At 39.2% G+C, this 71,215-nt stretch overlaps 7 protein-coding genes across 9 annotated transcripts in view; 3 read left to right on the plus strand and 4 right to left on the minus strand.

Annotated features, from left to right (window-relative positions):
• Positions 1-1,611, minus strand: part of LOC122667153 (protein FLX-like 3) — a 2,873-nt gene extending 1,262 nt beyond the window's left edge. Inside the window, exons 1-2 of one of the 2 annotated variants that reach the window (XM_043863368.1) lie at positions 1,538-1,611; positions 1-456 (exon numbers count right to left, since the gene is read on the minus strand). The exon at positions 1-456 is cut by the window's left edge and continues 53 nt beyond it. In XM_043863368.1, the coding sequence (XP_043719303.1) occupies positions 1-444 (444 nt within the window). In that variant the 5' untranslated portion in view covers positions 445-456; positions 1,538-1,611. Of the gene's footprint in view, positions 457-1,290; positions 1,418-1,537 lie in introns of those variants that run through there. The other variant, XM_043863369.1, reaches the window with a different exon arrangement.
• A 5,351-nt stretch (positions 1,612-6,962) lies between these two features.
• Positions 6,963-22,089, plus strand: LOC122667152 (translation initiation factor eIF-2B subunit gamma). Its single transcript, XM_043863367.1, has 13 exons — positions 6,963-7,195; positions 7,293-7,388; positions 7,519-7,596; positions 12,564-12,644; positions 12,726-12,945; positions 13,025-13,083; positions 19,334-19,383; positions 19,485-19,572; positions 20,363-20,611; positions 20,702-20,794; positions 21,374-21,478; positions 21,663-21,779; positions 21,853-22,089. Exons 1-13 carry the CDS (start codon positions 7,130-7,132, stop codon positions 21,934-21,936), a joined length of 1,386 nt encoding a protein of 461 aa, XP_043719302.1. The 5' UTR covers positions 6,963-7,129; the 3' UTR covers positions 21,937-22,089.
• Positions 22,090-25,254: 3,165 nt separating this feature from the next.
• LOC122667151 (cytochrome P450 94B3-like) lies at positions 25,255-28,123 on the plus strand. The gene is made up of 2 exons (XM_043863366.1): positions 25,255-26,815; positions 28,097-28,123. The coding sequence occupies exon 1, from the start codon at positions 25,292-25,294 to the stop codon at positions 26,807-26,809; it is 1,518 nt and encodes a 505-aa protein (XP_043719301.1). The 5' UTR covers positions 25,255-25,291; the 3' UTR covers positions 26,810-26,815; positions 28,097-28,123.
• A 7,247-nt stretch (positions 28,124-35,370) lies between these two features.
• On the plus strand, positions 35,371-36,885 carry LOC122668338 (cytochrome P450 94B3-like). The gene has a single exon (XM_043864922.1). The coding sequence runs from the start codon at positions 35,371-35,373 to the stop codon at positions 36,883-36,885; it is 1,515 nt and encodes a 504-aa protein (XP_043720857.1).
• Positions 36,886-38,304: 1,419 nt separating this feature from the next.
• On the minus strand, positions 38,305-39,462 carry LOC122668339 (polygalacturonase-1 non-catalytic subunit beta-like). Its single transcript, XM_043864924.1, has 2 exons — positions 39,392-39,462; positions 38,305-39,279 (listed from the first exon to the last, which is right to left on the minus strand). Exons 1-2 carry the CDS (start codon positions 39,440-39,442, stop codon positions 38,305-38,307), a joined length of 1,026 nt encoding a protein of 341 aa, XP_043720859.1. The 5' UTR covers positions 39,443-39,462.
• A 3,927-nt stretch (positions 39,463-43,389) lies between these two features.
• Positions 43,390-51,806, minus strand: LOC122667041 (ABC transporter C family member 3-like). Of its 2 annotated transcripts, XM_043863213.1 has the most exons (10): positions 49,169-51,806; positions 48,645-48,731; positions 47,907-48,560; positions 47,636-47,800; positions 45,126-45,420; positions 44,815-45,023; positions 44,357-44,662; positions 44,154-44,217; positions 43,708-43,947; positions 43,390-43,592 (listed from the first exon to the last, which is right to left on the minus strand). In XM_043863213.1, the coding sequence occupies exons 1-10, from the start codon at positions 51,539-51,541 to the stop codon at positions 43,492-43,494; spliced, it is 4,494 nt and encodes a 1,497-aa protein (XP_043719148.1). In that variant the 5' UTR covers positions 51,542-51,806; the 3' UTR covers positions 43,390-43,491. The 2 variants fall into 2 exon arrangements, with proteins under 2 accessions (XP_043719148.1, XP_043719147.1); XM_043863212.1 differs by lacking the exon at positions 43,390-43,592 and having other exon boundaries at positions 43,685-43,947.
• A 10,172-nt stretch (positions 51,807-61,978) lies between these two features.
• On the minus strand, positions 61,979-63,024 carry LOC122666807 (probable carboxylesterase 15). Its single transcript, XM_043862879.1, has one exon. It carries the CDS (start codon positions 63,011-63,013, stop codon positions 61,994-61,996), a length of 1,020 nt encoding a protein of 339 aa, XP_043718814.1. The 5' UTR covers positions 63,014-63,024; the 3' UTR covers positions 61,979-61,993.
• Positions 63,025-71,215: the final 8,191 nt, after the last annotated feature.

Raw genomic sequence — 71,215 nt, forward strand, 5'->3', positions numbered from 1 at the left:
AATTTGTTGATTATCAGCTTGCGACCTTGCCAAGTCCTGCTTAAGGGTCTGAACTTGTCCAGCCAAATCTTGCCTCAGGGCATTCAATTTTTTAAGCTCTGAATGAAGCTGAATAGCCTCATTCCTCAAAGGTTCAGTTGCCCGAAGATCAGCTTCCAACTTCAAGCCCCTCTCAATTAACTCCCTTGAATGTGCTTCTTTCTTAGCATGGATGTCTGCAATGGCAATGTTCCTGCGATGCAACTCCTCCTTTGCAACACCAAGCTCCTGCTGCATTGCCAAGCGATCTTCAGCAAGCCTACGGTTGTCAGCCAAAAGCCTTCGAATGTCCATATGCTGCATCTCTAGTTCTTCCTCTAACAATGCAGGATGGGGTGGTCGCGGAACAGGACGAGCATACGGACCTTCAGGAACGTGACGTGGCATACGACTCCTTCCTGACATTATGGCTCAACCCTGCAGAAAATGATAAAGTAATAAAAAAAATTGAAAACATAATGAGCAATCCAATCAACACTCTACATCTATTTCGTTACAAGATAACAGGAATAAAACAAGACACAAAACACACACGCATTGGATCAAATATCTCAAAATTCATCAAGCATGCATCATGCATGTTTTATATGCATACATAACTTAGGAACAATACGAGAGAGTAATTCAATTCTCATGACTTGGAGTTCAGTTTAAGTAGCACTATTGCAACCTATTGGTTGTGGGTCCAAAACTTGGAAACAGACACTCCTGCGAAGCAGGGGGCAAGGCTGTTTGCATTTGCCCCTCTCAAACCCTGCAGCAGCGGGAGCCAATTTTTCAGTCAACGCACACTATTCTCTGGTTTGGAAACAATTTCAGCTACTTCCAAACTAATAGCTTTCTTAGAACACAGATGAAATAGACAGTATTGATGCTTGAAGTTCCGATTCCCAATCAGGAGAGAAGTGGAACTCCATGGAAGATTGTACATAAGCAGGTAAAAATTCATTTAGATTCATCAGACCAAATGCAGACTAACAAGAAGATGTCAGGAAGAGGTAGGTATAGAATACATGGACCTCATTTTAGACTACAACAGTGTCCGTAGAGCCCTTTGGAAGCAAACATCATCATATACTGTTCCATTCATACTCACTTGGAACAATTCGACCAGAGCACAGATCAAACATACCAAATCACATCCATTTAAGAATGACAGACACAAACCACGACACAGTTACATGAATTAATATAATTTTTATCAGGATTTGTAAATTCATAAATGGCACCCACGACTTGCAAAGAAATTACATGGATTAATTTAATTTTCACAGGGATTTGTAACTTCACCACTTAATATGTCTAGATAACTGCTTCACGGTTTCATCTTATAGTGTTCTTCATATCTCCTTTTGTTTTGCAATAGAATCACCATTTATCAACATTCAGGAGTTACAAAGAATCAAATGAACCATAGCTATAGAACTCAAATGAAAACTCAACCAAAAGAAATTAATAAAGACAAGAAAAACATGAAGGAATGGATTGAAGAACATACCTCTGAGGCTTCCTGCGCTGTGTTCTCGAACGAGAGAGGGTAAAGGTGAGGTTTAGCCCTTTCGATAGAAGTTTTCAGACAAAAATAACCAGAACTCAAACGCTTGTGGTTCGATTAATATAGGAAAAGAGAGAGGCTTTACGATCTCTAGGTTGCGCACTCCTTGACGGCTTGACCCGTCAGGGTCGGGGTCGGATCAGGGTCAGGGTCAATCTTTTCTTGGTCGTGGAGAGAGTGCCATGTCCATGTGGAACTTGGAAGACCGGTTTTCGGTTCTGGTTTGAATTTGACGCCCTTAACCTCATCTCAGTAGACATGTTGGGATTCGGCTCCTCTCTAGGGAGCCCAGCGCCTAGGGAGTGCCCAGGGGGCATCCAAAGGTTGGGCTATGCCGCACACATCTCGATGCACACCTGGGGATGGGTGCGGCACAGCCCAACGACTGGATGCACCCTAGGCGTGCTGGGCTCCTTGGAGAAAAGCTCAATCCAACATGTTGTGGGACGAGGGCTTCTACTCTAGGTTTGATTGTGAGGCATCACACTTGTGCATCCGATGATGCACTGGGCTGGGTAGTGCACCTTTAAAGTTCATCCTCTCAATCTCATGGCCATCGTCAGATGCTCAAGTGTGGTGCACTGCACACTTGAGAAGATAAAAATTCCTTTATCTTGGTCCTTCAGTTGCTGTTTCAGTAGCCTTCTATCCACTTTCAGTTTAGGGGTGAATAGTTGTAATGAATGTTCCTCACAAGGTAGTGTTGAATCACATCCGTGGTGTCATGTATGAGGTGTTTCAGTCATTAAGAGTTTGTATGGCGAAGCAGACCATAGAAGTAATTGATACATTAAGCACTTTATATTTGGAACCTCTATATGGTCTTTATCGACCTAGAAAAAGCCTATGACAGAGTTCCTAGAGAGTTCATTTGGCATGTCCTAGGGAAAAAAAGGAGTTGAAGTGACTACGTGGATATAATTAAGGACATGTACGAGGGTGTGGTGACAAGTGTCAAAACTGCAGAGGGCCAAAGTAGTGAATTCCCAATTACAATTGGGTTACACCAAGGATCAGCTCTAAGCCCTTATTTGTTTGCACTAGTTATGGATGATTTAACCAGGCATCCAAGGTGAGGTCCCTTGGTGTATGTTTTTCACTGATGATATTGTTTTGATAGATAAGACAGTGGAAAGGATTACTGCGAAGCTGGAGAGAGGTTTTAAGTTAAACAGAACGAAGACAAATATATGATGTGTAACTTCAGTCAAACCAGGAGAGGTGACGAAGTAGTGAAACTTGAGGAGCGAGAGTTATCACAAAACAAATGCTTTAGATATATGGGGTCAGCCATTAACAAAGAAGGTGATATAAATGATTATGTTTCCCACAAAATTAAAGTAGGATGGTTGAAGTGGAGAGGTGCATCAGGAGTTTTATGTGACAAACACATGCCTATTAAGTTTAGAGAAAAATTATACAAGACGGTGATAAGACCAGTGATGATATATGGAAAAAAATGTTGGGCCGTTAAGAAAAATAATATATATAAGATGAGTGTGGCGGAGATGAGGATGTTGAGGAGGATGTAAGGCAAGACCATGAGAGATAGAGTATGGAATGATTGTATTAGAACCAAATTGGGAGTTGCATCAATCCAAGACAAGCTTTGTGAGAGCCGCTTGAGGTGGTATGGTCACATCCAACGGAAACCCATGGATGCACTAGTAAGGAAGAGTGACCTGATTCAATTTGAAAGAGCTAAAAGAGGTAGGGGCAGGCATAAAATGACTATTGGAGAAGTGGTAAGAAAGGATATGCATGTGGTGGGGTTCGATCCTAATATGATCGCGGATAGAATTGTGTGGAGGACAAAGACCCTTGTAGGGGGATGTTTCTTGGATGCTACTTAGACTTTTCATTTAGTAATTTTATTTTATCTTTTTTTACTTCCTTGTACTTTTTTGTTCACTCTCTTTTACTTCTCTTATTTCTATTCTATCACGGCCTCTTCAGATCCATGTAACCGACCCTATTTAGTTGGGATAAGGCTATTGTTGTTGTTGTATTTAGAACTACCGTTTTAACGTATAACTCCCACTCCTCTTAATAACTGCTCAATCACACAGAGAATTATTAGCATCAATCCAGAGTTGAGTACGAACGAATCTAATCCTGGAACTTTTCCCATCAAGACCATTCCATAGGGTTACAATAGGGTCGGGTGGGCCTTTGAAACCCCAACCCAACGAATCGCTGGCCCGACCACCCCGAGTCAAGGCCGAAAAATCCAACCTGGCTCGTCCTCGTGGTGGTCGGCTAACCTTGATTGGCCCTAACCGCAGGGGGAAGGGAGATGCATGGGCTGCCCAGGCTGAGAAGAAGAAGAAGAACAAAAAATAAGAGAAGACAGAGTCGGGTTGGGCTTAGCCCAAGGCCTCAACCCTGACCCGACCCAGCACTGACTCAAGGCCAAAAAATCCCAACCCTGACTCGCCCTCAGGGTCAAGGTATCTCAACCCAGGCCTTGCTTGAACTCAAGTGGGCCAGGATGGGCTCAGGTCGTCAGGGCCAAACTTGCACCCCTACCATTCCATCAATTGGCTTCCCAACTCACTCTACAAGTTTTTTTCGCAAGTTCAATATACTTGGATATTCCATGAACCATAAAAAAATAATTCGTTGCAAAACAAATTCATGGGAGAATTTGACTAAGAAGATAACATTAGATTGAGCTTCTACCTCAATTCTTGCAATCGGGTGCCAAACATTCTACAATGAACCTTTAACAATTGCAGGGTGTGGGGATTTTTATGTTAACTTTCCCAATAAGGACAAGGTTCTAGGCACAAGTTAGGTTGTCATGAAGCTCATCCTCAAGATTAGTTGGATCCTTCGAGTTTGAAGTTGGAAAGAGGACAAGAGTATACTCTTCAAGGTTGTCGTTGTAGGGGTCTATGGAGATTGTAAATGTTTTTGTTATGCATATAAGTTATGGGAGCAAACTAGGCAGTGTCAAGAGGGAAAGAGCTTTACCACTACACTATTGGATGAGGTTGCTAAAGACCTGAAGATGATTAGTACTCAACGGGAGATAATGGGAAGAAGATTTTTCAGTTGATTTATATGCGTTAAATTCAGTTTGAACAATATACAAATTGGACTCCTTAATATTTATAAAAGGGAAATGGTAAAATCAATGTCACAAAACTAAAAAAAATACTCATCTTAAAAGAACTTAAAAAAAGTAACTTGGGTATTCTCCTTAAAAAAAAAAAACCTTAAAAACATAGATTGGAGATTCAGGGAAACCTTATACTTTGTTGGCATGCAAAGGGAATGATCTACTATTTGGGCTACACCACTGTATTAATTGTTCAATTGTAACATTTTTATTTAAAAACGAGCAAAGGATCGACACATTGTCAATGTACCTTGGTATATATCTACACACCCAATTAGGGGAAGGGGTAAGACTATTCGTAAAGTAAGGGCAAGGAGAAGGAGGAGACTGGAGAGTGTTAGAGAAGTGTGGGGAGGGGATAGAGACCATGAGTGAAAGGGCCAGGTTTTGAAAAATCCCAACCACCCTTGAGTTCTCTTAACTCAGTACAGGCATAGGTGGGGTTAAATGTCTCAACTCAAGCCCATCCTTGTCGGGCTCAATCCATCTAGCTCGACCCCAATTGACTAAGGTTTTGAAAGAAATAAACAACTCGAGGTTGGTTTGAAAGGGCTAGGTTGGACCAGATTTTGAAAAATCCCAGCCCAACCTTGAGTTCTCTTAACTCAGCCCAGACCTAGGTTGGGTTAGAGTATCTCAACCCAAGCCCATCCCTTTCGGGCTCAACCCACCTAGCCCAATCCTAATTGGCACTAGTTGAGGTTGTGAAAGAAAGAAGCAACTTGACAAATAAAATGATATAATCTACCTTCAGAACCTGAATTTTGGATTTAAGTCCACTACAACTTTCTTCCAAATTTTAATATCGAAAAAGATATTTGAAGGATTGATTCCCGTATAGTTTAAGCAAGAACATGGTCATTGATAGAAATACAAACGTTGTCTTTAAAAGCTTCCCCTTTCTACGAGCCCAAGCTCCTTGGTGAATGAAACCAATGGACTATGTAGTATTGATAAACGCCTTGGGTTCAACATATATGTGTAAAGAAATTCTAAATCTGAAAACGATGAAAAAATCGACTATTATGGTGGTACAAATTAAGTCCACCAATATATAAAAGGGGAAAAAGAAGGCATGCCTGGTTGTGATTCACCTCCCATATATATAGAGTACCAATTCACATCGAATTTATCCGGATTGTATTCATCTATATATCCGTAAAGATTATTTGTTAGTGTGTGGTTGAAGTCCTACACCCACATTAGTGACTAGTTCCATCGAGAAGCATTAATATTCTTGACAACTATCTATTGATTATCTACTCAACAAAAGACCAAACAAATATGGATGGAAGAAAAGAAGTTGGTACCCTGAAGAGATGGGTGTCTCTGAGGCGCGTAAGCTTGAGATCTCGTTCGGGCTTGATCACTAGCTAGTGGCCACTTTGTTTTCTTCGCATTTGCTCCTCTTTCGCTCATCTCTCTTTCTTGCTTGTCTTCCTATAAGGCAAAGATAATGTCGTAAACCCTAGAGGGCTAAACGAAAATGAAGAGAATCAAAGAAAACCCTAAAGAGTAAAACATAATAATGTTATATATACAGTTAAGGAGAATGTTCTCTGTGCCGGGAGTGCAGGCTGCACCCAGACACATGGGGGTAGGCGCAATGACCACCCTGCCCCTTGAGTGGCACCCCCATGTGTCTGGGTGCAGCCTACGCTGCGGCACAAGGAACATGAGCCCATATAGTTATGTTATAAACTATTAGTTGGAAATTCAGGGTTTGATTGGGTTGGACAGGATTTAACCCAAGACTTCAGTTCAAACCCAACCTCGGGTCTGAAAATCTCAGCTTAGGCCCGCCCTGCAGGCTGAAAAACTCAGCCCAAGCCCTATTCAGATTAAGAGAGGCTTATGGTCATCGGACCAAACTTAGACCCCCTACTAGACATAACGAAAGGATGAACGGCTGTACAAGGCAGCCAAGTGGGTATACAATTTGAGATCCGTCTCCTCTCCAGGGAGTGCCTAGGGGGGCATCAAGGGCTTGTGCCGCTGGGCTCCATGGAGAGGAGCTCAATACAATCTGTGAAAGGACTCTACACACTAATAGCATGTACAACCTTTACCTCCAAAAAATAAAGGGAGACTGTTATCTGTGCCGCAGTGCAGGGTGCGCCCAAGAACGTGGGCCTGCCACTTAGGGGGGCAGGGTGGTCATTGCGCCTACCCCCATGTACCTGGTCGCAGCCTGCCCTGCGGCACAGAGAACAGCGCCCGCAAAAAAAATTATTTTTCTTCTCCTTCGAAAACCTCCCATAATTCATCGAAGTATAGAAGTCCGACCAGGCGACCCTTCGACTGCTCCTTTGCGCCATAATATTCTTGAATCTTAATTCGAACGGAGCGCTCTGTGACCATATACTTTTAAAACCTCTCTTCCTTTTCGTCTTCTCTGTCATCTTACTTCTATGGACTTTCAAGTGGTCGTTCTCGCCGGTGGCACTTCCAACAAGCTCGTCCCTCTGGTTTCTCAGGTGCGCTCAGTGATAATGTTACCTCGTATGATTTCGTATAGATTTTCGTCGAATTTATGCATTTTGAGAACTTCTTCTGATCTACCTCCGAATGCAGGAAGTTCCAAAGGCGCTTCTTCCGGTGGCCAATCGACCGGTTTTGTCTTACGTTCTTGAACTCTTGGAGGCCAGCAATCTCAAGGATCTCATCATTGTAGGTTCATTTGCTTCCTATCTGACATTTATTTTGTTTGATATTGCTAAAACAAAACTGTTTGATTTTGTCCTGAGGTAGGGCAATCGGTTTATCTTAAATGCTTATTGAATACTTTACTATTGTATAGGTGGTTGAAGGGAAAGATGCAGCTCTTCGTGTGGGCGGTTGGATATCTAGCGCTTACGTCGATCGTCTTCATGTTGAGGTTGGTTTCCTTCTGACCTTACTTATCTACTTGTATTGCTGTTTTTAGTTGTAACTATTGATATATCGTTTCACCTTAGTTTTATGAAGTTCAACTTCTCTAAAGTTTCCTGATATTCATACTTAATCTTTGCTCGAGATCATCCAGTGTTTTTAGAGGAGAAGGGATACTTTAGATACATATTAGCTCTATCCAAGCTTCTGTTTTTTATTTTTATTTTCATCTTTTAAAGTTTAAATGCTTTTAAGTTAAGTAAAGGTGAACTGGTTGGATGTATTTTGCCCAATGACTTCAACCACTGGTTGAATATATGTTCCTTGGTTCTATTTCATCTCTAGGGGAGTTAAATAAAAAAATATGGGTCTATTGTTCTGATGGTGAGAAGGCCATATTTGTGGCTTTGAATAGTTTTGAAACTATAGTTTCAATGGAATCTTTAAAAATTTTCCAATCTTGAAATTTATTATGGTGGGGATTTTGAAGCCACTTGAAAAACTAGAGGCACACTCAACTTCTAATCCATCCAATTGTATTTGGAGGCACTATCCTTGTAATTCCAAAGGAATCCCTATTTAAGCAGTTAAAGTGCTATGGTGGCAGGATTGGAACAAAGACTTACAACAGATTGGAAAAATTTAAAGTTCATGACAAATAGCAGTTAGTTTACCACCTTCCTAGAACTTGCCTCGTTCAATTAGATGTGGCTCTAGAACTTGCACCTAGTGGAAGTTCCAAATGAGTTACAGGTGAACTCTCTACTTTCCTCACCATACCCAAAGTTCACCATGCCAATGCTATTTCTTTTGTTAGATGATTTTTGAGGTGCTTATTGCCTTGACACTCAAGGAGTGTGGTTCAGGTTGTCAAGGTGATGGTCTAGTCATCACGTAGGAACCGAGTTGGTCAAGGAGGGGCTAGGTCATACCTGGGTAAGGTCCAACTTGTGTTCATAGGCATGTGTCAAGGCAAAAGTGATGTGGGAGCATCTTTGTCAAGAATGTCTATGGTTCAAGTGTTAATTATGGACTGCTGGATTTAGAATGGAGCTTGGAAGCATAACATTACAGAATATTGGATTATTCCGTCACTTTTCCTTAGGTATAATTTTGACGATCAGAACTTCTCTCTTTTGCTTGATTTTGGTGTTGTTGGAAACTTTATTGAATCATCTTTTGAACAAGACCAAGATCTTTCGATTCCAAGTCTCATTGGGAATGTTATAACCTTTTTCTTTTTTTTTTTTGATAAATGGGAATGTTATAACCAATTTATTGGTTGGTGTTAGTTTGTGACAGGATTCTATGTTAGGAATATTCTGATTTGTTTAAGAAAGGGGTTCAGCACTCATGTGCGTTGGTTGTAGTAAGGTTCATATTAGGACTCCTTACTGAGTTTTTGTGAATTTCAGTTGGAGTCAAATACCAAAGTCATGAAGGGACAGAGGCTTCTGGTACTCACTATAAAATATCATTGCAACCAGCATGTCTTAGTGGACTTTGCTAATGGATTGAGTGGGGTATAGATCGGTGATGTCGTCAGATTGGCTTCCATTGCAGTACTTTATGGCCTTGAGTAATATATCATCACAACCAGCATGTCTTAGTGAACTTTGCTAATGGATTGAGTGGGGTATGTATCGGTGATGTCGTGGTGTTGGCTTCTGTTGCGGTACTGTGTGGCCTTGAGCCTTGGGTTTCTTGTAGCTGGTTTGCTTATTTTGCTTACAAATTGCTTTTTTTCCTTTCTTCTTAATTTTGTCAATTGGTGTCAATTGGTATTTTTCCTTATCCCTTATCCTTGGGTCTTGACAAAATTGAAATTTAGGTTAGTTTGTTTTTTTTCTTCCTGATTTTTGCTATGCACACACACACACAAGCAATTTCGCTCAAAGCTCATTACCTGCAGGCATAATTTAGGGTCAGTTAATCCCTGCCTGCACTAAAGGGAGTAAAGGCATGCTCATAGGCTACCATTTTTGTTAGGTGACAATCTGGTCAAGAATGAATATGTAGTATATATTATGTGATTTTTTTTTTATATAATGCTTATCATACATGTCTCATGTCTGTCATCATTTTACTTGTAATCTGAAAAAGGGCTAACTTATGAAGATGCTCATTCATTAGTTAATCCCTGCCTGCATTAAAGGCATGCTCATAGGCTACCATTTTTGTTAGGTGACAATCTGGTCCAGAATGAATATGTAGTATATATTATGTGATTTTTTTTAATATAATGCTTATCATACATGTCTCATGTCTGTCATCATTTTACTTGTAATCTGAAAATGCTAACTTATGAAGATGCTCTTTCATTAGTTTTTATTGCTTTTATATACATGTACAGTACATACGTGTCACACACCGTGTTATAAAAGTTGTGCTGTACTGGTTGAGCAAAAACAGCCACGTAGTGTACAAGTGTTGGCTGTGTGCATGTCTCATTGTATGGTGTGTGTGTGTGTAGGGACTAGCCACAATTTGGTATGCTAAGTACCTGGCAATGCCTAGTCCTCAGGCCCTCCCCATTTTTCAAGCCTTCAAGGTGACCTAGGTGTTTCTAAGTTACCAATGAGAGCAGAAAAATGAACGTTCCTGTGTTCCATTTCTGCAAAGAATATGAGATTGTCTCCAGACTAGATGTGCAAAACAGGTTAGTCAAAATGTTCAGTCAAAAAACCCTTCAATAACATGCTACTTTTAGAGTTTACAACAACTGGCTAAGTAAGAGCTTGCCACATGGATTATTGGGAGGAGAAGGGAACATCTCGATTATTGCCCAGAGGTTTTGAAACAACCTTTAAAGGGGCTTATTCATTGACAATGAGAAGACTGCAGTGGGGATAGGCACCCTCATCCAATTAATCCATTCCACCCCAAAATCTGTCTTGTGGAGGATATATTGAGAATGTTTCATGAAGCGAGAGATGCTTCTCACTTCCCAGTAACAAGCTTGGAAAACATAATATTGGTCCATATCAAACAAAGTTATATCCTTTTATCGCATGAATTTCTACCATTGATGATTGGGAAGTGGTGTACTGTGTAGCTGCAAAAGTCAAGACGGGGCATCAAGAACAAAATCAACCCTTCTAGTGTAAGGAACCTTTGTGAGTGTTGTTCACTACTAGGATGATTTCAGAATTGGCAGAGTTGCAAATTACTTCATTAATCGAAATTCAGCAATGAAGTTATCTTAGGGAACATGGACATTCCATACATTATAGGAGTCAATCGCGTGGGGATGTTCAAAGCCATTGTCAAGCTCTACCAGCATAGCCTCCCTGATCATATGGGAATGGATCCTAAGATTCTTCAGAGTCCATCCTTGGGGTCCAATACAGCCACCCACTGGGTTTTTCCATTTTATTTCTGTGGCTTTTTGTTTCAGAACCCATATTGTTGTGGTTCTTACTCAACAGCTCGAGCTTTTGGGATATGCGGTTGTAACATGGTATCAAAGCCAGCAGTCAGGTGTTTGATATGTGGTAAGTGCGAGGGGTTTGTGTTGTGTTGTTGTGCCCCCCTTGGTGCTACGTGATGGTTTCACGTTTAGGGCTGCGTGTGTGTGTGCCGGAACATGCCGGGGGGGGTTGTATTGTGTGGATAAACATTGTTGTGGTCCTTACTCAACAGCTCGAGCTTTTGGGATAAGTGGTTGTAACAGTAGGGAGATACCATGGAATGATAATTTTAAGTACCTAGGTTCAATCACAAATATAGAAGGAGAAATAGAGGATGATGTAGCACTAATTAGAGCAGAGTGGGTGAAGTGAAGAGGTGCTCTGGAATTTGGTATGATTGACATATTGCATTAAAACTCAAATTTTATAGGACAATTATATGATCAGCAGTGATGTATGGAGCGAATGTTGGGCAGTGAAGAAACAACAAATTTAGTGTAGCTGAAATGTGGATGTTGAGATGGATGAGTGGTAAAACTAGAAAAGATTTAATAGTGAACAAACAGATTAGAGTTAATTTATGAGTAGTTTGATATACGATAAATTGAGAGAAAATCGTTTGAGGTTGTATGATGTGCAATGGAGACCTTCGAATTCTCCGGTATGGAGGAGTGACATGCTTCAGATTGGAGGAACTAAAAGAGCCTATGACGACTCTAGGAGAAGTGCTGAGGAAAGACATGCATAAGTTAGGACTGATAACGAGTATGACTTCGAATATAGTAAAGATCCGTGTAAACATGCATAAGTTAGGACTGATAACGAGTATGACTTCGAATGTAGCAAAGATCTGTGTAGGCGACCCCATTTAGTTGGGATAAGGCTGAGTTAAATTGAGTTTCTGTGGCTGTTTCCAGGTAAAAACTGTTTAAAACAAAAAAATTCAAGTAAAATCCCAATTTTTTTATTTTACCTGCAAAATTTACTTTTACATGGCTTTTACCTGGAAACAAACAGAGCCTATAGTGCAAAAGTGAATAATGTGGGCATTTGAAATCTGCTAATCATATTAGGAGCGAAGAGCTTTACCATTAGGTTGCACTAGAGTTATAGAAAAGAAAAGTCAGTTAACTCAGTTCTCTAATTTTCTTGTGTTTGGTTGGCATTGCATTTCGGACCTTGAAGTTCAGAATTCTGTCACTGCCCTCTCTTCTTTCAGTCTTTTGAGTTTTGACCATTGCATTTTGATTGTAGTTTTTGTGAGATTTTGATCAGTAAAGGGTGTGTAAGTGTTAAAATTAAATGGGGCCTACTATTTCAGATTATTCTATCCATGCTTCTGTACATTCAAAGTATGCAATGTAAATCTTCTTTTCTTCTATTTTCTATCATAAGCGTGGAAACAGAGTGATAGTGCGACTGCTTGGTACTAATTGGTCATTTTTAATGCTTCCGATTGTGTTCACACTACTTGGTGCATAGCTTAGTGACCTTATCAATATATTTTGTTGCCTTATATGCTGCAATTGTACAAAACAATTTATTTTTTCAAAACTATCTTTAGGTAGCAGCTGTCCCCGAGGATGTTGGATCTGCTGGTGCACTTCGAGCTGTTGCTCACCATCTTACTGCAAGTGACATCTTGGTTAGAATCAAATTCTTTTGTTTGTTTTGAATTTGTGAACTATTTGTTGCTTTACATTGTTAATTCCTTTACATTTTGTAGGTTGTGAGTGGTGATCTTGTTTGTGATGTGTCTCCTGGAGCTGTTGCAGCTTCTCATAGAAGACATGGTGCTATGGTTACTGCTCTACTGTGTTCTGTCCCTGTCAGTGGACCATCAGAGTCTGGGTCTTCTGGAGGAAAGGACAAGACGAAAAAACCAGGGCGGTACAATATCATAGGGCTGGACCCAACGAGACAATTCTTATTGTTTGTAGCAACAGGTTTGATCTGTGTAGATTTTTCCAACATGTTGTGTAGCTGAATAATCATACTTATGGATGTTTCTGTGACCACTTGTAGGGGCTGAAGTTGAAAAGGATATTCGAGTTCAAAAGAGCATACTCCGTGCTGTTGGCCAGGTATGGATTATGATCTGCATTTGGGATTTCTGTTTGTAAAATGAAGCTTACTCATGCTCACACTAGCATGACTTTTAGCTCCTGACAAATATGATTCTCTGGTCATGTAGAAGGTTTTAACTTTGTTGTTTGGCATTTATGAATCTGAAGTATCTTAACCTTTTTTACTTAGTGGCATTGACGTCCCTACTGTGTACTATTCAGTTTGTAGCTTTGATGCTGAATCAAGGTTTGCACATATGCGCAAGGGAGAGTCTAGCCTGCCCAACCCTTGCAGTTGAGCTTGGTCCACTTTATGGGCCAGGTTTAGGCGCCCATGAATAAATCACTTGTTAAGTCCTTGGCTGGAGGACTTTAGAAGTTTCTATTTTCATTAGTTGCTATGTTATTATTGTAGTTCGAAAACTTGTCTCGACCAGGTCGAGATCTCAGCGAGACAGTGCATTTTTTTTTTGGGGTTTCGGAATGATGTTTCAGTGAGTTGGCTCCAAAACTTTTAGGGAAGCTTGTTTTAGGCTTAATAAACATATTTAAATCTTCAATTTAAAAAAAAAAAAAAAAAAAAAAATCAAATTTGTTTTTTTTTTTGGATTTGCACCCTTGGTTGGCAGTAAGGGCCGAACCCTTAATGTAATATTGCCTATTCTACACATTGTTTGAATTATATGAGACATAATTGGCAAGTAAAACAGGTATATTATGCAATAATGGATGAAGACACATAATATTGAATAATTATTTAAGAAATAGTTAAAGACTTGAAGTTCCTTCTACAAACTCCTCCACGTGAGGTGTTCACAATGCATATTACATAGACACCCAACAGTGAACAATACAGTCATAGACACCCTAGTTCACTAGTCTTCCATGTTTGGACTGCCAACAATACAATCGATCTCTTCATAGTGATGTGACAATCCCCAGTAGTGTATCCCAGTTGTATTGAGTGATGACGTGGCCAAAAAGTCAAGAAACAGGGTTTTCCCCTTTCTCTGTCGATTTATTTCAAAATTTCGAAGTGTGATCTCGAGTTGGTGCTTTTTTTTTATAATGTGGAATGTAGTAGTTTTCCGAAATTTCGACGAGGCGGTACAAAGTACTGGAGTCTTATCGAAATTTCGGTCGAGATATTCGAGTTAGTGCATATTTTGTGTTTCATATGTAAACTCGTCTCGAGTAGCTCGAGATTCTCGAGTTTTCTGAGATCTCGGTGAGTTTTAGAACCATGGTTATTATGTCGTGGCAAGGTTCAAGAACTCGATGCCGACACTGGTTTCGACCAGCCAGAAACTGAGATTTCCCAGGTTTCGACCATATCTCGGTCTAAACCTGGTAATTTCTCCAAGCTAACTTGAAACCTTGGTTTCGAGGCTTAGGATTTTTTTTTGCCTTTATTTATGTTGTGTTGCCTATTTTTGACATTTTGAATCCAATCCATGTATTAGTTTCACATAGAGAACACTCAAAATAATACTTGTGGTTTTGACTCAAGTTTGATAGTGTATATTGTTCTTGGACATGGTAACGAATAAGATTTGACCGGAACATAACTCCTTCAATATAAATTAGATTTAAGCAATCTTGGATTTGTTGGAAAGCTTTAGTTCCGGTCAAACTTAATTTGGCGTGCGCAAATGCTGTTTAAAATCTTTCTACACAACAACAACATCATAGCCTTATCCCAATTTAATGGGGTCGGCTACATGGATCCTAGAAGAGACATTAGAATAACAAAGAAGTAGGGCATACAACAGCGACACAAACTTGTCATAGACTCTAGGGCATCAACCATAGCTGCCAACCGCTTCTTAACAGCCCAACATTCTGCTCTAGGCCTCGAAATGGGATGTAATATAGAAAACAACATCACGCCATCATAGTCCAACTAAGTAGGGTCGACTACATGGATCTTTCATCTCCAATCAGCTCTATTTGAGGTCATAATAGGAACAAGGCCTAAGCTAAGCATGTCTTTCTTCACCACTTCTCCTATGGTTATCTTAGGCCTGCCCCTAGTTCTTTTGGTTCCCTCAATCAGGGTCAGGTCACTCCTTCGAACTGGGGCATCTAAAGGCCTCGGTTGAACATGTCCATACCACCTCAAACGACTCTTTACCTAGCTATGATATGGTCATTTCTTACTTTATCCTTCCTAGCTTTCCCACACATCCATCTCAACATCCTCATCTTTGCAACAACAAGTTTATTTAAATGACACTTCTTCATAACCCAACATTCCGCCCCATACATCATAGCTGGTTTAATGACAATCCTATGAAATTTTCCTGTAAGATATAAAGGAATATGCCGATCACATAGAGCTCTGGTCGCACCTATCCACTTCATCCCCCCTATTTTAATCCTTTGGGCAACATTGTCATCTATGTCGGCCTCCTTGTTTACGATTGATCCCAGATATCTAAAGTGATCACTTTTCAGGATCTCCTTATCAAAATTCACCACCTCCTTATCTGTCCCCTGAGCTGCTACTTATCTTCAAATCTTTTGATTCCAAGGCTGTTCTCCATAGTTCCATTTTGGCGTTAATCCTTGCATTTGTTTCATTTACCAAAACAATACTGGCTGCAAAGATCATACACCATGGAACCTCTCATGTGTGCCTCTAGTTAAGTCGTCTATGATGAGCGCAAACAAATAAGGGCTTAAGGCTGATCCTTGATATAACCCAATTTAAATTGGGAATTCACTACGTTGGCCCCCAGCCGTTCTAACGCTAGTCACCACATCAGCATACATATCTTTAATTATGTCAATGTATTTACAAGACACCCTTCTCTTCTATAATATATTCCAGATTAGCTCTCTGGGGACTCTGTCATAGGCTTTTTTCTAGATCTATAAACACCATATGAAAATCTTTCTTGCCCTCTCTATAACTAGTGGTTAGTTACTACCTATTTGTTTTTATTTTGCAAAAGTTTTAAAATTTGAAGAAGTCTAAGGTTGTAAGGAATCTCCAAGGCCACGCAAGGGAGGTTCTACATTGTTCTATTCTTAAAGCTATTAATAAGAAGGTAGAAGGGGGTGGGGGTGGGGAGGGAGAAAGCTACCCAACACTTTTGACAATTGCTTGCTTGGCTTTGTGCTGTTATTCTGTGAGATACAGGCAATGCCTGTGATATGCAGAAGCTCTTGCCCTATTCTACCATCTTTTGGTTTGTTGTATCCTTTCAAATTAAATCTTGCACATCCAAGTAAATAGAGTGGTTGTTCCTTTTGATTTAGTACTGTATAAAGGCTGCTTAAGAGGTAATCTGCTGTGCTACTTGTTCCTATTATATCGGAAGTTTCTGTTGATCACTTATGTGCATACGGTGAGCACGGACCTCGGCGCAACAGTAAGGTTGCTCCATTGTGACCTAGTGGTCGCAGGTTTTGAGTCAGGAAACAGCCTCTCCATGAAGTGGGGGTATGGCTGCATACATTATGACCCTCCCCAAACCCTGCAGTGGCGGGAGCCTCGTGCACTGGGTATGTGCTGTACATCCATGCCTACGGTTTCTGTTTCCTGCCATTATTGGACTGCAACATTGAGGTACTGATATCTCTACATCTAGCCTTTGGATCGCTGGGATATTCTGAAGTTGTTAACTAGTATTCAAGTTGTGCCTTCGACGCTAATATGAGCTTAATCTGTCCTGCAGATCGGAATGCATGGGTAGTTACTAAATCTGATGTCTAGTTGCTATTTCTGTTGAGTTGCTGAACTATGGTTTCTGCCTATTGGATTAACTTGAGTTTCATCTATTAAGCTCTACCTAATGAAGAATAAATGAATTGACCCTACTGTGGTGCTATTCTGCTTTGAGGTTGCTAAGTTACAGCTTTGTTTCTATTTCTGTAACTCGTTACTAATTTGGGTTCACTAATCATATCTTCATATCCAACCATTAGATTGGAGCCAAAGTTTTGGGGATTGGAGTACTAGGGGAGGCCTAGTTTCTGTACTAATTTGGGACTGTTCTGAAGTTTATTTTGGGAGTTTTGAAACTCGTCCTGCTGGTTTGAGTTTCTATGGTTCTGCTTGTGGGCAGGATTTTGAGACCTAGTTAGTGTTGGGTTTAATCCATTAAGCTTTGGCATCTCGTGAGCTTTTATCAGGATTGGCATATTGGTTCTCTTGTGTTTCATGATATGTTTAAACAATTACAATGAAGTTATTTTCCGGAGGAGAAACTGGTAAAATTTTCTTTTCTGAGAGAATAACATAATTTTATTTAATTTGGAAGGCCATAACAGAGAGGTGGGACTACATCTGTCCATGTGCCTCAAGTATATTATCCCAAGGTAGGGGCCATTATGGAAAAAAAAAAAAAAACCTGGCTTCTGTTCTTATAATTGGATATGGCCCTTTATACAAAAGTTTCTCTATGCACCCCTTCTATGGCTAAAGAGAATGCTGATAAATTAGCTGATCTAGGCCACCAAGAGAATGAGATATTCCCTTGGTTGCAGAGGAGGCTAGCCCTTCTAATCAGATGTGACAGCCTCCAGTTAACCTGTCCATCATGTGACAACCATTGGATGACTAAATCATAGTCTCTCTCAATCACAAGGTGAGTCCATGCTGAGATGTGAAGAACCTAAGCCCCTGGATCACTGATTTAATTCCAGCAGTGTTAGAATCTGCCCTTCCAATTGGACTAAAAAAGCTGTATGGATGTTGCTGATAGAGTCTCTGAATGTATCTTCAATCCCTGCTAGTCCGGAAATTCCAAAGCGACTCCCATTAAAGTTCAACTTAACCAAAGATGCACATAAAGCTATCCACCCACTCACTACCCTCTCTTTAGATTGGTGAATTTCACCACATTACCTCATTCCCTGTCAATTTCATCAAAGGGGATTCTGCAAAACATAATTGTCGAGGTGTTTCCTAGGCTTGGTGTCATCTAGCCAACAAGATGCTCTTTGAGTCTAAGTTGACCACTCACTTTATGTGCTAAGGTGCCCAGTATCCAGAATCTAACAATCTTGCCATCAACATGTTATAAATTTCAATGATTTCTTGTTTCTACCCTTTTATGATTCTATAATCTCCTTTACCTCCTTTATGTTTTATAATCTTTGTACCCCTATGCTTTATATATTTACACTTGGTTTGGGATGTAATACGGTGCCTAAAGTGTGTTGGCCTTGCCAAGGGGGTTGCCAAGTGCTGTGGCTTACCTTGGCATCATGACAGCTATGATCCAGAAGCTTGTCTTGGTTGGTGGTTCAATGACCTGCCTGACCATAATGACCACACAAGCATGTTTTCACTTTCTCCTTTCCACCCTAAATACCCAGTTGTTTCATTCCTGCTCCACGGGATCTTCATAAGTTATAATTTATTTGCCCTGATACAAAGAAGGGTGGAGTTCCTGAAGCAAGCAAAGTCGACATATCTAGATGAGACGACCAGCAAACACCAAAAAGACCTTAGAAGAGTGCCGTACTTCCTTTCAATGTTTTGAGAAGTGGCATGGTCAAATGGACGGTGTGGGTGATTCCAGGCATCCTGAATGTCCTGGAAATCCTGGTCAAAAGAATTAATTTTAAAACTGAAAAAATTCGGGAGTTTCATTTTCAGCTTTTTGGGCTTTTGGCCTGTCAGGTTAAACAGGAAATGAGAAACATGGAGGTGGAGAGGAAGAGAGAGAGAAGGAGAGTGACACAGGGGGGGGGGGGAGTGCAGAGAGAGGGGAGAGGTAGTGGGGTAGGAGTGTAGTGCTGGTTCAAATGGGTCAAATGAAATGTGAATTTAAACATTGTGTATAGATTATGTGAATAAAGAATAAAGAGTCAACTAAAAGGCCAATTCCAGTGGTAGCGTGTTGGTAAGCCATGTAACAGCAGTTGAGGCGTCTAGGTTTTGTTCTTTCTAGACATTTAATGTAAGATGCATATGATATACCAATTAACTGGGCACAAACGGTTCAGTCAGCCTGGTCATTGGCCAAGTCAATGGGTTTGAACAAAAACGAGTCATAGGGGTTTTTTCCAGCCATTTTGGTGGGTGGTGGTGGGTCATCCTGTTAGACCTGCTCGATCGAATCGGGTCTCAGAAAACTGGTGTAGAATGACAGGGAGACAGAGAGAGGGAGTACTTCTGAACTTTATGCCACTGTTACGTATTTCCATATTTATCATTGTTGTTGATATTGATCAAAGTGCATCATCAACATTTTTAACAGTTTTAGATCTTTATTTGCTCACATTTTAGGTTTTCTTTGTGCTGGTTATGTAGATGGAAATCCGGGCTGATCTTATGGATGCTCATTTATATGCATTTAAGAGGTTTGAGGTTTTGCTCAAAGTCTTTTAAATGATGTTTATTTTCAATGGGTTCAGATTTATGTTCTATTTGGAGTTTTATATTCTTTTGTTTTTTTTGTCAGAACTGTTCTGCAAGAGGTCCTGGAACAGAAGGATACATTTCAAAGCATACAACAGGATGTCTTGCCGTACCTTGTACGGACACAACTGGTTAGTTGGCCAAAATTCATGTTTGTATGGAATGAACTGGGTCAGATCTGAGTTTAAATTTCCTGTCTGCAATCTGGATTGTTTTGGATCTGTGTCCGACAAGTGGTTTCGAAACATGTCAGTCAAATCTGAATACATGTGTTTTTTTTTCTATTTATTTATATTTTTTTTGGTTGGGGGGGGGGGGGGAAGAGTCTCAGGCCTGTGGGTACTAGACCCTTGCACTGGTGTGAGGTACAAATAACATGCCATGTGTCACACATACAAATGATCAGGATTTGTACATGATTAGTTCCTACCTTATAGATTATGCACATATAAAATGTAAGTACATAACCATCTAAATGTACCTGTCAGAACTCTTGAGACCTTAGTAGTGCTACTTGACCATCAAAATGAATGTAAAAAAAAACACACTGGAATCATCCACCCGTGCTGTACCTTTCACCATCTAATCTCCTAGATGGGATCCAACTAATGTTGGTTGTGGATATCCAGACATAGGATTTTGACTTTTTTGTTTTGTGTTTGTGTGTGTGTGTGTTTTGGGGGGGGGGGGGGGAGTGTTAACTTATCAAGGCCGAACTTGGCTAGATCCAGATGCATATGGCTGCAATCCATTCTGACTTTGATAACAGGACTCATTTTAAGTTACAAAATTGGTTAAAATGCTTGCAGATAGGAAATTGTGGATCTGACCTGCTCCATTTCATGCTCTATGCAAAAACTGCCATTAAATTTCTTCATTGCTTAAGTTTACAATTATTGGCTACCCAATGATAAATTTCAGAGATCAGAGGTATCATTATCCAATGGTTTTGTGCAAGCTGAAGAAAATTGGAATGAGAAAGATGCTACCCAAAAAATCCAGCACTTGGCGAGTGGCGCCATCCCTAGTTTTCATGAACGCTATGCTTTTGGTCCTAATTATTCTGCTCCTCTTCCAAAGGTGCATAAATGCTGTGTTTATATTGCCAGCAAGAACAAGTACTGTGCACGCTTGAATTCTATTCAAGCTTTTAGTGACATAAACCGAGATGTAAGAACCTTTGCATTGCCAAACCTCTTTTTGTATTTGTGTCTATGTGTGGTTGGACTACATGATCTATCGATTTTTTATATGAACCAGGTCATAGGAGAGGCAAGTCATCTTTCAGGCTATTCATTCTCCATACAGAATAACATTATCCATCCATCGGCAGAGCTTGGATCAAAAACTACGGTGAGTTGAAACTCTACTTCTAAACTACACATTGCTAGTGCATATGATCACCTATATGAACGTGACTTGTAATTTGATTTGGCAAAACGTTAAGGATAGTTCCAGGCATCAAGAAATTGTCTAACTACACCTGTATGAATGCGACTTGTAATTTGATTTGGCAAAACGTTAAGGATAGTTCCAGTCATTAAGAAATTGTCTAGCTACTTAGATTTATTTAGTTTCTGAAAGTTTCATTTTAGGGTACTATGATTTACCACTGAATCTAGTTCAGCTTATTTTTCTAATGCCCCTTTCCCTCATCTTTCAGTCAAATAGCATGCAGTTTTCTTCTTCTTCCTGTAATGGTGAATCTACCATTCTGTTTCCTTTCTCAAACCATTTCCAAACTTGGTAAGATTACTCTCTCATGTTTCAGCCAGACCTTTCGTTCCTCAAATTGCCATCGAGTTTCCTCTCCAAACCCTTTCATAACTTGATAACGATTACTTTTACTGCATAGAAACTGCTCTTGATATTCTATGGCAAAGGGTCATTTATATGCTTTTTAGACTGACCAGGTTGTCTTGATGTTTGTAGGTGGGGCCAAATTGCATGCTTGGGGAGGGGTCACAATTGGGTGACAAGTGTAGTGTCAAACGTTCTGTCATAGGTCGTCATTGCCGAATTGGCTCCAATGTAAAGGTATATGGTAACTTTACTAAGAGAATCAGAAAGAAAAATTGTTTACTGTGTGTAAGTTGTTCATTTGTTTTGCTTTAGGTAAGTCACAATACAGAGATTATTTGACTTACTACCTCTCTCGGGCAATGCTTCTGTATTCTTTCCCTATCAAGAGTGAGGAGAATATGTTTATTTATTTTCACAGGTTGTGAATTCAGTTGTTATGAATCATGTTACTATTGGAGATGGTTGTTCGATCCAAGGTTCCGTTATTTGCAGTAACGTGCAGCTCCAAGAGCGTGTAGTTTTGAAGGATTGTCAGGTATTTACCCAATCACTTTGCTTATTTCCCACATTCTCGGTATCTCATTTCTGGATTTGCGTTTTTGGTACAGGTGGGTGCAGGTTATGTTGTTACTGCCAGCTTGGAATTCAAGGGAGAGTCCTTGGCAAGAAAAGAAAAATCCCATTCTCAATGAGTATATTAGTTTTCCTTCTTTGTGCTTGCTTTTTGTACCATAGGTTCAGATATTTCTTAGTTGCTTTAGGGGACGGGTTGAAAATGAAATCTACAATTTTGTTTCTCTTTGTCCAACATCTCATGAAACTTTTGGTCTAGGGTGATAACTAAATACTTTTTGTCTTCAAAAATCTACTTTCTTTCTATTTCCTCTCTTTTTCATCAGGGAGTTTGAGATGTGTTCTTGCCAAAGTTTAGCTGTCGATGGAAAGAGGCATCCTACCTGAAAAACAACAAATTCAAACCAAACGGTTTTTTCTGGTCCAGTTTTTTCAGGTGTTTTGAGAAGATTGTGCTTAGATAAGGAATAGCCCTTGAGATGTGCCTTGTGTTGACGTATTATTATTAGGGTAAATTATAGATCACCCCCTGGTTTTTAATTGAAACTTAGATCATTCCTTGATTTTTGAAAAAACTCAAATCAACCCTTTTACAGTAACGGTGTTAGTCTACTGTTAGTTATTGGTGTGGTATCCTTGTATTAAAACATTAGAATTAAATTTACAATACTATCTTTCCTTCATCTTCAACTTAAAATATCCCACCCCTTCCCTCCAACTCTGCTGGCAGCACCGCCACCACCACCGCCACCGTCGCCTCTGCTTCCTGAGCATATTGTCCGGCAAAAGATAGAGGGACGTGTGGAGGAGCTCACGGCGGAGGTCATTAATGGAGGGGTCATTGCGATCGAGCATCCTAGATGTCAACCCTTCTGCAGTGATTTGAACTACCTTGATTCAGACCCCACCTCTGCAACTCATGTTCCAAACAGTGCCTGAGTTCAAGACCTTCTCTCTCATCTCCTCTTCCTTCCGCCTCATTTTTTGGGTATACGTTCTCCATCTGTAGGCATAGTTACCCTTTAGGTTTCAGCTTCAAAGAGGATCACTGATTCACTGCTGTGAGAATCGAAACCTATAACTTTGACTGGTTCAAGCTACTGCCCAGAATTAGTTTCAGGTCTTTCCTACTCCTCTTCTGCTAGTTTATTCCAGCCGATTAATTGTGCCTTTGAGAGCCCATGGAGTATGGTTGCTACCCCCTGAATTTTAGAATGGAACACCTTCAGACGAGAGAGATCTCCACAAAAGATTGAAGCCCTGTTTCCGTCACTTACAGCTGCTGGAAAAAAAACAAAAAAATCGGAGGCGGTTTTGGCTGTGCAGTGCAAGAATCGCCGGAGATCAAAGTACACCAAGTCACCAACAAGAATATTCTCTGTTAGGGGTTTTTAGATCCAAGGTAAAAAAAATAATTCTACACTAGTCAAGGGCAGTTTAGGGATTTAAATTTATTTAACTGGTTGATATCATCACTTAACAGCATAAAACTAACAGTAGGGATTAATTTGTTATATTGGGATCTAAACCAAGGGGTGATGTGAGTTTTTTCAAAAATTAGGGGGTGATTTGTAATTTATCCTTATTATTATGGGATAAAGTTCTTTGCACTGGGAGCGCATGGTACGCCCAGACATATGTGTAGTGGGCAAAATGACCAGCCTCCCCTTGCCCCCAATGACCCAAATCCCGTCCCTGTCTCGCACCATGTGTCTGAGCGTAGTTTGCGCCCAGATGCACTCCCCAATAGAGAATGTGTGCCTTGTTATTATCACAAATGATTATTATTTTTTCAAATGTCATAAAACATCTAAGACAGACAAATAATATGTTTACTCTAACCATTGAATAGAGAGGATGTGGTCTAGATTACCCACATATCAAGGGTAAAATGTTTAAGAGAATGATGCATTTCCTATGCCTTCTAGCACAAGTATTTGTTATTATTATTGTTTTCGCTTTCCTAAAAAAGGAATAAAATAGCCTAACTATTATTTGACATAGAAATGCCTTAGGCTTAGAGAACCCTTCCCCTTCAATCAAATACACCCTTTTGTATTCGCACACATCCCGAGTATGTCAATGCATGTGTACCAATACTCTAGACATTACTGTGCATTCTCCCAGCTCTGAATGCGAACAAACAGTATAGATTAAAAAATGTGTAAAAATGAGTACCTCAGATATATCATGTGATTTTCGAAAACATCATCTTTCATTGTTACATGGATAACTAACTACCTTTTAAAATTATCACTTTTTATTTGATACTAGACTCAGTACATGAACCATTGAAAATTTAACCTCAAAGCTGGCCTTGTACATACATAAAAGCCACATGGTGAAGATAGGCTCTCTACAAATTTACTCACCTCATTAGAATGCATTCCAAGAATGCATACCAAACAAGTCATCAGTTTGCTAATTTTGTGACCAACCCTGTTCTTGGCCCATAATAAGTGAATCAATCTCTGTCGAGTGGGTAAACCCATTTTTTATTTTTTTATTTCTCTTCCTCCTTTCCCTACAATCCGGATCCTCCCAATCTACCGCCCCTGTCCCTCACTCACTCACTCCTCATTTGTGGCGATCTGTGATCAGTGGGTGTTTGAAGTACCCAAACACTGGCTCAAATGGGTAAAATTTGAAAGAAATTATGTTTTAGAACAACACTTGTTAAGAAGAAACCTCAAACATCCATTTTCAAACTTTGGATACCCAAAACATCCATGTTACAAACTTAGAGCATATATCTCATGTGTAATTTACGTACCCAAAAAGAAATAAAAAATCCTTTCCGCAATCCATCATCGTATCTATGTAAATCTAATGGCTCAAAATTTTAAGATTATAGAAAAATTCCCAGTTCTTTTTTGGTGCCCAAAAAATTTTGCATTTGACATCATGAACCTCGACTTTGAAGTTTGATCTGCTTCATTTCATGCCTTTCCCTTCTCAAGCATGGTTTGTAATCTCGGGATTGATGAATCATCGCTTCGTCCGGATTATATAGGTATTACTTGAGGTCGATCCTTAATAGTGATCGATCCAATACCATTCCACTGATACGATTTAAGGGTAAAAAAAGGATCAGGATCCTTTGTAGTATTGGCGGGGCAATGGTGCACATTCGACGGCACAGCTGTGTCGCCGAAAGTGCACCACCGCCCCACCGACACTGCAGAGGATTTTAATACATAAAAAAAAATAAAAAATCCATGAGGCAATTGCATCCGATCAAGATCAATTCAGGGTATTCCCAATCGATTTGGATTGATATCGGCCGAAACCAAACCCGATTCGATTTCCGATACCTATTTCCCAAGGGTTCTTATTCGTCTTTACTGTAATCGGATTCGAAGAAATCTGACCTTATCCTACTCTCTCTCTCACATAAAATCCGGAATATCTTCTCTCACTCATACAAGACGGATCATCTTCTCTATCTCTCTCTCTCGCTCTCTGTTTCACATAATGGATCTCTTCTCTCTACAGACCCTCCTCGTCGTCTTCGTCTCTCTACGCCTCTATTTCTACTTCTCCAAAAAGCAAAAACCCACCACCATCAAACCAGGATTCACCTCCTACCCCGTCGTCGGAACCCTACCGGAATTTCTCAAGAATCGCCACCGCTTCCTGGAATGGACCACCCAAGTCCTCAGCCACTCCCCCCACAACACCGCCGTCTTCCGCCGACCAGGAAAAATTCATGGCATCATCACAGCCAACCCTCTCAACATCGAATACATGCTCAAGACCAACTTCGAAAACTACCCGAAAGGTGATCGTTTCATCTCTCTCTTAGAAGACTTCCTCGGTCGTGGCATCTTCAATTCCGACGGCGAGCTCTGGAAGTTACAACGCAAGACGGCTAGTTTCGAGTTCAATACAAAATCACTCCGAAACTTCGTCATGGATATCATCAAGGAAGAGACACAGAATAGATTGATTCCACAGTTGGTAAGAGTAGCCGATTTGGATCAAATTGTGGATATGCAAGATGTGTTAGAACGATTCGCATTCGATAACGTGTGTAAGCTTGCTTTCAACATCGACCCTGGTTGTCTCGGCGGCGACGCAACCGCCGGCAAAGAATTCATGCAAGCCTTTGAAGATGCTGCGACTCTCAGCGCTGGGCGATTCATGTACGCTCTGCCTCATCTATGGAAACTAAAGAAAGCTCTCAATATAGGATCAGAGAAACAGTTGAAGGAATCAATCTCGACCGTTCATAGCTTCGCCGATAAGATCATACGGTCAAGGATGGAGGCCAAGCAAGAAAGCGCTGCTGACCTACTTTCCCGATTCATCGGGAATGAGTCCGACGAGTCTAACTCGCCCGAGTTTCTCCGTGATATCGTGATAAGCTTCATACTTGCGGGGCGAGACACCACGTCATCGGCACTCTCGTGGTTATTCTGGCTCCTAGGGTCACGACCAGACGTGAAGGTTAACATTCTTGAAGAGTTAAAAGCGATTCGGACACGTAACGGGAAAAATATCGGCGATCCATACAGCTTCGAAGAGTTACGGGAGATGCAGTATCTACAAGCGGTGATTTCAGAGGCGATGAGGCTTTATCCTCCGGTTGCCGTCGACTCGAAAGAGTGCCTGAAAGATGATGTCTTACCGGACGGTACCTTTGTTGCAAAAGGATGGTTTGTGTCGTATAACACTTATGCGATGGGGAGAATGGAGAGTATATGGGGGGAGGATTGTAGGAAGTTCAAGCCGGAAAGGTGGTTGGAGAACGGAATGTGTCGGCAAGAAAGTCCGTTTCGGTATCCGGTATTCCATGCGGGACCGAGAATTTGCTTGGGAATGAATATGGCTTTTATACAGATGAAATCAATTGCGGCAGTAGTGTTGGAAAGATTCGATATGAACGTGCTTGAGAAGGACACTTGTCCTGATTATGTTCTGTCTTTGACGTTGAGGATGAAAGGAGGGTTGCGGGTTAAACTGAGGGAGAGATCCTTGGACGTTATTTGATTGATTCCAGATATTGAGGTTCTCATCTCCAATCTCATTTCTCCCTTTTTTTTTTGTTTTTTTCTTTGTTTGGCTTTTCACCTATACGTATAGTCTGACATGTTTACGTAACAATCTTTTTGTGCCATGGAGATTCGACAAATAAGGCAAAAGGGTTAGGGATTATTATATATTCTTTAAAATATAAAAGAATTTTCAATTAGGATATGGTATCATTATCACATTATGGTGTCTAATTTCATAATTATCCCTCACAAATTCCTCTTCTTAGGTCTCAGTTTATCTAATTGTTAACAAAAAACGTAGCAGTTGTTATTGATGATCTGAAGCATTTCTCTACTTATTTTGTTTTGATTTGATTTCGTTTTAGTATATTCTACGTGTTTTGAATATTGTAATAGATGCACCGGTTAGAAGACACTGTGTATCATGTGTATGATGGATTAACCGTATTTCATTTCGCAGCTTCATGACCTTTGTTTTATTTAAAATTTTAGGTTCTTCACATGGTTCTTTTGTTCAGTATATTTTTTTTTTAAATTTTTTTTAAAAAAAAGAAAGAAGCAAGACCCTTTTTCTTTTTCTTATGTTTCATAAGTGATAGTAGAAAGTTTTCCATGGGACCCACCTGTGAAATGACCCAAGCACCCCCTATTTTGCTGGACTAGATTCTCCAGCTCCCGCCACAACTAGAGGAAAGCAAAATTGTGGTTTTCCTTTACCTGTGGAGTAGAGATCATGTACCCATGTATGGTCATTGTTCGAGACGTAATAATAGTTGTTGTCCAGAGTTCCACCTTCACTATCACCTTAAGGTCAAGGTGGGGATGTTATTTCATGATTTTATCAAGTTGGATTAGACTGTTTTACCCCTTAAAAAATAACTAAGATTTTTTTTACCATTTTATTAGGGGTGTAAATGAATAGCCGAAATCCGTTTCCGTATCCATTTAGCATTATCCGAATCCGTCCGAAAACTAAACGGATGCGGATACGGATAGGCTATAGCTATCCAAAAAGCTATATTTACATGTAAATAGATAAAATATCCGATCCATATCCGTGTCCGTATCTATTTAGCACTATCCGAATCCGTCCGATAGCTAATCAGATGCGGATGCGGATATAGCACTATCAGAGCCGAATCCGATCCGTTTACAACCCTACATTTTATCTTCCTTTGTTCCAATATCACCATTACAATATCAATCAAATATTAGAATAAATCATGGTTGATACCAATACAAATCAACCGTGATCCAATGATACCTAAAACCATATGTTATTGATTAATAGATTCAATATCGAATTACTTGTTTGTATGAAATTGTTGGTTATTTTGACATTTGATTTTTTTGTTTTTTGGTGTGTCTATCAAACCCAATTTAATTAAATTAAATTAATTAATTAAAATTTCATGTGTTTGTTATAACTGTTATATTTTGTACAACAACCAATAGTACCGTTACGCTTGTACTCAACTATGGACAAACTGCACTCTCTTCTAGGGTTGTTATATTGTATATTTCTCCAATAAAGGTTGTTTCAAAATATAAATATGAACACTTTAATGTGTTGAAATCGTTCTATTTGAAATTCCTAATGGTCCATTGGACAATGAAAATTTCTGATAGTCCTTTTTTCTTGTACTTGAGAAATACTTATCATTACATTTGTATTTTGTGCATTTATGGACGGACTACACACTAGTCACAGAGATTTTTTATTTTTTTTCGAAAAAGGGATAAATCTCATTTGTAGAGTCATCATTTTATAAAGTTTATGTACAGTTTTGAATTTTTCTTTTTAATTACTTTTCCATCGTTGGGAGAGCGAGAGCGAGAGCCGTGGCAGGGTTGCACGGGGTTTAGACGATGTGATCACGGCGATCAGTGGTGAGACTATGGCCACTCTATGGGAGTGGGGTTGATTAGATGGATAAATTTGAAATTATAATTATTTTGGAATAAAACTAACTTAAGAGTCACCCCAAACATGGATTCAGATCCTTTATTGTCGAGCAGCTCGGCATGACTCTGCCAAGATACAGCAAGGCGGTGAATGACTGCCTTGCCCGCGTGGGGGGGGGTAAGGCGATCATTTAACGCCTTGCTGTGTTGGCAGTAGGGTCCTGCTGAGCAGCTCAGCAGTAGAGAATCCAAATTGCCCAAACATCCCTTTTCAAAAAATGGGTATCCTAAAGTCTTGGTTCATCTTCGGCCTTCTTGGTCGTGAGTTGCGACCCTTTCGTTGCTGTGCCTGTAAGTAACAAATCCTTAACCATTCATTTTTACCCCATCAATGTACAAAATGACATCAATGCCCCGTGAGTGACCATTTACTCAGTATCGACGCAGTTTAGCGCTGCATGCCCATGCTCAATCATAGAATATTAGATTGTTGTTTGGGTTGGTGGGGCCAGGTCCATTATGTCCGGCCAATGCCAAAAGGCAATAGAAGCTAAGGGTGTCAAAACAAAACTGAAATCGAAAATCAAATCTGAAATTGAGCCGAATCGAATTAATTCGATTTGGTTTTAGTTTTGGTTTATGGAATTCTAATTCGGTTCGGTTCGATTTCGGTTTCATGCCAAGACCCGTTGGTTTGAATTGAAACTGAACCAAATAAACCACTTAATCCAAAACCAATCTTTTAAAATTTGAGAAATTTACACATACCCCCCTTAAGTTTGACGAAAGGATATTTTTACCCCCTAGGTTTGGAAAATTCTGCGTACCCCTGAGGTTTGTAAACAGTAATAAATAAGCCCATTATGTCAATTCATAACTAATGAAGTTAAAAACATGGAATGAAATGACAAAATTACCCTTGCCAAAAAAAAAAAAACCTTGCAACTACTCGTCTTCCCAAAAAAACCTGCAACTCGTTCACCGGTGTCGATGCCATCCCACTCTTGCCAGATTAGTTCGGTTGTCTTTTGTCTCTGAATATCAAATGCCGTTTGACGCTCCGACGAACACCTTGGCTCGAACCAACCTCCTCACCTCCTCGATTCAACCCAATCTCCTAACTACCTCGGCTTGCCCTGACCTTGTCACCGTTACTCCACCGCCACAACGGTTCCCTACCCCTTCTGAGATGTAGCTTCATCGGAGACAGAAGACCTCAGATTTTGAAAACACTCTGGCGCCCGTCTCTCCTTTCTCTACCTTTTTCTCCATTAAACATGTTAGAAATCCTCGCAATTTCTTGTTTTGTCGGATTCTCTTAGGTTCTAGTTTTTGTTTATTTCAGTTCAATTTTTGTTTTGATTCTTGAGAAACCTTGCGGATGCAAATGTTCAAATCGTCGATGGTATCACACCACATGACGTGGTTCGAACTCTCACTTCAGAATTCCTTTTCAAAGGGGCAATTCCAGGGCTTTCTCATATTGAACCCAACAAGCTACGGCTTTGCTTAGAATTGATTCAATTTTGGAATTGGTGATTATGAGTCTCGTATTTGGGATTTCAGAAACGGAAGGAGAAGAGGGTTGGGTGGCTTATGGATTCAGTTGCCAGCGATTTGACTGGAACGGAAGGCAGAGGTGGGTTGGCAGCCATGATTGGAGGTTGAGAAGGTATGAAATCGTTGTTGAAAGGTAGAGCTGAAGAGGAAGCAGATGGGAAAAAGGTAGATTTGCGGAAGATCTATCTCCCTTCTTCAACATCTTTCTCTGCTTATAGTTTCTCCGTTATTTAATGTTTAAACCCCTCTCTCTCTCCCCCCCTCTTCCTTGCTTCTCATCCGAAAAGGGAAAAAACCAAGTTTTCTTCAAAACCCCTTTGCAAAAGAAGATTGACTGATCGAAAGCTCTCTTTTTGATCTATACTTGAAATTTTTTATCTAAACAAAAGAAGATTGGCAGTTCAATTTTCGGGTTCCCTATTACAACTATACTTAGAATTTTGGACTGTCACTGGAAGATTGCTGCAGAGGGAGGTGCCGTGAGGAGTTGCGTTGCCGCCAGAGGTTTCTTTCTTTTAAAAAAAAAAAAAAAAAAATCCACCGAAAATCATTGCTTAATTGTGAATTTGAAATCGGAATCTAAAACCAAGATTTTGTTTTTGTTGTTTTCTACGTGAAGTTGCCAGTGATACCTACAGAGAGAAGGAGGGCAAGGACAAGGAGGAGGAAGAGGGTGGGTGCTGTACAGAAGTGGCCATGAGTACGAAGAAGAGTCACTAGAAGATTGCTGCAGAGAGCTGAGGCGGGTGGACGACAGGGTGCAGGTGTCCGGCCATAGAGAGGGCACTGGACGAGGCGCAAAGGGAAGGGGAAGAGGGCGAGGACGAGAAGGGAAACTGTATTTCTTCGTTTTGAGTTGGGATCTTTGGAGTTCCAAACCTGCAACTCATCTTCCCCAATCGATTTGGAGAAGATGGGTTGCAGGGTTTTTTTTTTTTGGGGCAAGGGTAATTTTGTCATTTCATCCTATGTTTTTAACACCGTTAGTCATAAATTGACGGAATGGACTTATTTGTTACTGTTTGCAAACCTCAGGGGGGTACGCAGAATTTTCCAAATCTGGGGGGTATAAGTATCTTTTCGTCAAACCTCAGGGGGGTATGTGTAAATTTTCCTTTTTTCCTTAAATTTTTTGATAACAATATCTAACCAAATGACTTTAAATATTCCACTTTCCTATGTTTTCATTGTTTTTTTGGTAACTATCCAACGGAATGAAATTTATATGCCACTTTTCATAGAGGAAAATAAAAAACTCTATAAATATTCTTTGTATTTTTGGTAACCATCTAACTTAATGACTTTTCATATATCACTTTCCGGGTTTTCTCTATTTCCCTTTCTCAGTTTCCCTTTTCAACTCTTCAAGTGTGCAATCGAATTAGAACCGTAACCCAAAACCGAATTAGACCCGTATTTGGAAATCGAATTAAAATCGTAATCGAACCAAATCGAGTAGGTTCGGATTCGGTTGGTGGTCCCAGAACCGACTCAATTTTTGGTTCGATTTTGGGTCACACCCTCAAGTCATGGAACCGAATCGAATACCCGATACCAAACCGTTTGACACCCTTAATAGAAGCTGAATCTTCAAAGAGGGTTTAGGGCGTTGGAAGGCTTAGAGCCCTTTTGTGCATCCCTTTTTTCTCTCTTTGGTTTTTCTGATTTTTGAGTTGCTGCAGTTTAAGTTGTTCTACCGGTGTGAGAAAAATCAAGAGGGAAAGAAAGAAAAGAAAAGAAAGAAGAGGAGAAGAAGGAAAAAGAAGAACAAAGAATTTGGGATTGGTTTCTAGAGCCCAGGTGTTTCTACAATAATTTTAAGATCTTTTCAGAGCAAGAAGACTTTGTGAGATGTGGTGTTTGTGGTGAGAATTTGGTTTGGTTTCTTGTGAGCTAATACTTTTTTATCATCTCCAATTGCTTGTAAATCTCAAGTTTGAACAAATACTTGAGAGAATTATTATACATTTATTTTTCTCATAGTGGATTGGTGCAAAAGATTTGCCCTTGTACAATTCTTGGTTTTGATTGTTTGATTGCTTTCTTGTAATTTTATTTCTCATATTTGGTTGGTTAAATTTGCTCGATAATTTTACATTGGATAATTAGTTTCTCAATTTACATTAGACAAATGAGTTTGAATAATATCTTTGCCATCCCAATAAGGAAAAATTATTAGGACTCTCTATAAGTGGTGGTGGTGCAGGTGCCAAACGGGTCCGGGTCAGGCTTGGGGGCATTGTAGTTAATATGTATATTTTTTTGATAAACAGTTAATACTGTATATGATATACCGGCAATTTTATATTGGATTATTGGTCTCTCTCTCTCTCTCTCATATGCACACACATTCACATGGAATGGATTAGACTTCTCTACGCTAATAACAGGTTGGGTCATGAACTTCAGATTTAGTAAAGCTTAGACCAACTTTTATGTTGTCCATCACAAGTTTGGTTCCTCTGTACGTGTCAACAGGTGAACGTACTTGTGAGAGCCAACCACCTGTAGACTATAGCAGCCGCAGGGAAGATATAGCAACAAATATCATTGAGGGTTCTATCAAAAAAGAAAGATGGAACACGGAGAAAACAAACTCGTGAATCATGCGTATAACATACAAGTAGGACTCTCCATGGAAAGGTGTTGCAGTCATTTTCATCTTTATTAAAATAGAAAAAAAGCTGACCTGAAACACCATCGAGCTATCCAACCATGTGTTTCTCTCTCCTTACCCCTTGTGAGATGACCACGCTGCCCAGACCATCCCACCCTCTGCTTTGATGCATGCTATTAGCTTGTAGAAAATGGACCGCGTGCCAATCTTCTCCCATTAAAATATTTCATTAAAATGCAGTAGAAGGTAGCAAAACATTTTTGTTACCATCATTTTTTCTTATTATAATATTCTCACAATATACTAATGGGAGGAATAATGGTACAAAAGATTCTAACCATAAAATCCAAAGGTTAACAATTTAAGGGTTTACATAAAAAAATAACAATTATTTAAGGGTTCGACTCCGCCTCTCCCCTTGGGGCCACCCACCTGAGAGGAAACTCCTTGGTGAACATGGGGGTCCCAGTATTACCTGATTTGTGTGTGTTATGAGGTTGTGCACGTGTCCTGAGAGAATTAGTCGGCCAAAAACTGAATACCTCCAATTCCAAAAAAAGGAAAACAGAAAACAATTATTTAAAGGTTCCAATTGAAGCATGCATAGAGTATACTACATGGCCAGTTCATGTTGGGTTCAAATTTAGTAGACAAATTGTCTCCTTGATCATCTAACCATGGATCTGTTTTCAGGTTGATCAAATTTCTTATCATATGACATTTTAATGTTTTAAAATTGATGTATTATTAATATCAGAAATGTTTTTTTATTTTTTTAATTGTCATAAAGCACCTATGACATGGACAAATAATATGTTTCTATTCTAACATTGAATAGAAAGGACATGGTTTAGATTTTAGCTAGCCACATATCAAATTTTAGAGTGTAATTTAATCAAAGGAAAAATGTCAATGAGCATGACGCGTTTCTTATGCCTTTTAACAAAAGTAATTGTTATTATAATTGTTTTTACTTTCCTAAAAACAGAATAAAATATTCTAACTATTATATGACATAGAAATGCCTTAGGCTTAGAGAACCCTTCCCCTTCAATCAAGTACAATTTTTTGCATTGGCACACATCCTGTGTATGTCAATGCATGTGTACCACCAGTACTCTAGACATTATTGTGCACTCATCCAACTCTGAATGAGAACAAACAGTTTGGATTAAATTTTTTTTTTGGGTAAGAATGGAAGCCTTGGGGCATAGATATATCATGTGATTGTCAAAAACATCACCTTCCATTGTTACATGCATGGATAACTTCACTTTAAAATTATCATTTTTTATTTGATACTAGAATTAGTACATGAACTACTGAAAATATAAGCCGAAAGCTGGCCTCATACATACATAAAAGCTACATGGTGGAGATAGGCTCTCTACAAATTTGCTCACGCATTTCCTATTTATCCAATGATCAAAATGACAGAATGAATTAACTCATATGACTCTTACCAAAAAAAAAATAAAATTAAGTCATATGACAAATAAGCAGATTTAGTTGAAGGGAAAATGCTTTGTTTTTGTGTGTGTGTGGTGGGTGGGGGGCGGGGATGCCCAGACACAATGGGGGGGGGGGGGGTGAAATGACTATCTTGCTCCCCCGAGAAGCCAACACATGCGCGTCCCTGTACTCCCCCATAGAGAATGCTCTCCCTTAGTTGAAATGCATTCTAATTGTACTTTATTTCGTTAATTTTCTCAACATTCCAAGGTTGAATTTTAATACAAAAATGATATAAAAATATAAATAAATTCATCAATAATATTTTCTTTTGTTTATGTAACCTAATCAACCATTTCACTTATATAAGAAGAAATAAAAAATCCTTGACGCAATCCATGTCGTATATGGCTCAAAATTTCATATTATAGATAACTTCCCAGTTCTTTTTGGTGCCCAAAAAATGTTGCTTTTGACATCATGAACCTCGACTTTGATCTGCTTCATTTCATGCCTTTCCCAAATCATGGTTTGTAATTTCAGGATTATCGATTGCTTCGTTGGGATCGGACTGGTATCGAATTGGTATCGGTTGAGGTTGATCCTTAATAATGCTCGATCCGATTCCAATCCACTGATACGATCCAAGGGTAAAAAAATAATAAAATCCAATTTTTATAAAATAGTAGAGGCAATTTCGTCCAATCCAGACCAATTCAGGGTAATCCCAATCGATATTGGATTGATATCGGCCGAAACAAAATCCGATCTGATTTCCGATACTTATTTCCCAAGGGTTCTTATTCGTCTAACTGTAAACGGATTCGAAGAAATCTGATCATATTCTACGGAAAAAGATCTTGTGCAGCCGTCGCGGAAGCTGCACCTGTGCAGCAACGTTAAAACAGTAAAAACAGGGGTAAGATAGTCATTTCACCCATAAAATCCGGAATATCTTCTCTCACTCATAAAAGACGGATCATCTCCTCTATCTCTCTCTAGCTTTCTGTCTGTCTCATATAATGGATATCTTCTCTCTACAGACCCTCGTCGTCCTCTTCGTCAGTCTCCGCATCTATTTCTACTTCTCCAAAAAGGAAAACCCCACCATCAAAACAGGATTCCCTTCCTACCCTCTCGTCGGAACCCTACTGGAATTCATCAAGAACCGCCACCGCTTCCTCGAATGGACCACCGAAATCCTCAGCCACGCCCCCGCCAACACCGCCGTCTTCCGCCGCCCCGGAAAAATTCATGGCGTCATCACAGCCAACCCTCTCAACATCGAATACATGCTCAAGACCAACTTCGAAAACTACCCGAAAGGTGATCGTTTCATCTCTCTCTTAGAAGACTTCCTCGGCCGTGGCATCTTCAACTCCGACGGTGAACTCTGGAAATTACAACGCAAGACGGCTAGTTTCGAATTCAATACAAAATCACTCCGAAATTTCGTCATGGATATCATTAAAGAAGAGACACAGAGTAGATTAATTCCACAGTTGATGAGAGTAGCCGATTTGGATCAAATTGTGGATATGCAAGATGTGTTAGAGCGATTCGCATTCGATAACATGTGTAAGCTTGCTTTCAACATCGACCCTGGTTGTCTCGGCGGCGACGCAAACGCCGGCAAAGGATTCATGCAAGCCTTTGAAGATGCTGCGACTCTCAGCGCTGGGCGGTCCATGTCTGCTCTACCTCATCTATGGAAACTAAAGAAAGCTCTCAATATAGGATCAGAGAAGCAGTTGAAGGAATCAATCTCGACCGTCCATAGCTTCGCCGATAAGATCATACGATCAAGGATGGAGGCCAAGCAAGAGAGCTCTGCTGACCTACTTTCCCGATTCATGGAGAACGAGTCTAACTCGCCCGAGCTTCTTCGTGATATCGTGATAAGCTTCATACTTGCTGGGAGAGACACCACGTCATCGGCACTCACGTGGTTATTCTGGCTCCTAGGGTCACGACTGGACGTGAAGCTTAACATTCTTAAAGAGTTAAAAGCGATTCGGACACGAAACGGGAAAGAAATCGGCCATACATACAGCTTCGATGAGTTACGGGAGATGCAGTATCTACAAGCGGTGATTTCAGAGGCAATGAGGCTTTATCCTCCGGTGCCCGTCGACACGAAAGAATGCCTGAAAGATGATGTGTTGCCGGACGGTACCTTGGTTGCAAAAGGATGGTTCGTGTCGTATAACACTTATGCGATGGGGAGGATGGAGAGTATATGGGGGAAGGATTGTAGGAAATTCAAACCGGAACGGTGGTTGGAAAACGGAATGTGTCGGCAAGAAAGTCCATTTCGGTATCCTGTATTCCATGCCGGACCGAGAATTTGCTTGGGAATGAATATGGCGTTTATACAGATGAAATCAATTGCGGCAGTGGTGTTGGAGAGATTCGATATGAACGCGCTTGAGAAGGACACGTGTCCTGATTATCTTCTATCTTTGACGCTGAGGATGAAAGGAGGATTGCGGGTTAAACTGAGGGAGAGATCCGTGGACGATCATTATGGTGTCTAATTTCATAATTATCCCTCACAAATTCCTCGTAATAATGAGTGTCTCTGTTTATTATTCACGATGTGAAGCGACTTCTAATGTTTCGATTGTGTTTTAGTGTATTCTGTGTTTTGAATGTTGTACCAGATGTCTTGGTTCAGGAGGTCCTGTCTATCATGTGTATGATAGATTGATCGTATTTCATTCCGTGGCTTTGTGATTAAGGGTGTCAATCGGTATGAACCATATGATATCTGGTATTCGGTACAATACATTATACTATATTAAATATCAGATCGATACAGGTTTTCCATGCTGAGACCATACGATATCTATTCGGTACAAGTATTCGATATGGTATGGTTCATATTTACCATTTTGTTCATATCGATACCGTATCATATCTAATCGGTACAGTATGTCACAATACATTTTTCAGTATCGATACATAGTATGTGGTATATGTTGACACCCTTATTCATTACATTTGTTTGTTTGAAGCTTCACGTTTTTCACATGGTTCTTTTATTCAATTAACTCTTTTCTCTTTAAAAAATTATTTTTTTTCTTATTTTTTCATGGGAGAAAGTTCTCTCTGCAGTAGTGTGGCCTATGCCAGCACTCCCATGAGTCTATCTCTCTCTATCCTCTCCATTTGAAAATACACCTCTACCCCCTTGTTTTGAGGAGGAGAGAGATAGACACATGGGAGTAGGGATGCAAATGAATAGTCGAAATCTGTTTTCGTATCCGTTTAGCATTATCTGAATCCGTCCGAAAGCTAAATGGATACGGATATGGATAGGCTATAGCTATCCCAAAAACTATATTTACATGTAAACGGATAAAAATATCCGATCTGTATCCATATCCGTATCTGTTTAGCACTATCCGAATCCATCTGAAAGCTAATCGGATGCGGATACGAATATAGCACTATCCAAGCCGAATCCGATCCGTTTACATCCCTACATGGAAGTGTTGGCATAGGCCACACTCCCCGACAGAAAACTGCTGGGAGTGTCTATCCACTATCCCCCCATGCATGTGTATGTTTTCATTGGCCCTTGTGCTGATGCAAAGGCTATACAATGAAGTAATGATCTATTAGTATTATCAGATTAGTATACTTCATTAATTAGTGTTCGATTAATTTATTACAAGTATCAACAATATCTCTATTATCCGCTCAAAAATGAAGGCTAAGACTGGAGTTTTGTGAAAAGAGCCCCTTATCAGATTTAAATCGGCAGGCTAGTTTTCCTTTTGATTTTAGGTTGTCATATTATGTTGGACAATTGAATTACAAAATTACATATAAACTTGAAAGACATAATAAGAAATCCAAAGTAGATTATTATTTATCGTTCAAATAGCATAAACAGAGTAACATGTAACGCAAATAAGAGAATTGGAAGATGATCAAATTTTAAATGTTGCTTAACGTTGAGCCTTTGTCCATACTACTAGTCCATTCTCATTTATCCAATGACAAACTTCAATTAGGCCTGGACCAAAACCTAATAACTTAAAAGCAAGATGGTTTGGATTCCATGTTGATGTATCATAGTGGCATGCCATGATCACATGGTTCACATTCTTCCGAGCATGTATCTCAACTACATATATTTTTACTTTCGGTAAAACATGGCAATAATAGACTTGAAATGGAAATGGTTGACTATGACATAAGGCTGGTGGCTTGGAGAGGTTTCCATAGATGAGTTTCACAGCTCCAATTCTGACATTCTCATAAGAACCTTCTACGCTCTCAGTACTCCATACGCATACATTGTGCCCTAATTTCTCAACAACGAAATCGATGAGATCCTCGGCGGAAGTCACACAGGTGCACTGTTCACCTAGAATGGGTCTTTTCTCACATATCTCGAGGGTGTCTTGAATATAATCATCCATATTTGATCCATCAACTACACCAAAAAACTTCTTCAATTCTTTAATTTGGGCAAGGGAGAATGGGATTTTTGACGCCAGATATCGTGGCAAGAATGATTTATATGACATTGGGTCCCTTAGATCGGGGACATGCATGAAACCTCCCTCTTTCACCATTGATTCCCGAAAATATGGCAATCCCCCTTGGCTAGCAACTGATATAGATGCTTTATTTGGAAGGTCATATTTCATTTTGGCATCATTCCATTGAGCTATTGGTGGTAAGGTTGTGTCATTCCTTGTTTTCTTCACAAATGCATTTTTAGAACAAGCAACATTAGCTTGCTTACAAAATGAATGCAAGTGGGAATTCAATTCATTTTCTTCCATAAGTTTCATAAACATTGTTGTTTGATGGGAGCTTAATGGAGAAGCCTTTGTAGTTAACCAATGTGGAGGGTGTGGAAGACCAATATGCTCTTCCCAATATTGTGAGAAGGCATTTTCAGCTTGAGAACCCTGTAATTTCATGAGGGAAAAATAACAATGAAATAAGTAAGATAAAATATGTATGAACAAATAATAACCGCGGTGAAATAAATGGATAATGGAAAATCATAAATTTTCTTACACTAAAGTATGGTACCATCAGAAGTCCAAGTAACACAATGGGATGCACCATGGTGGAACTGAAACAGAGAATGGAGACACTGGGGGTGCTTGAATTTCATGGAGAGGGGGTGCTTGAGTTTATATAGAGGGAAAAATTTAAAGTGCCAACAAATAAAATTGTGAAGTGGTAATTGCAACGGTTACATAATGGAGTATAGTAATTTCAAAGCCATTTACCAAAAAAAAATAAAATTTTCTAAGCCAAATTTATATTAGAAATTTCCTTTTTGTTTGTTAACCATCCATTTGTTTTAACTATTTTCACAATAGTTTGATTTTCTAGACATTAGTTTTCCATGTGTTCAATTCCAATAGAATAACCCAAAAATAAATAAATAAATAAATAAACAAAAAAATTCCAAAAGTACCCAAACCTGACATTTCGGTTGGTGACCTTGACCTCTACTGTCCATAAATTTGGGTCTCACCTAACTTCCCACATGATAGATATTTGGGTCGGATCCACCTTCATCGAGTGGGGGTAAGACGGTCATTTTACATCTTACTGTGTCAGCAGTAGTAGGTAAGTTGGGGCAGCTCGACAGTAGAGGATCTGGATCCCAGATATTTGGGCGAAAAAATCACTTTCAATAGATGAGACCTCCACGTGGTACTAATTTTCTTACAATTTTTTTTTTAATAGGTCCTATTTTTTCCTATTCTATGGGGGAGGGGAGAAGTGAAGTAGGAGACTTGAATCCAAGACCTCTTAGTAGAGATGGGCTTCGACACACCACATGCTACCAAGTGCGCCAGTGTTAGGCACTTGTTCGTAACCTTTTTGAATCATCACGTGGGGCCTAAAATTTTTAAGATAGGCAGATCGTCCTATACAATGAGAGATGTAAGGTGAGGTAACGGCCTTAGCCTTCCCCAAGGCATCTGAAATCTGTGTCCAATTCTGCCTGTAACAAAATTCACATATAATCCAACTACTGGAGCCCCATGTAACCAACAGTAAAGGGAATTTATTGTCCAAAAACGTTGCTAAGGAAGATATAGATAACAACCAAGTTATTAAATTCACTTTTACAATTAGATCCCAATAAAACAATGACTTATGACATACACAACCCAAAGTGCTGTGAACTCAAAGAAGTATTTCCCGTAAAATAAAAAAAGGGAATTGCAAACTCAAGGAAGAAAAGTGTTTTCAACAAAAGGGATCCAAACCAACCCTTTTTAAAAAGTTATACAAAACCTAATTCCTCTGACATTTTTGACTTACCAAAAATTAGCATGTTAGAAATTTTCTGGGACAAAAACTCATCAATCAAAAAGTTGATGTCATGAAGTTTTATTTAATTAAGAAGAGGACTGAGTTTTCCTCCACCCATGGTGAGAATGGGATCCCATTCATCGCGGCGCGGGAGGGGTATCAGGAGGATATTTTGGGAATATACTAAAATCCTATAGGGGTTTGTGAATCATAGGATGGTGGGTGAACCGTCCTCTAAAGATATAGGGAAACTTAGTCCTTGAGAATTTTTCAAAAAACAAAAGAAAAACTTAGTCTTCAAGAAGATATAATTTCTGTGAAGATCCTAAGCCATACGTGTTTTAGGTGAGGAAAACCTTCCATATGGTTGGTTATAGGAACAATTCAAATTGCCACTTTAGAACCCAATTTTGAGATTTTTGATCAAAATGTATGACCATGGAAGGAAAACTTTGAGAGGAGGGGAAACTTAGAAATTTAATCATAGCAAGAATTGGTAAGAACAATTTAGGCATTAAAGAGATAACGTTGATGTGGTATAAAGAAATTTTGGTAGTAGATAAATTAAGATATGTCTAATGTAGGAACATGACCAAATTTTCTGTTTTAGAGGCTTTAAAAGAAAAAAAAATTAATTGGTGTTGGTGGGCTCTAGATGGTATTTCTGGACTGGCACCAAGTTTTGCTGCATGAATGAGTGATGTGGCAATTTTGACCGTATGGACATTCAGAAATGGTCTAAGGTTGGCTATATATAAATTTTAGACTTACATTCAAGCATGTACTATTAGAGATATATTAGGAATATATTAGTATTAGAACAAGAGAAGTATCTTCCATCTTTATCTCAACAACACTTTAGGTAAGTAGTTTAGTTATATTAGGAATCGGTATCATAATCTTATGCAATCTTCAATGTATTTCTCTCAATCTTCCATGAATAGTATAATATCATATTGTAATCTTTATAGGTGATTGAGTTCCCAACATGTGGATTTCTTCACCCATATTTACACCTACTATTATAGGTAAGTAGTATCTCTTATATTAGGTAAGTAGTTTCTCTTAGGCCTATATATATTAGGCCCCTTCTTTGTAATCAATAGGTATACAATAATAATGAAGTTCTGTTTAATATTGTTCTCCTTCCATGTTCCATAATTTATAAGTTCTAATATGGTATCAAGAGCCTCTAGTTCCACCGAGCAAGAGATTCATTTCTTTTTTTTTCTTCAATCCTCTCATCTCCAATGAGCACTCGATCCACCAGTCTTCTCTCTTCCAGTTTTCGTTTTTACTCCCTTCCCTCTTGAAACCTCACGTTTACAACCGCAATTTCATCACCACCTCATTCATCATGGCCTAATTTCCTTTCATCACAAAAAAAAAAAAAAAAAAACAATCAGCCCAGTTATACTAAGCATCTAAAATTCTCCACCTTTCTTTTGTCTTTCCTCTTATATCTATCTTATTATTTTACTTTCTTTGATTATCTATTTTCGGTCATCCTTAAGTTGTGCCCTGAGTTGAGGTCCCTTTTTTAGGGGCGTGCCTCAGGTAGAGGGCTTAAGACTACAACACAAAAAAAAAAACACACAAAGCTCAATTTTGTGCACCAGCAGCAGCTCCAAAGCGTGCGGGCACCCCATTTTCTTCTCAATTCTTGTCTCATCTGTGCACCAGCAGCAGCTCTACAACGCGCGGGCACCTCAATCTCTTCTCAGTTGTGCACCAGCAGCAGCTCCACAGTGCGCGGGCACCCCAATTTCTTCTCAGTCCTTTTCTCACTTGTGCACCAGCAGCAGCTCCATAGCGCTCGGGCACCCCAATCTTGGCCGATGAATCATACCACACCAAGCTCCTATGAGCACCCACGACCTCGCCATCTGATGCTCGCCATTTCAGTCACATGCGTGTTGCAGATTGTGTAGGCCTGTCAATTCAATAATCAAGCTGAGCGTTTCTCTTCTATCCACGCTCATCTTACGGGGGAGTATTAGAGATATATTAGGAATGTATTAGTATTAGAATAAGAGAAGTATCTTCCATCCTTATCTCAACAACACTTTAGGTAAATAGTTCAGTTATATTAGGAATCAGTATCATAATCTTATGCAATCTTCAATGTATCTCTCTCAATCTTCTATGAATAGTATAATATCAGATTGTAATCCTTATAAGTGATTGAGTTTTCAACATGTGGATTCCTTCACCCATATTTACACCTACTATTATAGGTAAGTAATATCTCTTATATTAGGTAAGTAGTTTCTCTTAGGCCTATATATAGTAGGCCCCTTCTTTGTAATCAATAGGTATGCAATAATAATGAAGTTCTATTTAATATTGTTCTCCTTCCATGTTCCATAATTTATAAGTTCTAATATATACCTCCCATGTCTTAGAAGTTTCACTTGTATCTTCAACAGTCCATTTCTTCTAAAAAAAAAATATTTATACGGAATTTTCAAAAAATTATTTTGCTACTTGCTAAACTCCATTTTAGCTATAACCTCATGTGATGATGGACCTTGCGCTCTACTTATTAGCAAAATTTGGTTCTATCCAAAGTGCCATGTGATAGCTATTTGTGGTAGTTGAAAGATACCACTGGACCACTAAAACTTCTCCCGATGTTTATAAACATGAATGAAAAAAGAAATCCCCCCAGTCTCAACTTCTTCTCAATACTTACAATTGAATGTCAAAGCCAAATGATTATAAGAAGCTTTGATATATATTCCACCTTCATCTCCCAACAAATTTTTATCACACTCCAAATAGCAATGCATCTTGTTACATTTGAACATTCAAAACTCACTTATTTAACCTTTCAAAAACTAGGAACTACATCTTCGAGTATACTCCTTAACAAGCTTTGCAAATGATGAGGACTTAGTCTCTAGTAGTTTTGCTGGGGAATCATATTCTAGCACAATCCCTGTTTAAGACATGAAAACACATCAATCTAATTAGACCACAAAAGGATGAGAATACATTTTCCTAAATTCAATTGAACCCATTAGATTGTAGTGTACTAACTACTAGCTACTAACCATTATCGAGAAGCAGGACTTTATCAATATCAAGAATTGATGTTATCCTATGTGCGATTGTGATGACAGTAGACCCTGAGAAGTGTTGCCTAAGCGTTTGTTGAATGAGGTAGTCAGTTGCAGTATCCATTGATGCAGTAGCTTCATCGAGTACTATCACTTTGCTCCTCTTGAGTAATAACCTCCCTAAACAGACTAGTTGTCTTTGACCCATGCTCCAATTCTCTCCATTCTCAGCCACTGTTACAGAAACCATATGAACTTGGGCAAACTATTCATGATCTTATTGTCATGAACTTTTCTTCATCTACTTCTTGTAAAAAAAAAAAGGGTTGGCGGGCTGGGTTTGCACTAGAAATTATATATATCACACAAAAATGCACTTATGCAGTGAAATCGACATTGAGGAAATTCTTGGTATACATTGAATATGATAAGAAACCAACCTGTAGTATCAAGTTTCCCTTCCTTCTTTCTTACTTCATCACCAAGATGACATTTATCTAATGCCTAAGACAACAAAGAATCGATCATTAAAGATGAGCTAAGGAAAAGATTGAAAAATTGATCAAAAACAAAAAGAAGAAGATATGTCCAACCTATCTTTGTCACTGACTAAAGATTATTCATCAAATGAAAAGAAGCATACCTCCCAGATTTGTTCATCAGTGTATTCTTCAAGTGGATCCAAATTGCTTCTTATAGTCCCCTCAAACATTGTTGGGTCTTGTGGGATGATGCTCAATCTTGATCGCAAGTCATGAAGGCCAATCTCAGAGATGTTGATACCATCTACCCAAATCTGTCCGGCTATGGGTTCAAGCATGCGGAAGAGAGCTTGTACAAGAGTTGATTTACCACTTCCTGTTCGCCCAACGATGCCAATCTTCATCCCTCCGGGGAAAATGCATGAGAGACCTCGCAAGACAAGAGGAAGGTGTGGGGCATACCGGACCTACATACATATTAAATAATAAAATCATGAATCTTATCATAATTCTATAAGAGTAGGAAAAACTGTTCAGAAACATTTTGCTTCAGAGAGTCTATTCCATAAAACAAGGAAATAAGAAAATAATGAGTTAAGTAATCTATATTGGGGATTACCTGCAGATCAAGAATATCAACTTTCCCTTGTGATGGCCATTCACATCCTGGCCTATTTTCTTCTACCAACAAAGGAGGTTCATTAGGGATGTTGGTATACTGTAGTATTCTCTCCACGGATATGATTTTATTTTCAAGACTACAAAGATCCCATATGACCCCATGCATACTGAAACCTAGCCCATACGTGAGCGCTAAACCCGCAACACCTTCAAGAGAGGAAAAACAATTCAAAATCATGCTTTCGTGTGAGCAATCAATCATGGTTTCGTTAATAGTTGATTTTATAGATCTCAAGTTTGATTTTTTACCAGGACTAAGTACTCCCTTTGGCATTGATATCAAGAAAACCAAAGAGAAGGCATACGTGATAGATGCTAATATATCCATGCGAAAGCATAACCACTCCATTGCACCAGAGAAATGAAATATGGGCCGGGAATACCCATCCACCAGCTTAAAGTTTGTGTCCATAAACCACTCTTCTTGATCAAAGCATCTGATTGTGGTTGAACCTAAACTAGATTCAGTAAAATGTTGTATAATTGGAGCCTGACATACTCCAACCAACCGTGATAGTTCTCGCGCCGCCAATATGTAGTATTGCTACAAGAGAAGGTTCATAAAAAATGAAAATATGTATAATATAGGAAAAAAGTGTAATGAATGTATAGTTAGCGAGAAAAATGCTTTATAGGACTTTTTTTAAGAGAGTTTTTTAGTGTGAGCTGCTTACAGTTAGATGGTTGATATTGACACCACCAAGGAAAATATTTAATTCAGTTTTATTTACTTAATCTTTCTCTTTAATTTGAATAATTACTATTTTCTATTTTATTAGGCGTTGATTGAGTTATATACATTAATTGTATGTTGGATATATCCCAAAATTTATATCCCTAAATTATTATAAAAAAGTTTACCGAACATGAACGTAACTGTGTATGAAATTTTGTGGTATCATTTTCTTATCGATTTTTAGTATATTATCAAATTTCAAATTCAATTAATAATCGCATGTGTCTAAAACCTTTTTTGTTTTTTTTTGCGAAAACTAAATTTGGTAATCAGGGACTAGACAATATGGTCTTATTCACTATCACCAAATGCACATGAATGTGCAGTTTAACACAAAAATGCATTGTAATGCAACCTAGGTACTTCACTTAGGCTAAGTCTAATACTTATGCTATGCATACCCAAAAAAAAAAAGTAATACTTATGCTATGCTTAACATAAAGCATAGTCCAAGCGCTTCACTTAGGGAAGAAATGAGGGTAGAAAAGTAAGATGAAAATAAAAAAGAAAAATGGAAAATAAAGATGGAAAGGAAGGAAAGAAGAAGAAGCTTTTCCATGAAAATTATCAACTAATTGGTAATGTAGCAACGGCTCCTAGTGGTCCACCAATATAGGTTTCTCTTGACTGCCTCAAAATCTGTCATATGACAGTTCTATTGGGACTAAAATTTTGTCGATGTGGGTTGTCAAAAGCACCACTTCCCCATCTATTAAATTTGAGCCTTGCTTGGTAGAGAATTCAATTTTCACAACTTTGAGCAATTTCAGTTCATTCATTAAAAGTAAGTGGGTAGAAGTCCAAACATGGTGGTAATAGATATTGAGTCCAAAACTTGACATGCGATTTGTTCAAACAGAGAACAAATATCCCATGGTTGTTTTGACTAAAGCAGCCCCCACGTGACCCGAAATTGTTGAACCTCTAAGAAAAGGCCTGTAGTCAGGCCTTGCAATGGACATTTTTCTTTAATCCTTAGAATTATTTATTGATTTATCATTTTCTAATTTATAGTTGTTTACCATTTTCTCATTTTTAAAATTATTTACTAAGTAACTTTCACAACTATTAACTGGTATAATCTTCAGCTAATATAAAAATGAGAAATTAGTCATTAGTTTCTTATTTACAAAAGTTTCCCTAATCGGCAAACCAAGGGGGTCCTTGGTCGGGACACTTAATTCCATCACATGTAAAGATCAAATGATAAACTTGACCATTGGATACCTATGAAATGGTCTGGATAAACCACATATTAAATTTCACAGTCAAATTTAATCATTTATCTCCCCATATAAGGCCATACCCTCCCATGAATGTCTGTGCACCCCCAATAGTCCCTTGTTCCAGTCTCAAATTTGTAGATTTTTCAATGATATGCTTTACCACGACCAATTCTATTTGAACAAGGAATTTAACATGTATGAAAGTGAACTTTGGGCTCCACTTGTCTACAAATTCCATCTCAATCCATTTTTCACATGGCAAAAGTAGGCACTCAACCATGGCTTAGCTATGTGGACAACCAGGCTAGAAAACCTTCTCCCTTTATTAATTGTTGACAACTATTAATCACTAACTTATTTTTATATGAGCTCCAAGTGACAAAGCTACCAACAAAGCTAATAGCCACATTATAATTTTATATATACATATCTAAAAATTTAAAGTACAGCCACATCACTTTAGGTGTACTTTTCACTTTGACAACATTGGATTTGTTTGGTCCTTTATTCCAAATAATTTTAGTAAACGAAGGACTAGAACTTTGCATTAAGTTACATGAAAATGTGTGATTAAGAAGAGTGAATTTTGTGTGTGTATATTTTATAAATTTAAGAAGAATACTAAGGTTTAAATCATCACTTTCACATCCAAAAGCATATGTGCATCTACCACTAAATCAATTTTGGGTGTGAACAAAGCAAATTCAAAATTCACTGATCAAACAAAACTTGAACCAACTTATTTTATAGCCTCTTGAAATTTTAATCAAGAGTAGTAAAAGTGGCTATATACTTACCTGGTACCATATGCATGTCACAATCATCGGTATAAAAACTATTAACATTTTCCATGCAACCTGTGAAATTACAGCAGCAGTTCCCAGGAACCCAATGATTGAGATTAGAAGTTCTTCAATATGGTGTGGAATAGATGTATCAATTGCACTTTGATCTATGGATACCTATATACAAAAATAGAGTTTGTTTAAAAATTTGAACTTATGTTGACTTTATGGTGATCAAACAAGATCATTCAGAACCCAATAATAAATAAGCATATTTACTCACCCGATTTAAAATCCTTCCACTAGGAGTAGAATCAAAAAATTGTAGAGGAGCACGAAAAAGGCACAAATGCATTTTGTTGAAAAGAAGAGTGGCTGTCTTATATCCAGTAGTTACAATGAGCACGGACCTTATAAGTACACAAAGAGAGCTTCCAAGGAATAAAGAAACATAAACAAAGATGATAGTGGATTCTCTAACATGAGGTCTCACATTCTCTGAAACGGGAGTAGCCAACACCATCCAGTAACTACTGAATATACGGAGAAGTTGAAAAAGAATTTGTGCCAATAATATCAATGGTACAAAACCCCCTTTATGTGCTGCTGTAACATACTTCCAGTAAACTGAAACACTAACTCCACCCTTTTCTCTCTTTTCTTCTTGGACAAGCTGCCCTTCTGGCTCAACTAGTTTTTCTGATTTGTCGTTTTCGGGTTCCCTTTCCTTATCATTTTGAATAGACTTCTCTCTACACAACATATTACCATCTTCTTCACTACCATCAATTAAATTATCCAAAGTAGCCCTATGTTCGACAGAATTAAGGTCTAGCAAAGCTTTCTCATGTGCACCCACTAATTCTATAAAGTCAGTTCCTGATTTAAGAATTTCTTTATACGTTCCTGCTTGAGTAATCATTCCATCCTTGAGAACCTACCAAATAAGAGAAGGTAAATATTCACTCTCAAACAATATTGAAGGACTTGAAACCAGAAGAAAAATATGAAATATTCTCACCAGGATTAGATCAGCAGAAGGTAAAAACTCTACTTGGTGGGTAACATAGATTACTGTTTTTGAACCCAAAATTCCTAGCAAACACTCCTGTCACAAAAATTTAGATACTCACTTTTAATACTCGAAAAAGCTTAAAAGAAACAAATAGTTATACATATTAATATAATTTATTTTTGGAAGAATGTTCTCTATGCCGCAGGCGCAGGATGCGCCCAGACACATGGGGGTGGGCGCAATGACCACCCTGCCCCCCTGAGTGGCAGGCCCATGTGTCTAGGCGCAGCCTGCGCTGTGGCACAGAGAATGAGCCCTTTATTTTTTTATAATGTTAAGTAACATCACAAGATAGGATTTATGCAATAACATGTATCACTTAGTATCATGTGTTTGTATATTTTGTTTTTTCAGACAATCATGATTTTATCCTTTTAAGATCAATTTTTAGATCAAACTCAATTTGTAGTGAGCAAAATTGTAATGTAAGAAATGAGATGTTTTTGAAGTTTAGGCCAAATAGTAGCTACCTTAAATAGATGAGTCCCCGTGTGAGCATCCACAGCACTAAAAGGATCATCAAGTAGATAAATATCAGCATTATGGTACAAAGCACGTGCAATCTGGATTCTTTGCTTCTGCCCGCCACTCAAGTTGACTCCTCTTTCCCCTATGACAGTCTGATCTCCATAAGCATACAATTCTAAGTCCTTCTTTAATGAACATGCTTCAAGGATCATCTCATAGCGTTCATTTTCCATCACCTTACCAAACAATATATTGTCTACTATTTTGCCACTCTGAATCCAAGGTGATTGTGCAACATAGGCCTTTGTCCCATTCAACTTAATGGATCCAGACAACTTTGACATTTCCCCTAATATGCAAGAAAGTAGGCTTGACTTACCTGACCCAACAGAACCACAAACAGCTACTCTCATACCACAATTTACTCGAAAGTTAAGATCTTTCAATGTGAAATTAGGGGCAAGAAGGCCCCAAGAGAAATTCCCATTGACTATCTCAACTGCTACCTCAATACTATCTGTTGAAAGCTTTTGTACCATATTAGGATGAAGATCATCGAGACAGAGGAATGAAGCTATCCTGTCGAGGGAAACCTTAGTTTGAACTACCATGGAGATTAAGTCTGGGAGACTATAAATGGGCTCTTGCAATATCTCACATGTTGCAAGTGCAGATAAAATCTTCCCTGACTCTAGCGGAATTCTCATAAGCACACAGAACCCAAAAGTAACCATGGATACAAACATGGGAGCAGAATAGAAGACAAAGACAGTCATAGCTGATGTATAAAGTAACTTCTTTAACCATCTTGTTTCAAAACTCCTAAAGTCAATTATCTTAGCCAAGAACTTCATCTCCCATCCCTGGAGCTTGAGAATCCTCATATTCCTTAGAGCCTCAGATGTCACCTTCATCCTTCGATCCTTTGAATCCATCAATTTTTCCTGAAACTTCTCCTGTAGTTTTCCCAATGGAAGATTTACTAACATCAAAATCATTGTGGCAGCAAAAGCTACAAGTGAAGCAAGCCCAAGGCTCTTGTACAAGATCAATAATGCTAGAACAATTTGAAGAGGCACCTTCCATATATCGTGTAAGTACCAACTGAAACGACCAGTCCTCTCAACATCAACACTCATCAAATTAACATTCTCCCCACTAGTGTGGCCCTGTTTTGATTGGCTTGAAAGTTTGAGACACTTCTTATAGATTATTGAGAATAAAGCAGCACGGACTTTAATTGCCATCTTTCGTAATTGAAAGAACAAGTGCCTCTCCATGAGACACCTTATGAGCTTTGAAAGAAAGAAAATAAACACAAGAGCATAGCCTTTATATTTTAATTGGTGAGAGCTATTGAGATACTGAACAAAGGCATCAATAAGATATGGTCCAATATAAGAAGCCAATGTGCATACAACGGAGAGTAGAGCCGTCAATATAATTTCTTTCCACATGGAGAGAATCAATGTCTTCATCAGCTTCAGTGTGCTTACTTGAATAACATTACCATCGGATTCAAGTTTATTTCTAAAATGACTAAAGACCACATTGGCACTATCATAATAGGCAAGCTGAGGAACATCTTCAAGGTCTAGTGTTTTATTATTCCCGAGTGCAAGCAGAGGGCCAATCCAAGAGAAAGTAAAAATATTAAGAAGATTGGCATTTGCATAAGGAGTTACAATCTCTCCACCAACGCTTGATCCTTGTCTGTTGTCACTATTGTTTCGATTGGGACTAATTTTCAAAAGAGGCTCCAAATGATGAAAATATTCATCTTCTCTCCCCATGCCAAATAATCCAGCATAACAAAAGAACAAACCGGCAATAATGGATGCAACATCGGAAACCCATAGTTGGAATGGTAAGGATGAAAGTTTAAAATACAAACCAAGATGGATAACAAGATATGAACAAGACATTAGGAAGTAAAAGACCCACCAAATCCTTAGTATAATGGGGAACCTACATTCACTTGAATGAGAAAATTGGATGTGCAAGTAAGCAGAGATCGCAAACCAAGATAGTGTCCTGAATACAAAATCCAATTGGGCAAAAAGATTTAGATCAGACCAGCCATCTCTATAACTAGAGAGGTAGTTCAATATACACAGAAGAAGATGACAAACGGTCAAACCCATGCAAGAGGTAAGGGCTGACCAATAGTATAAAAAATATGTATTTTTCAAAATTGGTTTTGAATTTTCAAGGGTAAGCATCGTGCGTCTCTTGAACGCCCAAAAAATGGATAAAACTACTAATAAAATTAGATGTGTAGAAGCAGAAAACTCGTGTAGAAAAATGGTTGAAGAAGATTGCGGAAAAAATATTAAGATATTCATATCATTCTTTGATTCTTCAAAAGCATCCATGTTTGCAATTTTCTTTTCTTTTGTTTGTAATCCGGTGGCTTAGCTTAGACAGATCCAATACAAATCCATTCAGCTTTAGCACATTTTGAGTTGATGCAGGTCCATCTGCCAAAATGTTGTGGAAACTCTAGCATCTAAATACCAATCATTTCTACTTTATGTGTCCAAAAAGCCTTATATCAATATTGGAGTCTCAATATCACCCTTAGATTTAGTTGAACCTGGTAATGAAAGTACAAAACATAAATTATTTGAAAATATATAAAAAGCAAGAGAGTTGGCAAAATTTTCATAAAAAACTCAAGAATGGAATAAGCTGTTGTTATATGTGATCGACTCCATGTCCAATTGGAACATCAATAGAGAGAATAGAAATTTAACAATAAGAGATGAAATTAAAAACTGAACTTTCAAAATACTAGATCCATATGAAGTTACAGATAGTATCGCCATAGAAACAACATTAATATGAATCGATCTCTCTCTCTCTCTCTCTCTCTCTCCATGTGCAACACTGCACATGCACACTTCAAGTTTTGTTTTTTGGTAAATTGAGAGGGAAACTCATTGGTCATTAGTGACTCAAAGTCTCTCTCTCCCTTTAACACCTTTATATATTTTGTTATGAACTTTTCTACCTTCACCTGATATGCGAGGAACTCTGCTCACATTTTAAATACAAACGCATCATATAGTATGGTGGGAACCCCATAAAATAAGGGGATGACCGATAACTAATTGGACAACTAATCGCCTTTGTGACCTACATTTATGTGAGGTTAGCATTTTCATTTTGCAGTGAGTCAGCTTCGGATGCTGGTTGTTTTCATGACCTTGTTTCTCTTCATCAATCAACATTCATTCATGGCTAGGAGTAAGAAGTGCTTCCTATTGACGGTTTTGAAGATTGACCTTTATAAAGCTCAAGATCCCCCGAGTAGATCATTTGTGTATGATGTCATGAGTCAAATGGTCATTTGTCCTTTATTTGTTGGTTAGGTGAAAGCTTGTCTGGAATCAGCTATGTTTTCTATCCTTGTGAACGGCAGCCCAACTAGTTACTTACTAGTAGTAAGGGCATCAGACAAGGGGATCCTATGCCACAATTAGGAATGTAAACGGATCAGATTCGGCTCGGATAGTGCTATATCCGCATCCACATCCGATTAGCTTTCGAACGGATTCGGATAGTGCTAAACGGACACAGACACAGATACGGATCGGATATTTTATCCATTTACATGTAAATATAGCTTTTCGGATAACTATAGCCTATCCATATCTGCATCCGTTTAGCTTTCGGATGGATTCGGATAATGCTAAGCGGATACGGACACGGATTCGAAAACGGAATTCGGCTATTCATTTACACCCCTAGCCACAATTTCAAACTCCATGAGGAGAGTTGTAACAAATAACAAAAATAGATTTTCAAAAATAATTTGAAATTGTCATGCACATATTCTGAGTATAAATGTGAAATGACAATATTTACCCTTATTAAAAAAAATGGTGTCCCTAATATTAATAGGACAAAAAAATAAAATTATAAATTATTTGACACCCCCCTTAAGAGGTACCAACCAATAAGAACATTTCTAACATATATAAAAATACAAAATAAAATTGACGAATTATAATATTTTATGTTACAATCGGATCCTAAGTTTTAGATGGAAACTGTGTTTTGCCTGATGGGATTTTTATCCTTCAGGTCCCATCTACCAGTTCCCTTCCCCAGTAGGCCAGTAGTAGTACCCCTTAAAAAAATTGACATGTGGCGGTTGTTATCCAACGGTTCCTATTGAATCCAAGAATGAGCTTAACCCTAACCCAATTCTCTCTCTCTCTCTCGGGGCACAACCGTCACTCCTCCCTCTCTCTAAATAGCGTTGAGAGAGTGAGGAAGGAGGTCGATCCATCGGGAGGGGAGAGGTTGTTGCCAGCAGAGATGGAACAGGCTCGCTGGAACATGTCTCGGAGAACTGTTCCGAGAGTGAGAGAGGAGAGGAGAGGGTTGTGCTGCAGCAAGCGAGGGAGGAGTGAGAGAGGAGAGAGAATCCAGTTAGGGTTGAGTTCATTCTAGGATTCAAAAGGAACAACTACCATGTGTAAGTTTTTTCAGGGTACTGGGAAGAGAACCGGTAGATGGGAACTTAAGAGGATAAAAATCCATGCAGGATTGTTGCACTTTCATTCCTATGAAGTTTGAACTTTTCTTTAGAATTTTACCAAAAAAAAGCCTTTTCTTCTGTAGAAAACCAGATATGCCATGAATGCAGTTCCATTCGTGATCTCAAACAAACCTTGTATTAAATCTTTCACCTACCTTTGTCAATTAATGTTACAAAACCTCAATCCAAGAGGACGGAAGGAAAACGGGAATCCCAAATATGAGAGAGAGAGAGAGAGAGAGAGATGTGCACCTTGACGAAGAAGCTTTAAATAATTATTGTGTTGGGAGCAAATATTTTCCCCTGCTGGTTACGTTGCTCAACATGAGAAGCCCCTAGACGAGAGTTATCGGTGAGTAGAGGGAGCTAGGGAGAGTTTCTAAGTTACGAAAGAAATGGGTGCGTAGGACTTGGGCTTATAACAGTCTTTTGACTTCCTTAGAAATAGGAAACTAGCGGTCCGTATCCTTTCGAGTTTCGAACGCGCGTACGTCCTGAGAAATAGGAAAGTGTCAGGTCTGTATCCTTTGGAACCTAAGTTAGAGGGCATTGCATTAGTCAAATTTAGTAGGAAATATTTTAAATTTCTTAGGCAGATAGTAGTGGTCTACGATTTATGAATTAGGATGCATGTCTAACTCCAAGTTCTTTATATTTGTTTTGGGAAAAACAACATTGCTTGCTTGTGTCCCTTGTGCCTAGACACAAGGGGCCGGGTGGCGAAATGATCACCGGCCCCATGTAGGATCTCTGGGTGCGCTCTCCCATTGATCCTCATGTTAGTGCAAAGCCACGTGTGATCAAGTAGTGTTTTCTCTTCCATTTTGTTTAACAGTTTATTTTCAAAAACCAAATCCATTATCTTCTCGATCAATTCTTGGATCTATGTGATTGACGGTGAGTAGGAGAAAACAAGAAAAGATCAATAACTGATTGATTGATGAAAAATGTTAACTGAATCATTTTCAGCAAATTCTTGGCTCGCCCGCAGAGGTGAAAAACCACAAGGGATTTTTTTTTATTTAAAAATCTAAAATTTTCGATTGATCTTATTCAATTCAAAACGAAAGAAAAATGACAAGAACAAACTCGATCTTATTCAATGATTCAATCATATTGATTCTGATACTAATTGTTAAAAATTTTCATATGATCAACATGATTGACAAATCAAAGAACACAAACAAGAATAATAATATGAAATTCGATCAGAACCATACCCGGATTCGTTTATAGAAGAAATCCTCGAACATTTGCTTTTCTCCTTGTTAGTCTTGTCTACTTCTCTCTTTATATAATTCGTTGATGATAGCTACTAATGAGCACAACTATGGGGAGGAAAGTCTAACCCTAGAATAGAGTACAATTGGGATTCTCCCATGATAAGATCCTATTGTAATAAAAAAGCCAATTCTATACTTTACACTTTAAGACGGGTAACTAAAGTCCATTAATCATTAAAGAGACCACCTCCCGCATTGGGCTCCATCCAACTAGGCTTGTCAATCACCAGTCATCCACTAATCCAAACTTGTTCAATGACTAGCTAGCCCATACATATTGAAAATATTACAACAGTATCTATCCTCCTTGACCATGTTAACCCTACTAAACAAAATTGGTTTATGCACCGTGATTGATGTAGGGTAGGAGATTCCCCTATACTGTACCACCATGTCAAATTTAATGACTTTTCTCAATTGTATAACCCACGAGGGTCATCCTATTCTATTTTTGTGTATGCTGTAGCTGTTTCCAAGTGGCAAACACATGGAAGTGGGTGGATAAATGGATGAACGTTACTCCATTGCACGTACAGTAAGTGGCTAACACATGTGTTTATTCTTCCAAGAATACCCCTTTTGTGCCTTAATGGTAGTGGGTGGGACATGTGTCTGCCGTTTAGGGGTTGGGCACATGGGCAGTAAGAGGGACCTTTATCGCCTACAATTCCCTGCTTGGTACAATTCCTACATTTCTAACAAAGGGGGTGAAATGATCATTCCAACCCCTGACCGAACACTTTGCCTAGGTGGAGTCCACCCCCCTCTTGTTAGAGAACTGTAGGAACCATACCGGGTAGGGAATCATAGAGGATAAAAATTCGCAGTAAGAGCCTTCCTTAGCCCAATCGAAGGTTGAGTTGACTTTTTTTCTAGCCCCAAAGGTGGGCTTCTCTTAAAAAAAAAAAAAAAAAAAAACAAAAAACTGTGTCCAGTCGAGTGGGCTTAGGTTGATGCCTTCATAATTTGATAAAAAAAAAAAAAAAAAAACCTCAACTAAGCTTAATTATGTATGTTGAGATAAGGGATTATGTACAAATACATAGACGTACATTTATACATGTTCCTACTTATCATTAATAAGTTATTACACCAATTTCAATGATAATGGAGCTTATTTCATGGTCTTGAGATCCCATCTGGATTTATTATTTTGAAGAAAATGGTGAAACTATTTTTGTCTACGGTTTTACTTGTTTTTTTTCGGATTTATTGTCAGAAGATGGTGTCCATGTCAATGTAAATGGGCCTCTTGAAGTTTGATTTTATCAATATAGTTTGCAAGGCATGTTCTTATCAAAATTGAGAAACCTTCCCATGCTTGACCCGAAGTGAGGAAACCCTAGCCCACAAATATGCTTGATTAGTTTTGATTTTGGTTGGGCTTAGATGTGGGTAATCTCAAAGCTAAGTTATAGTTGGGCTTGGGCCATCCAGCCACAGCTCCATCCTGCCCAACCCTTGTCCTAAAGCAGTTGAATAGTTGAAGTTTTTTTTTTTTTTGGTAAACCAAAATTCATTCAATAAAGCGGGCACAACACAAGCTGTTCGAATTACATCAATCTGACAGCCAAGGAGAGGAGATAGGCCAGTCCGTCCTACCCGCTAAGGAGACAGTCTTCCGGGACAGGGAGTCAGCCACGCTGTTAATCTCCCTGGGGATACAAGAGAAAGTACAAGATCTGAAATAAGTGGAGAGGTGCTTGATATCTGATATGATGGTGAGAATTGAAAGGGGAGGAGAGGACTCTTCATTCAACAAACGCACCAGAGGTTTGAATAGTTGAAGTTAGAAACCATGGAAATGGAGACACTTTTCTCCCCTAACTTTCATATTTAAAGACCTTGCACTGCAGTGGAAAAATTGTGTTCATGGAGTTGTATAGGTGTCTCAACTCTTCTAGGGAAATGCCAGAGCAGCCAAGGACCAAAAGCTGAGAAACAACCTCAGCACAACGATAAGGTCGCTCTATTGCAACCTAGTGGTTGTGGGTTTGAGTCGAGAAACATCTTCTCTGCGAAAAATGGCAAAGCTACATATATTATGATCCTCCTCGACCTACAGTACTGGGAGCCTCGTGCACTGAGTACAAATGAAGCTGACTCTCCTTCCACATCTATTAAGAAGTTAGAAAATCAATTTTATGAGCTTAAATAAAAACACTATAAGGAATAAGAAAGATTGATTCAAATCTTTCTTATAGGAATTTACAATAAAGACCTTATAAATTGCAAATCTGTCTCATGGTGTGAGAGGATTAGGACCAATTATTTGAGTGCCCAAGTTAAGATATCCACTAGAACAATGATCTGCATGACTAGACGATGATTATAATCAAGTGAGTACCAAAAGAAAGAAAGAATGAAGAACTAAATAGACCTCCATAAAGATCCAAAATATGAAGATTCAGATCGGATGGTTAAAAGTCATTAGGCCTCATATAGCAGGCTATTCGTGCCCTAGACTTGTATCAGAAGCCTTGTGGTTCATTGTCTAATCCGACTCCAACTCTTATGCTTTATCATTTGATTGCTAAAGTCTGTTGTAGAGGATATTGTCCGTTTAGTTTCTATTCATGATGTAGTTTTTAGATTTGTTCCTAGGTCCTCTAATAGAGACGCTCATCGATCTGTTAGCTTCAGGGGCAATGCGTTTGGGTGTCTCCAGTTTGTTGGCTCTCTCTACCTCTTGTACTTCTTTCACCTTCTTTGGGTGGAGGCTTTCTCTCTCTTTTAATAAAATTTGTGTTCTTTTGTTTTGTTATCACACACCACATAGAATATATGGATGGATGGACATGCAGTTTGATGTGAGAAGATCGTACTCATTTCATCTGTCAAATTTCAAGTTGAAACTGAAATAAGAATGAAAAATATTTATAAAATTAAAATTAAATTATAGGAATATCTATTTCTATGTAAAGAAAAGAAAAACATAATGAGATAAAAATCACGATGATGCAATGATTGTTTTATGTGTGTCTCTCTCTCTCTCTCTCTCTTCTAAAATTCAATTTTTTTTGAATTTTTTATTTTCTTGACATCCCCAACATGGTTTGAGATTATGTTTGGATGCCCAGAAATGAAAAAAAAAATAGGTTATAATTTTTTTTTAGGAAAGAAAATGCCACCCAATAGTGCAGTGCATGCTACCCTTGCACCTTGAAATAGAAGTATGCAAAATGACTGCCACACCCCCTTAAAACCCTGAAAATAACCAAAAATACTGCAATGGTCATTCCTAGGGGTGCAAGTTTGGCCCTGTCGGCCCGAACCCACCCTGAGCCAGAACAGGGTCTGGGCTGAGATATTTGGCCCTGAGGGCGGGTTAGGGCTGGAAATTTGTGGCCCTGAGTTAGGGTCGGGTCGGGTTAGGGTTGAGGCCTCGAGCTTAGCTTGGCCCAGCCCGGCCCGACCCTGATTTAAGTTATACTATAAAATATATATTGATATAATTTATACATTATAAACTTTAAATTTCACCCACATCTGTTTATATAATATAATATATATATATATATATTATATATATATATATATATATATATATATATATATATATATATATATATATGAAGACAATAAGTGTATATAATTTATTATATTGTTATTTTATGTAAAATTAATAATGTTCTTCACAGCCCATTCCAGCCCATGCATTTCTTTCCCCCTCCCCATGATCAGGGCTAATCAGGGTCGGCCCGGCCCGACCCTGAGGGCGGGTCAGGGTTGGATTTTTTTGGCCCTGAGTCAGGGTCGGGTCAGGCCTGGGCCCAACTAAAGGGACTTAGGGTTGGGCTAGGGTTCTATAAAGCCCGGCCCAACCCGACCCTATTGCAGCCCTAGTCATTCCGCTCACCCCTGTCAGGGGTAGGGTGTTGGGCCTGTTGGCGTGATGAGATGGTTTTCTTTCTCCCCTTATTTTTCATTTTTCAACAAGGACTATAAGAATTGATCATTACATAAAGTGTTGAAAACATTAAACACATTGAAAATGAGTCACATCGTGGGGGTGGGATCCCATGAGGCAGGGTTTTAAGAATTGGAATTCCCATGGACCTCAGAGTCCAATATCAATACTGTCCAATTTCAAATATCAAATCGTGTCACGTACCTGGAAATTAAAAATATTGTACAATAATAATTGTACAATTTGGACGTGCCGACCATGACTCGTCACTATAACAAAGACTGCCAAACCTTCTCGTACAAGTAATTGTTACATTTGAATTTCCAATTGAAAGAAACCTTGAGACCTTGCTTATATAAGAAAATGTCAATACACCCCCTTCCTCGGGGGGCTGGCGACATCTATCTATTCGTTTGCCTACTTCTCTCTAGAAGTCTCGAGAGAAAGACACCATGCAATGGGGGTAGATAGAAGTTAAAATTAAAGAAAGTAGGTCAGGCTGATTCTAGGATTATTTGGAATTTTGGATTGCTATCATTCAATTTTGATCCAATCCAATATAATTGGATTGAAAGATTGGATCGGAATCAAGCGACTGATTTGATCTTCGATTTTGAATTTGAAATCCTTGGTAGGAGTATAATGAAAACACGAGACTTCAATTATTAATCATATTACCAATGGAGATGGAATTCTTTCTTCTAGACATATTCATTATTTTCATACACCAAAAATAGAAAATGGACTTAATTCACAGTATCAATAGTTGATCGATAATGATACATATACATATCAATCCTATCGAGACATAATGGTCCAATTCCTAGTCAAGACTATTTTTTTTTCCCCCCCATAAAAATGGTCGTATTCGTACCCTATCAGCTAGGTATTGATAGAATCGTTATCCTCTCTTATAAAGCACGGTGCAGTAATGCATCGTGCGTTGCAGAGGCCATGTGCATCATGTGGGGTCCACTGTGTCACATGGCCTCTGCAATGCCGCACGATACAGTACTGCACTGTACAATAACAGGAGAGGATAAAAATTCGGTATTGGTATCGATCACAGTTGAAATATGAATCCCCATTGATGGATCCAATATTGCTTCCATAAGAGAGAGAGAGAGACAGGGATAAGATGCTAGGAAAGTGACTGTTCATTGCACCACACTAGTCGTTTCATTTTTTATCAAAAGATTATGTTTCAGATATTTATATATATTTTTTGGGTAGAGAACAGGGCTATTCATTCACGCGAGAAGGGGATGGGTGAAAGCCATTGCCCCAGAAAAAGTGATGTTGACACAACAATTGATAAGCGCATGCACTTTCGTGCCAATAGTAGCAACCCCATAAGTGCGGAAAAGATCCGTGCCATTATTCCCACACAAACCGACACATTGCCTAGCCAAGAGGAACTTCGGTGAATGGTGATAGCGCCACAAGATTTGAGCAACGAGAGGGGTAACGGAGCCGGCCATTTCCATGGCGACACCAACGCCAGAACCGGCTTAACTTGCAAGATAGGAAAAGGAAACAGAAAAAGAGAAAACGGAAAAGGGGGAGGGAACATGGGCCGGGAAAAGTGGAGGGGAGGGGAGGCGGGGTGGGGCATGGTTGCAGAAAATAGGGGAGGGTGTAGGGACACCGTCCGGATAAAGGGGGGAGGGAAGGAAGGTGGAAGGGGAGCCCATGGAAGCCATGGCCGCACACTGTACCATAACTTCCTTCTCGGCAACACCTGCAAACAAACAGAAAAAAAAGAAAAGAAAAACCTTCTTGTACTGGAAGCCCCTCGGTGGTGTCCCCAACGAACCCAAATACTGAAATCAGAATTTGAAACTCAAAACCAAAGGTTTTTTGCCGGCCATGGCAAGAAAACCCAACATAATACAAAGCGGGGAACTTCATGGGTGGGGTAGGGGAAGGGGTAGGAATATGGCTGATATCGAAAGCCTCCATAACAAAGAAACCGAGCAGTTTCCGCATGACCCAGAACGATTCAGAGGAGTTTTTGAAAACTCCGGCGAGTCTGCTCCAAAATTTCCAATAGAGAGCAAGGCCCCGGTTCACACCGTACCGCTTGAAGAAAGACAAGGCGGAGGCCCACTGAGGAGGTAAATCCTCACGTCGTACCGGTTGCAGAGGGATAAGTCGGAAGCCCACCGGTGATCTGTTAACGCCCTCAACACCATCGCAAGGCAGATTGGCGTTGGGGTGTGCATCAGCGGCTACCGGATCAGTTGCTGCTACAGGAAGGCTTGCCTGCTCATGCGCAAAACTCACGGCACCAGTTGGGGCTCCCCCCACCAAGCTGTCTGTCGTCGTCGTCGGCATCATCTTCATTGGGGGTTCCGATGATCATGGTGGAGAGAACAAGGAGGAAGTGAGGGAAAATGAGAACCACGCCTTGATGGCGAACAGAACAACCCGCACAAAGGTGGACAGGTTACACGCACGACGGCGAAAAAACTTGCAGCGGCTGAAAGAAAGGAAAAGATGAAAAAACCCTAAAAGTTGTGTAGAGCACTACATCTCTTTTCAAAAAACATAAAGTTGAATTATGTTTCAGATATTGAATTCTACTTTTACTGATAGAGACTGCTCATTCACAACTATTTGAGTTCACCGTGTCAAAATCAAAAGATTGGTACATACAGTTTTCTTAAACCGGCGGAATCGATAATATCCTTTTCCTTTTCTGGATTTGGATCCTCTGCGGGGTTATTGCGTCTCTCCCATGGTGGATAGATGACTAGACCTGATATTTTCAAATTTTGAAGGACAATTATGAATTTTGAAAGGCTGTTATCTATCAATCATTGGACCGACATAATTCCACGTGATGGCCTATGGATTTAGTAGTATAACACGACGACCACTCAACCCCACGCCGCAGTAGATCTAAATCCTACCCTTTTCCATCCATCCGGAGTTTCCAATAAAGATGGAAGAGCTTTTGCATTTCTTGAAGTAATCGTATATGCTTACATCATTAGGCTGTCACCATTTATTGTGAAATCCTTACCCAAAAAAAACCATTTATTGTGAAATATATAAAATAAAAGATAATTATAAAACATCATCAATGTTTTTTGATGAAGTTGGCGATTTCTGTGATAAGCCGGTTGGTCTCCAAAACTGTTTGAGGGTCCGTGTCGACGGCGATCTTGTTGAGGTAGAAGGAGTGACCGACTCCGACGTTAACCAGCACCTCTACATCCTTCCCAGCCTTCTTCATTGCTTCACAGTAATCCATCTCTGTGTTCAAAATCAAGTCATTCTCGGCGATCGCCACCAAGAACGGCGGCAGCTTCAGCCCGGCCAGAGGTGGTGCCGCCGGTCCCATGGGACAGGTGATTGGATGATCCTTCTTGGAGCCAATAGGCAGTGCCAAGCCCAAAAATTTATCAACCATCTCCAGTGTTAGGAAGGGCGAGTCGGATTTTTTATCCAACTCCGACTTGCTACGTTCAACTCGGACAAAACCGGGGTTAATCAATATACCCCCTGCTAATTGAATCGGCTTCAAATTATCAAACCCGGCCCGAACAGACACCTCATGGACCAGATTTCCTCCTGAACTATCCCCAATGAGGAAGACACGTTCGAAATCTCCGTTGGCTTTCAGCCATGACTCATTCAATTTTCCTAGAGCCACGGCTTGAAGCCATAGGAGGACAGACTGACCATCTTCACAAGCTGCAGGGAGCCGGTGCTCGGGTGCAAGCCGGAGCTTTACAGAGACACAAATGGCTCGAGCAGAGTGAACCAGCCTTGTGTACACATGATAGTACATGAACCACTCCGGTTCACTTATACAAAACCCACCACCATGGAAATGGACAAAGATGGGAAGTTTCTCCTCGTCGTTGGGGTTTCTTTCTGGCATGTAAAGACGAACACCGAGACCAGATTTTGCTCCGATTGTAATGTCACGAATGGCAACACCATTGATGAATTCTTCATGTGGTGGCACGGGTTTTGCCATGAACTCAGCCTCAGGTGGTCCGGACCAGGTGCGGTCGACCGAACCATCTTCAAAGAGCTTGAGCCAGCAAGCTACCTCTTCTACCACCTTCTTCTCCTTCTTCTGATCCATCATGGTTAAGGGTTGAGACAAAGTGAAGGGGCTTTGGGTTCCCTTTTATAAAGGATAAAAAGGCAACTGTTATTATTGGAAAGACTGACTTACATCAAATCGTTGTGTATTAAAATTCTCTCAGTACTGGCGGGGGCGGTGGTGCACATCTGGCGGTACAGCAGAGGTCATATGTGCCTTGTGTACCACATCGCTTTTGCTGTACAATCGAATGTGCATCGCCACCCCGCCGGCAGAGGATCCTGGTCCAATGGTTGTGAACACTTGGAACTGGTAAATTACCATCACATGTTTTTATTTATTGTTTCTTGGAAGGTCCGGTGTTTAGATCATTAGGTCAAGAGGCGGAAAAAGAGAGGAACAAGAGATGGGACCAGGGTGGAGATGATCCATTTAATCATTCTACACTACAGAAAGGAAGTGGACCATATGAACCACACAGAATTTCTTTACAATCAGTTTGTTTTCGGTAAAAGTCTTGTAAAATAAAAGGTTTTAAAATAAAATTTCATATTAATAATAGTAATTATTCAAATATTCAAATTAAATTCTCTATTGGTAATAATTATTCTTTTTAATGACTTTTAAAGAAAAAAGAAGCTACAAAAATATAAAGGGAAAAGTAAAAAAAAAAAAAAAAAACCTTTAGTTTGAAAAAACTACATCCACCTCCCCTCTAGAGGGAGATAGGCATAATTTTTCAAACTACAAGGGGTTATTGTAATTTTCCCATAAAAGATTCATCATAGAAATACGATGTTTTATTTTAATTTAGAATGGGGAAATGAACTCCGTCTAGGAGTGTGGCTTCTTCGATAGTGCCTTGGCTAATGGGAGTGTGCATACAGACATCAACCAGGAGGGGTATGTTGGTCATTTTATACGTCATTTGTGTCTAGGTGCAAAGACACACTCTCGGATAGAGAACACATACATTCCCATTTCTAATAAATTTCATTTTAATTTGAAATTGATCGAAACTTAAAATTATAAAATTCAAAGCACATTTTTAATAATTTGTGTTTGTTTTAAATCGACAAGACATAAATGGTGGGTGTTTTTCTTTTTATAGAAAAAAAAGAAGCACTAAACCAAAAAAGATGATACATCACCTAAAGTATCAGATTTAATTTTAGTACACAGGCAGTGTTTGATCTGCATTGTTGGAATGCATTCTAGGTAGATTTCATATTCTCAGACAATAAAAATAACTATTATTATCACCCGGGAATGCAAAATAGATTTACGTTAAGAAAAGACTTCATTATTGACTTAATGTCTAACCAAAAAGTGAACTTTTCATATTCACTGATAAGGATTTTGAATCACTCAATTAACCAATTCCTCACAATTAGTCCAAATAGTGCATGGTTTTAGTGCAAGGTATCGGAATGGTTATCGGTAACACAAAAAATAGATATGATATCGATACGATATCGACCTGGATTGATTGTATCGAACAAAATTATCTATTGATTTAAACAAAAAAAAGAATTTTCAGGCTATTTTACCCCTTGGGCTGGTTTAACAGATTAAGCGTGTACTTACCATTCCTAGGACCGGTTCAGCACTTATAATCAAATGTTATAATGACCATATCATGTGTTCACAAGTCACATCACACCAGAAGGGGAGTAGAAGGGTAGTCAACAAGAGAACCTCGCACACAGCCACAAAACAATTTCGAGTCTATTTAAACTTGGGTAAAATACACGTATCATCCTAAAATGCTCCCAATATTCCTTATACCCCTAAGATTTTAATAATTTCATGTACCATCCTTAAAAATTTCACGAATCACCCTTACTTTACCCCAGAAACCATTTAAGTCCAAAATACTAAAAAATGATTAAACTACCCTTTCTTCTATTTCTTCTAAAATTTTAAAAGACCTAATTACCCCGACCTATTTGCTAAAATTTAAAAAGATCAAAATGCCTTCATCTTCCCCAAATCATCATCTTCTTTAACTTACCCCCCACCACCACCCACCAGTAACACCATCACCACCATGAAGCCTCACCTCCAGCACCACCTCCAACTTTGATACTACTGTCTCCAACTGAGAATCTGAAAACCAAAACTGAAGTTAAATTTAGATTCAAACAAAAATAGTCTTATAAGAAAAAAACAAAACAGTTCACTGCACTGCCACAAATTGGCACTCGATGCTGCTGGTCCGTAAAGCAAGCCTTGGAAGCTTAAGACTGTCGGCGACACCTTGTGTAAAGTGCATGACAGAATCCGAGATGATACAAGCTATGACATTTCTTTTTGGGTTAAATACGCGACCTACCAAACTGGAATTTCTCCTCCCGGTGGTTTTTGGTAGGATGGTGATGATTCACACTTCGATGGAGATCCGATTTGGTACACTGTTGATCAAAATCGCTACAATGGTTTTATGTATTTAAATATTTCAGGTTTCATTTGTGCTTCAGCCCTAGTTTTTAGCCTCACAGCAGGATTCCCTTTCCGTGGTCCGCTTCTAGCAGCCCAAATGCTTTTAGTGAATACTTATCTATCTGCGTCGACAACATTCGTGACCCTTATTAATTCCATATGGTGTTACCGAAATTTTGAGCGAAATTATACACGGCGCAGAGTTTTCAATGCTCCTGACGTTCATCTTTTGATTTTTGGCTGAGAATTTGACGAAAAAAATTTGGAAGTAGCTTTTGAAGATGTGGAAGCGTTTTATTGAGAATAGGGAAAACAGGGCAAGAGATCGACATCTAGTCGTGTAGTAGTGCCTCACCCAGCATGGGTCCAATAAGACCCATGATGGAGGAGCATTTAACTGAATGAGATTTTTTAATTCACCGAGAACTCGGTGATGGAATCGATAAAAGTGGAGGAGTTGGAGGTGGTGTTGGAGGTGGGGCTTCACAGTGATGATGGTGTTAATAGTGGGTGGTGGGTATGTAAAAGAAGATGATGATTTGCGGAAGATGAGGGCATTTTGATCTTTTCAAAGTTTAGCAAATAGGTCATGGCAATCAGGTCTTTTCAAATTTTAGAAAAAATAGAAGAAAGGATAGTTTGGTCATTTTTTAGCATTTTCGACTTAAGTGGTTTTAAGGGGATAAAGTAGGGGTGGTATGTGGAATTTTCAAGGGTGGTATGTAAAATTGTCAAAACCTTAACGGGGTACGAAGAATATTGGGTGCATTTTAGGGGGTATGCGTATTTAACCCTTAAACTTTGACGTAAAAAGAAAGAAGAGAGGTTTGACCCACTTGCATTTCCACATTTTGTATAATGTGATCAAGCCACCTCGGAAGTCCCTAGTACGTGCATGGAAGATTCAAAGCACCTTCCACATTATTTCATTGGCATCTTCTTCTTCTCCTTCTTCTTCTCTCTTCTTCTTACACATACTGGAATAATTATCACCTTCAATTCTTCCAATTCCTCTAATAGGGGTGAGATAGTTAGTGTCATGGGAGTGTAAGGGCTCACTTTGGCTCTTGGCGAACTCTTTCGTAAGGCGAATGTTCGCAACCACCACTTTACTCTCTCTGACCGGGGCATATGGCCCTCATTGTCTTCTTGTTCGTTCTCTCTCTCTTTGGGATTCTAATGGTTGACTACCCGTTAGCCTCATATCTATGGGAGGTCCTCTCTCTCTCATGTTGTGTGGCGTGGAGCTCGTCTCGTCGAATGCATTCCACTCTGACTGACCGACCTAAACCTAAGTAGTTTAGTTTTTCTTCTTACACATACTGGAATAATTATCACCTTCATCGTGGACACCTCCAATTCCTCCAATTCCTCTAATAGGGGGAGTGGACCCCATCTTGGGCAGTGTTTTCAGGCAGGGGGTAGGGTGATCATTTCCATCCCCATGTGAGGAATTGGAGGGGATAACGATTCCACATACTGTAATTACAATTGAACGAGAGGGAGGAAAAACCCCACATTACAAAAAAATGTGTGTAATATACCTCTCACTAGTCTTCGCCATAGTGATCAAACGTTACGGTAATTGAATCTTTTAGAAATGGTTTAAAATACGAAGTTAAAGAGTGTGGGCTTGATCATTTTATAGGAGCCGTCTGTGAAATGATCCAAACCATGGTTCTAAGTACCCAATTTTTCTAGTCACCGATACCGATACTGTACCGATATCATATCTATAGCATGATACAGACAAGGGGTAAAATAGTCAAAAAACTCATTTTTTAAGAAAATTCAGAGATATTCTTGTCCGATACGACCGATCCAAGCCAATACCGTATCGATTTTACATGTTGCCAATACCCGTTTCACTTAGCCTGGGACGTGTTGAGGCAAAAGGCAACAACTCCGGAGTGGACATGGGCAATTTGGCAACATCTCCACCCCCGCAGCTCATTGTTTGGATGGAGGTTGGCACACAAAGCCCTTCCCACTTATGAGAATGTCCGCCGAAGAGCAGTCCAGATGGTGTCACGATGCGAGCTCTGTTGGGCAGAAGAAGAATCAAGGAACCACATCTTTCTCAGATCTGCAGCAAGGTGCTCAACCTGTTCAACGAGCACTGGAACGGCTTCCCTTCTATTGAACTCATGTTCTCATGGTGGCGTAGAAAAGCAAAGGTTGTCTCATTGGCTGTTATTTGGAAGGCCCTCCTTATCATTGTATGTCAACAAATCTGGTTTGAGCGAAATAAAAGAAGGTATGATAACCAACACAGCTTGCCGATGCAAGTCATGCAACGATGCATCAATGAGATCTCTGATTGTTCTTTAAGCAAGGGAGTCAAAATTAAATCAGTTAGTGATCTTGTGGTAGCAAAATTCTTCAAAGCAACCATTGCCACGCCCAAGCTGAAACATACTCTAGAGGTTCGATGGAAGCGGCCTCCAGTTGGGTGGTGGAAGCTGAATATTGACGGTTCTTCCCTTGGAAATCCTGGTTTCTTAGGTATGGGGGGGATTCTCAGGAATCACCTTGGGGTCACAAGGAGATACTTCTCCACATTCCAAGGGATTGGAATGAATTTTCAGGCTGAGATGGCAGCTTTCTTCATCGGTATACAAGAGGCTAAAGCCCTTGAGGTGGGACGTCTATGGGTGGAATGCGATTCGGCAACAGTGGTCACTTGCATACTAACCTCTAAGATCCCGTGGGACTTGCTCCTTCAACAGTGGTGGGCTGCAGAAAATACTTAAAGTCCATTCAATGGCGCATCACCCACTGTTGCAAAGAGGGTAATGTGCCAGCGGATGCCCTTGCCAATCGAGCAACAAAGTCTAAAACAACTGAAGAGTGGAATGGATCCCCTAATTTCATTGCTCATTGGACTAATTGGGAAGCTTTGGGCAGACCGTATTATCGTTTCTGCTAGCCCCTTCAGAGACTGCTATGCTGTATTTCTTTATTTCTTTTTGAAAGTTAATGGCTGATTGAGCACACAAGCTTCACCAGCGATTCTATTTTTATAATTTTCATTCATATTTAATACATACTTGCTGACCTCTAACAAAAAAAAATACCCGTTTCAATACCGTGCACTAAAAGTCTAAAATCATGATCTAAACACCCCTGTTTTCGTTGGGTTAGATCTTCAAATTCCACCACAACCGATAGAGAGCCGAAATCTACTTTTTCTAAAAGATAAAAAAAAATGAAAGGTTGGTGCATTAATAAAGGCAAATTCCTAAGTCTAGCCATCCAAACAATTTTGAGTGTCAGTGAGCTTTAATAAACTTAAGGTCATTGGTTCAACTTTAGAATTAATGGGATCCACTATTAAACAGGTCACATAAAAAAGATTGGATGGAACAAAATTCAAATATGCGGCAGTTATTGTCATCATCACTCGATGAAATTACTTAAATAAAAGCTAACTTGGTGACATTTTTTGACTAAAGAATAAATAATGACCTAATTGTATAATGCATATTAACAAAAAATATTTTTTTTGTCAGGTTAAAAAAGATATATTATATTTAATCATTTCTTTTTAACCTTTATCTCCTTTATGAATCAGGAGAATCTATCCCATGATTTCGTGGTACCCCTACTAGTTAAAAGACTTAGCTTCAAGAAAGAGTGGAGAAATTGAAATTTGGGAAATTCTCTGTCTGGGAGTGTAGGGGCCCGCATGTAGGACAGTCAATGAGAGCATACTGTCACATTGGGGGTAGAAATTTCACCATTCATAGAGCAGAGCAGTCATTTTTGCCCCTCATATGCCTGGACATACGTGGCCCCTGTGTCCCATACCTGCGGGGAACTGTTCTTCATAAAATTTATGGTAAAATACAAGGGTACATGTAACTTTATACTGAAATGTACTACTCATATTATATTTTCTATGATTTCATCTAGGTAAAAAGATGCAGGTCCCATGGAGTACCTGGGGAAGTAATACCTATCGGATTTGGATCCTCTCTAAGGACTCAAAGAGTGCTCAATGAGACATCCAACAGTTGGGCTGCTACACACACATTTCGATGCACACTAAGACAATATATGCGGTATGTCGAGATGTGTGTGTAGCAGTTCAGCTGTTGAGTGCCTCATTGAGCGATCTCCTTATTGAAAAGGATCCGGATCCATACCTGCACCTTGAATCTTCTCACATAGCAAGCCAAAGTAGAAAAAACCAAATTCTTCGAATAGGAAGATCGAAGATGATCAGACTATGCATTGATTAATTAAATGGCCGACAAATTGAAGTAGCAGAATTCTAAGTTGACGCACTAATCAAATAACAAACAAATGCTTGGTTAAATCAAGGACAAACCAATCGGCATTTGAGAACAGCCAACCGAACCGACCTATCAGGAACGATTCGGGGAGCCAATGCCACCTCAGCCAAAGGGCTAATCTGGAAAGTAAGTTAACCCAAGAGGAAGGCGACTAACCCAACACCTAGCTAGTCCGGTTAAGAAGGGACGAAATTTTGCTGCTACACTAGTAGCAGGAATGTTCCTGCTACAAAGTTGCCAGCCAAGGAATAGGATCTTAAGGGGTGTTTTAAAAAATACTAAAACCTAGGAGGGTATTTATGAACCCAAAGGGGAAGTGAATTATTCCATTTCCTCGGCTGCTAGCCTTGTAGCAGGAACATTCCTGCTATGGGCGTAGCAGCAAAATTTTTTTCGTTAAGAAGCAGGCATTCGGTATGATTTTTCATGACAAGTGCTCACTCTAGAGGATGCCACTTATACAAATTGGAGTTACAAGTAATGATCTATAGGCGACTAAAGCCCTATAGCGATCGACCATCTCAGCCCTATAAATTGCCACTCCTAGCATAGGTAAAGGAATCAACTTTCTCATTCTTCTCTGCTTAAGAGATTTATTTGTTGTAACAAGGTTTGACTTAGGCATTGGAGTGACTCTGCCAACTCAGATCGGCACTCCTTAGCCTTTTCTATTCTCTTGTGCAGGTTAGCTCGGTACCCAGAGAACACGATCCAAATCTTGTTGCAACAATAGGTATTATCACTTTATCAAGAAAAAGGTAAGAACGAATATACAACTATACAAGATAAAAACAAAAGACTACATCTCCTGGAATATGCAACAACAACCTATAATTAGAGAGGGAGGAAAAACCCCACATTACAAAAGAATGTGTGTAATATACATCTCACTTATCTTCGCCATAGTGATCAAATGGTGCGGTAATAGAATCTTTTTGATATATTTTAAATTATAAGGTTAAAGGGTGTGGATTTAACCCCAACGGGGCAGCTCAGTTGGTAAAAGACTAACTCCTAAAATAAGAGGTCATGAGTTCAAACCACCTTGGGGCCTATCACCCATCCCCTCCCCTATTAAAACTCTCCAATTACCAAAAAAAAAAAGAGGTGTGGTTTTGATCATTTCATAGGAGGGGCCTACCTATGAAATGATCCAAATACCCTTGTTTTTGTTGGGTGGATAAGTGGATCCCCCACCATGGCCGAAGGAGGGCCTAATACTATTTTTTCTATATACCAAAAAAAAAGGGTTAAATACACATGCATCCCCTAAATCGTCCCAACATTCCACATGTTCCTTTAAGATTCTGATAATTCCACACGCACTTTTTAAAAATTCCACGAACACCCCCAACTTTTCAAATTAATCTCATTTAAATCCACATCGTTCATATCACGCATTAGACGTTTAAAATATTTTTTTATTGGCTAAACTACCTTTTCTTCTAACCACCCGTGTAAATTGAAAAGACATTTTTGCCCAACCCTTATCTTCCCCAAATCA

This window comes from Telopea speciosissima, chromosome 7 (assembly GCF_018873765.1).
Source record: "Telopea speciosissima isolate NSW1024214 ecotype Mountain lineage chromosome 7, Tspe_v1, whole genome shotgun sequence".
Taxonomy (NCBI): Eukaryota; Viridiplantae; Streptophyta; class Magnoliopsida; order Proteales; family Proteaceae; genus Telopea; species Telopea speciosissima.

What these genes read in the sequence shown, in the direction of transcription:
- LOC122667151 (XM_043863366.1), top strand. Translation starts at nt 25,292, where the DNA reads ATGGATCTCTTCTCTCTACAGACCCTCCTCGTCGTCTTCGTCTCTCTA.
- LOC122668339 (XM_043864924.1), bottom strand. Translation starts at nt 39,442, where the DNA reads ATGGTGCATCCCATTGTGTTACTTGGACTTCTGATGGTACCATACTTT. An exon ending in TGATGGTACCATACTTTAGT is followed by an intron (nt 39,280 to 39,391) that starts GTAAGAAAATTT and finishes ATGAAATTACAG; the next exon opens with GGTTCTCAAGCTGAAAATGC.
- LOC122667152 (XM_043863367.1), top strand. Translation starts at nt 7,130, where the DNA reads ATGGACTTTCAAGTGGTCGTTCTCGCCGGTGGCACTTCCAACAAGCTC. An exon ending in TCGATCGTCTTCATGTTGAG is followed by an intron (nt 7,597 to 12,563) that starts GTTGGTTTCCTT and finishes AACTATCTTTAG; the next exon opens with GTAGCAGCTGTCCCCGAGGA. An exon ending in CATTTATATGCATTTAAGAG is followed by an intron (nt 19,384 to 19,484) that starts GTTTGAGGTTTT and finishes TTTTTTTGTCAG; the next exon opens with AACTGTTCTGCAAGAGGTCC.
- LOC122668338 (XM_043864922.1), top strand. Translation starts at nt 35,371, where the DNA reads ATGGATATCTTCTCTCTACAGACCCTCGTCGTCCTCTTCGTCAGTCTC.
- LOC122666807 (XM_043862879.1), bottom strand. Translation starts at nt 63,013, where the DNA reads ATGATGGATCAGAAGAAGGAGAAGAAGGTGGTAGAAGAGGTAGCTTGC.
- LOC122667041 (XM_043863213.1), bottom strand. Translation starts at nt 51,541, where the DNA reads ATGGATGCTTTTGAAGAATCAAAGAATGATATGAATATCTTAATATTT. An exon ending in CGGGGACTCATCTATTTAAG is followed by an intron (nt 48,732 to 49,168) that starts GTAGCTACTATT and finishes TTTTTGTGACAG; the next exon opens with GAGTGTTTGCTAGGAATTTT. An exon ending in CTTCTGCTGATCTAATCCTG is followed by an intron (nt 48,561 to 48,644) that starts GTGAGAATATTT and finishes CTTATTTGGTAG; the next exon opens with GTTCTCAAGGATGGAATGAT.